This window comes from Acanthochromis polyacanthus, chromosome 8 (assembly GCF_021347895.1).
Source record: "Acanthochromis polyacanthus isolate Apoly-LR-REF ecotype Palm Island chromosome 8, KAUST_Apoly_ChrSc, whole genome shotgun sequence".
NCBI classification, from domain to species: domain Eukaryota; kingdom Metazoa; phylum Chordata; class Actinopteri; family Pomacentridae; genus Acanthochromis; species Acanthochromis polyacanthus.
In genome coordinates this window covers 14,489,880-14,561,968 of record NC_067120.1, presented here as the reverse complement: position 1 = coordinate 14,561,968, position 72,089 = coordinate 14,489,880, and the positions used below count along the sequence as shown (strand labels likewise).

The 72,089-nt window shown below is 40.4% G+C and overlaps 2 protein-coding genes across 2 annotated transcripts in view; both read left to right on the top strand.

The window, feature by feature from the left end:
• si:dkey-29p10.4 (tripartite motif-containing protein 14) overlaps positions 1-8,461 on the top strand; it is an 8,486-nt gene extending 25 nt beyond the window's left edge. The window contains exons 1-7 of the mRNA XM_022196488.2: positions 1-351; positions 1,398-2,350; positions 4,994-5,089; positions 5,650-5,898; positions 6,006-6,028; positions 6,569-6,717; positions 7,180-8,461. The exon at positions 1-351 is cut by the window's left edge and continues 25 nt beyond it. Of these exons, the coding sequence (XP_022052180.1) occupies positions 102-351; positions 1,398-2,350; positions 4,994-5,089; positions 5,650-5,898; positions 6,006-6,028; positions 6,569-6,717; positions 7,180-7,724 (2,265 nt within the window). The 5' untranslated portion in view covers positions 1-101 and the 3' untranslated portion in view covers positions 7,725-8,461. The remainder of the gene's footprint in view (positions 352-1,397; positions 2,351-4,993; positions 5,090-5,649; positions 5,899-6,005; positions 6,029-6,568; positions 6,718-7,179) is intronic.
• Positions 8,462-27,058: 18,597 nt separating this feature from the next.
• On the top strand, positions 27,059-70,839 carry LOC110952776 (tumor protein p53-inducible protein 11). Its single transcript, XM_051952236.1, has 7 exons — positions 27,059-27,202; positions 58,769-58,906; positions 64,392-64,450; positions 64,601-64,649; positions 64,985-65,081; positions 66,697-66,798; positions 68,091-70,839. The coding sequence occupies exons 2-7, from the start codon at positions 58,778-58,780 to the stop codon at positions 68,222-68,224; spliced, it is 570 nt and encodes a 189-aa protein (XP_051808196.1). The 5' UTR covers positions 27,059-27,202; positions 58,769-58,777; the 3' UTR covers positions 68,225-70,839.
• The last annotated feature ends 1,250 nt before the right edge of the window (positions 70,840-72,089 follow it).

The following is a 72,089-nucleotide window of genomic DNA, read 5'->3' as shown; positions in this document are numbered from 1 at the left end:
CTTTAAGGCCCAGTCAGTGGGAGGCGGAGCGGGATTCAAATCTGTGGCTCCTCCTCCGCTTGTCATCGCGGAAACCGAAACTTAACATCAGCCAAAACAAAATGGGAGCGTCGCTGGAGACCCCCGCGATGTGCCCCGTCTGCAACGTGCAGACCCGGGAGCCCGTCACCCTGAAGTGTAATCACCGGTTCTGCCAGCGGTGTATCGGTGACTTGTGGAGCATCACTCCGGCAGGGCCCTACCACTGTCCGCTGTCGAGGTGTAACACGGTGTACCAGAGCCTGCCGTTTGACAACAGCCTCATCCGGCTGCCTCCTACCAGCCGACGGACGCAGCCTCGCAGCTCTACAGGTACAGCTTAACCTTAGTAACTGCGGACTAGTAACCGGACAGAAAGTAGCGTTTAGTTGAAGTGTACTGAAGGTAACTGGTGCTAGCTCACTTAGCTAACTTTAGAGATGTCCTGCTACCATGCTAGTCACGAGCGGATGTGAAACGGCAACGAGTAGCGTTGTAACAAGTGTCTTCTAATGCAAGCTAACATCATTCTGTAGCCAATTAGTTATTTTAGATAATTAACTAGCTTCATTTTACTTGTGGCACCGAAAGAAATCTCGACTACACTGGACTTACTCCATAGAAAAGATGTTGCTGTCAGTTTGGAGAATTCAAAACATCATCTTTCTTCAGAAATTTTTACTATGTGGAAGTATACAAGTAAACATTTTCAGTAAAGCTTTCTCATAGTGTCTCGATATTTACAAAAATGTTCCCAGTGATTGATAAATCAGGAGTGAAGTTTCTAATAGTGACGCACACTATGTTGTAACTCAATTTAAATACTTTTCTGTGAAACAAGTCATGGACAACTATACAACGGATCTATTTCATCAATGCCCCAAGCCAAACAGCTAGTTTAATGTTTGACAATGTTTTTTTTAATTAATGTTTTTTGTTTTCTTATTTTTTGGTAATGTGAAATCTTAATCTAAAGTAACTATATTGTTAAAATAAACAAAACTGCACCTTTCAGAGTGTCCTTTTATTGTGGGCAGTCTAAGGCACACCTGTGCACTAATCATGGTGTCTAATCAGCATCTTGATATGGCACACCTGTGAGGTGGGATGGATTATCTCAGCAAAGGAGAAGTGCTCACTGTCACAGATTTAGACAGATTTGTCAACAATATTTGAGGGAAATGGTGATACTGTTTATGTGGAAAATGTTTTAGATCTTTGAGTTCATCTCATAAAAAACGGGAGCGAAAACAAAAGTGTTGCGTTTATATTTTTGAGTGTAGAAGGTAGCCTGCAGTGTTGATTTGGAGTATTGCTATAAAAGTGAATTAACCTTCTCCCTGACCAAATTTTCTAAGCTTGTATTGTCTCTTTTACAGACACATCCAGTAATGATGAACAAAGTAGATTTGACTCAACACTGAGGAGGCCATCACTGGCCAGCCGACTCCTCGGGAAGAGAAAGGCCGGCACGCCTGTTCCTGAGCAACCTGATACAAAGCGGGCAACTGTGGAATCTCCTCGTAGTCAGTCCACTGAAACAGAGAGACCCACCACTTCCCTGTTAAATAAACCTGGGCAGTCGACAGATGTGGAGACATCCAACAAAGCAGAGCCCCCAGTATCTGCACAGCATGAGCACGGTGATGGTGCATCTTCCAGCGAGAACTCTGACAGCAAGGCAGTACCTGCAAGTGATGGGCCACAAGACATCCCAGTTCAGCAGAGCAAGAGTAAACCAGAGGAAGTCGTCATGTTGGATGAATCCGACAGCTCAGATGAAGTAGATTTATGTGAATCACCTCCTCTTGCAAACAAGAAAGAAACAGAAGTGACGGGAATTCCTGCACTGGTAAAGAAACTTGCCTCATCTGTCAACTCTCCTGGGATCTCAGTTCCAGAAGCGACTGCATCTCCTGTACATCATGCCAGCAAAGCACCTTTGATATTCAATAAAAGGCCTGTGGCTGCTTCAGGATCCCCGAGTGGCGCTGGCATGTTCTCCAAGTCGGAGAACAAAACGAACAGCCCTGTGCCCTGTCATTATTGCCCTAAAACTGGGTATCAGTCTGCGGTGAAGACCTGCCTGGTGTGCGGAGCCTCCATGTGTACAGAGCACCTGCGCCCTCATTTGGACTCCCCTGTCTTCCAGAATCACACCCTGGTTGCTCCTGTGGAAGACATTACTCTGTGGAGGTGCCAGGAGCACCAGGACATGAACCGGATCTACTGCCAGCAGTGCTCAGTGTGTGTGTGCACGGTTTGTACCGTCATCGGCGCCCACCGCGGCCATGTCTGCATCAGCATCAAAGAGGCAGAGTTGGAGCTCAGGGTGAGTGTAGACTTCATGGAGTCACACAGTTTAGACCACATTTGACAGTTCAAATTTTGGCTTTTTAGGCAGTTGTGCTTGAGCACATTCAATCTGAAATAAAAGAACATAGTATTGAGTACAAAGAACTGTGTATGACTTGTAGCCTTTTCAAACATGGTGCCCAAACTTTGAGGGATCAGATGTAACTGGACAGACGGGCGTTATTTTTATTTTTAAAAATCATGCCGCATCTTCAACCGATGTCTGAAATCTTTCAACTTTGCTGTGCTAAGTTGAATGTCGATTTGTCAGAACAAAATACAAATTGACAACTAGTCAGTTAATTCTTGCAGCCTACTCAGTTTTCCAGACTCTGAATGTGGAGGGTGGAAGATTGAGGTTATTTTTGTAATCTGACAGAACTGGGTTGTCTTCTTTGTGCAAACAAGTAGCATTTTGCTTTTTTTCCTGGTGTTAACTAACTTGCAGTAATAAAGTAATTTAGTAGATGCATGAGCTTAATTATTATACTTGAATTTACACTGAAGCTTCCAGCAGATGAATAGTCTGAATTAATCTCATTCAGAATGCCCATGTTCCACTAAATTTGACAATAAGAACGTGCACTTTCAGTTGCTTTTTAAGGAGTGTATTCCTGCTTTCAAGTGCAACCACTTTATTTAAAGTAACAAAGAAAATCTGCGCCTTTGCAAAAATAAAACAAAAATAAGGCCTTTGGGGTCTAAAAGGTGGAGTGGAGCTAGGACTCTCCACAGCCACCCACTAATTTTGCTAGAAGAAAGCAAACTAAAGTAAAGAGTAGTGATGTTAGATGTGCCGAGGCTTCAAAGCATGTGTCGAGTAATAGAAGGGGTGTTTCCACGAAGCGCGTATCGTAGCCTGCTTCATTTAGGGGAGGAGTCGAAAATTATGATGTCCGAAGCCTCGTGAGCCGGTCGTACTGCGCGACTGGTTCGTGGGTTTGATGTGTGATTCAAAATATATAGAAGAAGGCCAAAAAGAAGATTCTCCCCTTTGACCTGATTTCTCCTAATAAAGGGGCACATAAGTGAAGTGTAATATGACTACCTGTGACAACGCCGCACATCGCTTGATCTAATTTCTTTTTTTTATTCTGGTGTTTTAAAAGTTTAAGTGTCTGTTTGTGTTCCAAGGAGCTGGAGAAATATTGTCCAAAAAAAAAGAAGGCACCTAAATCCCAGCACTGTCCAAAAAATTTTCATTTTTGAATAAAATGCTGTCCCTACTTTTGTTTTTCACTGGTACCACAAGCACAGTCACAAAACAAAAAGTAGCACAAGCACATTTTACTTGTATAGCCTTTAGGGCTGGACCCGAATATTCGTTAACTACGGCGGTATCCGGATATTCGGGGGGCCCCCCCCCCGGTCGGACGTTACCGGGCGGAACGAATATGCAGCGTTACCATCTTCCCTCCGCCTTCGGCCACATCGCCTCATCCCGTCGTGTGATCACATAAACATATGTCTATGATAACCCCCTCCTCCCCTCAGACAAAAATACGAATATTCGGAGCTCCTCTCTTCCCTTCGCCCCACTTCAGTTCATCCATTCGTGTTTGTTACCACCTCCTGAATGGCCAGGTGTCTGCCGACTCTGACGTTACGCTTCACTTTGTTGTATAAACACAAGACAAGATGCGGAAGACTTCCGCTGTTTGGGAATTCTTCAGTTTAACTGAAGACAAAACGAAGGCAATATGCAAAATTTGCATCCGGGAGACCAGACAAATGGATCCAAATATTCGGGCCGTCTCCGCCACATCCCCCCCGTAGGATGTTAGGGGGTGGAACGAATATTTGGAGACCAGAAACCACCATTTGGGCCAGCCCTAATAGCCTTATTACAATTAAAAGTATTGAAACACTTCACAGAAAACCAGAACCTGACCTCAATCAAGCAGTCAAACTATAAATCCCTCCCCATTTTCCCCCCACTTCCCTCTAGCTCTGCTGTCAGGAAAAACACATTATATTAAGTATATTACGTGTTTATTGGCATTCTCATTTAAACAATTCAAAGCTTCAAATGCCAAAGCCAGTCTGTCATTATAGGCACTCTGCCTTTTTTATTTGTCCACTTGATGGCGCAGTACAGCAAATGAAGCTTCAACCCATGAATGAACCAATTGGATGGAAAGCCTCAGTGCTTCATCTCGCCATCACTAGTAAAGAGGCCTCAAACAAAGGTAGAATCATTTGGTGGGGGGGAATATTAAGCACAACCATTTCCTTGGAGCTAAACCCTCACAAAACTCTAGAATTGACCCTCTCCTTCAAAACACATAACCACTCTCATTACTCAAACACTCAGCACACAAACTAAGTGAGACCAACTGAAGGTGTTGGCTCTTTGGTGTCACACACCAAACTGTGCGAGAAAACCTCCTTTTATAGACTACCCAGGCTGATGAGCACCAGCTGGGTGCAATGAGGACAGGTGAGCTGAGTGAGAGTCTCGTTAGGAGTGCTGGAGGTTACAGACTACCTCCATCTGTAACATAGGTCAAAAAAGTGTTTTAGAGATGTGCTAAATGTGTTTTTTCTGTGGCTCTAAGGTACCAGTTATTACAATGTTGTAAGAATTAACTTTTTGTCTCTGTGGATGTTTTTTCCCCAGGGGAACCTGAAAGAAGAGATCAAACAACTGCAAGAAGCTGAACAGCAAGTGAAGAACAGAGTGACTGAGCTCACACAGAAGAAAGAGATGTTCCGAGTTAGAGAATTAGCTCTTTATTTCTCACTGATTTACATGTATATTTAGGTTCATTGCTTGGATTTACAAGAGATTTTTCCCTTTCTGTGAAATGTTTTACTGATGTGCAGACAAATCAGTGTTTTTCCCCATGGGAAAAAGTCACAGTATATTGATAATATTTTGGCATTTCAGTTTTTTGGTAAACATATCAACTATAAATGGATTATGAAAGTCTACAGTCGTGTGTTTTATATTAGAGTAGGAATACTTTACTGAGTACTTGAAATGTAAGCTAAATACAAAAAAGTTCATTTATCAACCTTACAATTTGAGTTGATCTCAAGGATACGTTTTGAAAATCACATTCGTAACACCTATTAGTGCTGTAACATGTTCAGATGTTTTAGCATTTAAAGTTTGTTTGAAGTTCCTATGCCTAGAGAAAACTTAGTCTTCAATTCAAAATTTGACATCTCTTATTGGTTGCGGGGTAGACCAATAATAGGAAATAAGAGTCATGTAACTGCAATTAAAAAAAAAACAACACTTGGTAACCAAGATGTGACATGTATGTTCAGGTGGTTTTAAGTGACGCACGAAAAGGGGTGAGGCAGCAGTACGGAGCCATCAGAGAGGCCTTGGAGCAGGAGGAACAATCAGCTCTTCAGTGTGTGGCAAAGGAGGAGAGCAAAGTTCTGGGAGGACTAGAGGAGAAACTCAGCCACCTCCAGACCTCCCTGCAGTCCATCCAACAAGGCCTCCACATGCTGGAGTGTCTGGCTGACGCCAAAGGAGACACTCGCATTCAGGACCAGGCCTTCATCATGGTCGGTTGACTGTTAGAAGAACTTGTTTGTTGGTAAAACACAAGACTTACTGTTGGCTCGTATGTATTTACACAAGAAAATGTCTGCTCTTTTTTCTCACATTGCAGGAATACAGCAAGATTGGCCAACTGTAAGTGGTTTTTTTTTTTTTTTTTTCCCTCTGTGTGTGCATTGAAAGTGGTGATTTGTTGACCCAGTCTAAGAGTCTGTTCACTTTAATCAGAAAAAAACTTGTTCTGTATAATCAACACACCTTGCTGTGGACAGTTTTACCTGGACCACTTTCTGTAGAAATGGTCCCTCAGAGAATTATTGACGCTGTTCTGTGGATTATCCAGAGTTACAGGGATTGAGTTTGGAAGGAGATGTTGCATCTAATTTGTTTAAAGGGAAGTTATTACTGTGCTGTGAGTACGAATGAAATTACCTCCCCACATACTCATGAGACATCAGTCCAAGAGATGGATATTATAACACAGGTATAATAAAATAAAACTATCTACATAGCGTTATGCCACCGAAGATGAGCGAGAAAAGCTTTTTTTTTTTTTTCTTTTTTTTTTCTTTGCTGGTAATTTGGGTGAATCATCATTTTGTAACCGTTGTTGTCCACTAGTCTCACAGTCTTTACGTCCTAATGCTCTTCGCTGCTGTTCCTTATCATGATTAGTGACATGAGGAGCTGTTTGGGGCAGTTTGAGGCTCCAGAGGAAGTGGATCGGGCACGACTGCAATGCCTGCAGAGGTGGACAGAGAAGCGGCTGGACACAGTTGTTATCACCATGCCCGGCAAAGACAGAGACCTCTACCGACTGCTCTGTAAGACAAAAGTTTTTTGGCTTTTTTTTGTACATGTCTTACTGAATCTACAAAGAATGCTAGATATAGTGGGTAGAAAGAGTAACCAATTAGAAGGTGCTTACGGGAACAAAAAGAACGATGCTTGCAACCATTAAATGGAGAAAAAGTCAATTCCTAGGACATGTGATGAGAAGGAATAGCATAGAGAATCTTGCAATAACAGTCAGAGGGGGAAAAAAGCAAAAGGATGCCAGAGAGTGACGGATTCTGACATCAAAAATTGGACAAATACATCGAATGCCAGCACTGTACTACATGCAACATGTGAGAGGAGAAAAGTGGAAAGGCATGGTTGTCAATGCGATGACACAAGATGCCCAAAAAGAAGAAAACTTACTGAATCACAGCTAATTAAAATGTTTTTAATTAGCTGCATATTCTGTTAGTCATTTCAATTCTTTTTTAATTTCCTGCATACAGATGGCACCACCCCCTCCCTGGATGCAGACACAGCCCATCCGAAGCTGAAGGTGTCTGATAATAACAGGAGGGTGACCTACACCGAAGCCCAGCAGGCCTACACCGAGCACGAGGCTCGCTTCAGCTCCTTCCCTCAGGTCCTAGCCTCCGGTGCCCTGGAGGGTGGCCGCTGGTACTGGGAGGCGAATGTGTCGGTGGATGATGGCCGCTGGAAGGTGGGGCTATGTGAGGGTCAGATAGAGAGGAAAGGCCAAAAGGACAGCTCTCGTCTGGGGTTCAACAGTTACTCCTGGTGCCTGGCCTGTGACAAAAAGAAGGTGGAAGCCCTGCATAACAAGATAACGACTCCAGTGGATGCAGATGGGCTACAAAGAGTGGGAGTGTACCTTGACTTTGAAGAAGGTATTCTATCATTCTTTAATGTGACACCAGGGGGCAGTCTAGCTTTAATGCATTCTTTCAAGCACAGTTTTAGCAGCCCTCTTTACCCAGCCTTCTCTGTGTCTAAGACACAGCTGGCTATCTGTGATCTGTTCCAGTCGTGAACCAAACAATAGTGACATGGTAATTCTGATGAAAATTCGCAGAGTGCATGAAAGCACTGTGCCTTTTCACATGTCCATTAAATGTGTATATTCCTCGGTATAATAGTTCTGTCTTACACTGTACATGTTACTGAAATCTTTGTGATTTTTTTTGCATTGTTATTTGATAATACTGGAATTGCCATCATGGTAGTGCTATTCACTGTAGACTGTTACTGTGGAAAATACTTATTTTTTGCCAAAATTTTAATGTCTTATTCATTAAGGATTCTCAATTTACAAATGAGAACATTTTTAAATATGAAGCAAGTTAAAAGTGCTGATCAATACATATACTCAACAAAAATATAAACGCAACACTTTTGTTTTTGCTCCCATTTTTTTATGAGATGAACTCAAAGATCTAAAACTTTTTCCACATACACAATATCACCATTTCTCTCAAATATTGTTCACAAATCTGTGATAGTGAGCACTTCTCCTTTGCTGAGATAATCCATCCCACCTCACAGGTGTGCCATATCAAGATGCTGATTAGACACCATGATTAGTGCACAGGTGTGCCTTAGACTGCCCACAATAAAAGTGTTGTGTTTGTTTTTGTTGAGTGTAGTTAACTTGGATAGTATTAAGTATTCTTTATATCTTGCCTTACCTATATCTTATCTTTTCAGTCCTGCAGTGACCTTTTGTCTTTCTACTGAAATAAAATGTCAGTTTTAAAAGTAAAGTAAAAACCTGTGTTGCTGTGATTCTTTAACCACGCCTAACGTGTACGTCAGCGGGGTTACTGCATTCGCTTCGGTATCTGGCTGGCTGGGTATGTATGTGTGTATGTCTGTTCAGATATGTCTGCAAGTGCTGAAGTCAGGATAATCAAACTTGGCACTGAAGATCGGTCTAAGGTCCCCTGTTCAGTTGTGGAGTTAGAGGTTAACAGGTCAAGGTCACAGGGGTCACTTAGCACATTTCTTGCATATTGCATCATTTGTATAGGAAGGGATATACGTAGGATGATCAAAATTGATCCAGAGTATCATGCATGGGTGTGGCTCTGTCATCTACTGAGGGCTCGTCTAGTTCCATTTGCATTTAAATAGAAACGTGTGTGTGTGTGTGTGTGTGTGTGTGTGTGTGTCCCCTCAACAGGTGACGGTTTGTGTGTTAACTTTGAAATCTCACTGCCCCCACACCATATCTGCTTTACTGACAACAACCACTGCTTTTGGCACAAACTCCTTACAGCATCACAATTTGTTCTTTTCCTTGCAAAGTCCAAGGCTCATTTACTCTGACAGAGGGTCTGTGTGGTGGTGGATGCTGTTGGGAGGGATCAAGGAGTGTTTACATGAACCTCTTTTGGATAATTGGTGGAGCAACTGAATGCCAGTGGATCGGAAACGGCTGTCCATGGGTCACAGTGGACTAACAGTAATGAATGAACAAAAACAGAAATGGACTGAATGAGAATGAATTAAAATATGAACCGAGCTCGTACAAGAAGGCTCCAGGGGAACAGAGCTTTGTAAGTATAATCACCACCTGCCGATATTTTCTCACAGACTAATAACTCATTTCTCCAAAATGTCCGCTTCCTCTTCTGACAGGCTTTTATTTGGCGTAATTTCAAACATTTGAGAACCTTAAATCTATGCAGGTGCATCAGTCAACCATGACGACAATTTCACACTTGCAGCCACAGGTAATCAGAAACCCTCTGACTTTTTGCTTTGCTTTTCTCTCTTCCTCAGCAGGCACATGAAGCAAAGATGCATGATGTGCGAGAGCGAACATGAGGAGGAGCCTTTTACAGTGAGGGTAATTAAATTCTCTCCCCGCCTATCCAGAGGTCTCTCAAACCCCAGCCAGGCTCGTGTACATTTTTCTAGACACGTTGCCATTAATTGAGAGGAGCTGAGGGTTTATAACATGCTGGCAGAGAACAGTGTGTTAGTAATGAAGTATTGGCGACAGCTCCACCGGCAATTTCTGAGGCATCACTAAATCATGTGACAGTGTCTCCATTAGTGATTCCAAATGCTGATGCTCATATTAAGGTCTCCTAGGTCATGGTACTGTGGAGAAATGCACTCAGGTGTTCGTGTCTAGAAGGGGGTGGAATGAAATCCCGTAATCACAATGTCAGTGTCCAATAATAAATCACTCAGTGGATATGGTTTTGAATTATGGTGGCCGTCCATTCCTAGGAAAATAATTAGCCGACTTATAGTAATTTATTCTGGTGTTTCCGAAGGTAAATAAATTAATTAACTGCAGATTGGAGAAAGAAAGCCAGCCAGGCTGTTGCAATCAATGCTTAATAAAAATACATTTGCGCTCATCACAAGTATTGAGAACAGTCTCGCATTAATCTGCTTTGTCCTTGCAAGAAAATCCCTTTCTTCTGCAGTCGTTCTGATTGAAGCGCCACAGTAAGTGGGTCAGAGCTGGTCCTATTTGCAAAGCTTTCCCAGTCAGCACTCTCACTCAGATTGCATGCTTTTACCTCTCATCATTGTCAGGAAAGAAAGCAGAATGGCATGAAATTACCAAGGTCAGAGATGTAGTGAGCAGATGGTAGGCAGAAAGTCTTCCACCTTAACTGTCTGCATATTGCCACAGAATGTCACTCTTTGTCTGTCCCAGTGCTTTTCATGTGCTGATGACCTTGTGTGAGCTTGCTCAGAAGTTAAACAATTCAAAGTTTAAATTGAGAGTCTGACAATTGGTACAATTCGATGTACACTCAACAAAAATGTAAACGCAGCACTTTTGTTTTTGCTCCCATTTTTTACGAGATGAACTCAAAGATCTAAAACTTTTTCCACATACACAATATCACCATTTCTCTCAAATATTGTTTACAAATCTGTGATAGTGAGCACTTCTCCTTTGCTGAGATAATCCATCCCACCTCACAGGTGTGCCATATCAAGATGCTGATTAGACACCATGATTAGTGCAAAAGTGTGCACATCTAAGCTATTTAAAAGCAGGAAGGGATTGTTTTCACGGCAAAAACTTGAAAAGATGTAACTCCGATACACAGAGATTAGTTTTTAGGGGTTAAATCTATGACTGAGGAGGACTTTCATGGAAAAATGTTCTTAATCCTGTCTTTCTGTCTTTAGCAACTCTAACAACAAAGTTAAATGTCACATGACTTCCATCTACTTCCAGCTCTTTCAGTTGCTTCCCAACACATTCTATAAATAAGGTCTCTATCTCCTTTTAGGGAGACGGCGGTATTAAAAATACTTCATTGATACCCAAGACACAGTCTTCAAACTTTGGGATTTTCCACAAACTTTTATATTTAGAATCAGATTTGTAGGCAGCAGCAGGGTGCAGATAGCTCCTGAAGTCATGATCAAGCAATACACTGTTAAATAAGGCTTCTGTTGATATTTTATCAATGGAGAAATAAATTTGGCAGCAATTTATCCCACAGTACTATCAGTGTAGTCAAAGTTTGATGTAGCTTCTGGGCTCAAGTGAATATTTGCCCAAACAAGGTTAAAACCACAGCCATCCGAGACCTTCAATAAAATCTGCAAGTGTGGTTGAAGTAATGTTTAGAAAGGACAGTTTAATGATGAATAAAAAGACAGAACATTGGTTGAGTCACACACAGTCCTACAAAGACAAGAAATATGTTTCTGTATTGAAAGGGTAAAATGAGAAAAGATTTTCAATTTGAATGGCAACTGTTTGATTTTACTATTTCTTGAAGCTTGTGATTGTTGTTTGTTGATTCAAGGTCGTGTGGAAAAGTCTGCTATTTTAGAAATACAAAAAAATTGCCAATAGCAGGTTCTATTTGTGTCTCTCATTATATAATCCTAGAGAATAACTTAACTACAAAAGACAGTGTTCAAATAAATGCAAGGTGGAGACAGTCACAAAAGATTTTACTGTAACTATAGACATCGTGTAACATTTTACTGCATTCATTTGTATGTGGAGGTACAGTGTTCAGCTCTGGGGACCACTAGACAGATCTTGTAGCTTTCCCTATGTGCTCGTATGACAAGATGTTGGCACGGTGCCCACACACTCCCCTGTGGCTATATATTCTGTTAGCATGGCAACAGCTGGTGAGCTCAGGTGAGCGGGGAGCCTCACGTGTCTGACCCGGTCACCTGCCAGACCTGGCACAGTCCAGAGAAACCTGAGGCCGAAGAAATGATGGGCCTATTGTTGAGTGACATGCCTATTCTTTTCCTTCACCTTTCCCCAGGCAAATCAATTTACTCTCCGCAGAAAAAAAAAAGCCTTTCCCAAGCGAGTCTATCTCTGTATCTGTGCGACAGCCAGTGCCACAATGACAAAATCCAATTTGATGGAAACCAAATCTCACATCTGTCTTAGTGACTGTTCACTGTCGTTACATTTTTGTCCTGGAAATGTACAATATCCAAAAGCTCACAGTCAGTGCATCTTTTGGGGAGAATTCAGCATCATGTAGCCGAGACACTTCAATTATATCTTTTACAACTTACATCTATTTGTGTGGGCTGCACAGTGGAATAGTGGTTAGCATTTTCACCTTGCAGCAAGAAGATCCCTGGTTCAAATCCCGGCCTTGGCCTGGGATCTTTCTGCATGGAGTTTGCATGTTCTCCCTGTGCATGTGTGGGTTTTCTCCGGGCACTCCGGCTTCCTCCCACAGTCCAAAAATATGCTGAGGTTAACTGAGTACTCTAAATTGCCCGTAGGTATGAATGTGAGTGTGATTGTTTGTCTGTATATGTAGCCCTGCGACAGACTGGCGACCTGTCCAGGGTGTCCCCTGCCTTCGCCTGAGTCAGATGAGATAGACTCCAGTGCCCCCGCAACCCGAGTGAAGATAAAGCGGTGTATAGAGAATGGATGGATGGATCTATTTGTGTCTGTCTCTTCCAGGCTTTCATATACAAGAACTGCCCTTCAACCAATAACATGTCAGCACATTAGGACTACGAGGAAATAGCAGCATTTGTTTCACACTTTCTATTGTCAGCCGTGGTGCCTGTGAGTCTCCTTCATCCCACATGCTGCCCCATTCCCCCGATGTATCATCACTCAGAATATCTGAAGTATCTTTAGCACTATTTATTTATGTGTCCGTCCTGCTACTCTTTTCGCTTGGCTCCGCTGCAGGAAGGTCAGAGTGCAGGGTCAGTGGAGCACACAGCCTCAAGAGGAGACTCGGATTCAGTGTCTTGTTGAAGGGCATGTTAGTAGAAGAGCTACAAACTCTCATGAGAGGCTGAGCCTTATATTCTGTATGGCCAAGTTTTCTAAAGTTACACCCTGCTGCCTCGCATAATTTCTAACTTCAGGGAACATGTATTCTTAATTTGCATCAGTGCATGCTTGAATACAAGTCTGTCAAAATAAAAGCATGTGGCACAATTCCTCTCCTCCGCTGTGACCGTGAATGCAAAACTATGCATTATCCCATTTAAAATCTGAGTCATCTTAGCCTCATTTTTCTTACATGGCATTGTCAAATCTCTATCTTTAAATATTAATAGATAACCCTGATTTCAAAGTGAATCATCTTTTTTCCCCATTGTGCTGGGAATATTCCTCCACTTTGAGAGCATCAACCCTCTCAGGTTTAATCCTCAATATATTTAAATCCAAACTGCAAAATCTCCTTCTTTTGGACAAAGATATCACCTCATTTCCTATATATTTACTTAAGGGAAGAGAATTTCTCTGTAAGTCATGTGGTTATACGTAGGAAAACAGGAAACATCTATAAACATCATGCAGATGAAGGCCATAATGCTGAAAATGCTGGGTGAGAGTACAGCCTCTGACAGAAAGGAAGAAATACTAGCCTCTAAATCTCACGTTATTTTCTCTGAAATTGGGAAACTTTATTATATCTATCACAATCGCAAAAGTTCTAAGCCTCTATATTGTACGAATATTGCTTGGAAGTCGGTTTTCAAACTTATATTGCGCTTCTCCACTGCTGGAATCACATAGCCTAGCCGCGCTAGACAACCCACGGCAACGAATTTAATTCTCTGCCAGGGTGGGTCTAGTTACCCTCCATAAGGCTCGAGGCTGGATTCTTCTAAAACTGGCCGGACCAATCACCATGAAGTGTAGAGTCAGAAGGCGGGCGTAACGAAGTGACGACAGAGGCACGACGATTCTGACAGAAACAACCGGCGCACAATAAACAGTTATCTTTCGACTCGGCTTTGGCCACAGCCCTTAAAGATTTGAAGCTAAAATTCAACTTGAAAGATAAACAAAGGACGGCACTGAAGTGTTTCATTGAGAAGAAAGACGTATTTGGACTTATGCCGACGGGATATGGCAAATCCTTAATATACCAGTTGGCTCCACTGGTTGGGAAGCTAATGGGACTTAGCCACAATCCGCCGGCGCTCTAGGAACTACGTCAGCCTATTCGTTGCATTGATTGGTTGTATACCTACCCAATTGCTGCAGAGGGATTTGATAGACAACCTTTTAGCCCGCCTCCCTCCCTGTCGAGCTTCCCTAGACCCTTGTGCCTTCAGAACATGGGTCTAGCGCGGCTAGGCTAGGAATCACATACTGTATATTGCAAATGCTGGGACTGATTCCTGCTAATTCTTTCTTTACTGTCTCCTGTTTTTCTTAATTTTATTTCTTGCCATAGTAAAAAAAAAAAAAAATCTATGTGATGCCAAGCAGATTTGCAGTAGCTGGAATTTGCCAAAAAAAATGTCTTAGTCTTGAGTCCCAGATGTGTTGGGCTTATCCCATGAGGGTAAATACACTCACTTTGTTGAACTGTCAGCCAATAAAGCAGCACATTTTCCTTCCAAACATATTTCTTAACTTTTTGGCTCCTGTGTCCTGTCCCTTGGCATACCGTTACAACCCGAGTAAGACTTAATTAACTGGTATTTGCAGAGCTCTTCGCTCTAATCATAACGTTGCTTCATTTTTCCAGGCAGAAACAGTTCTTCTCTTTAGCTCTCTGCTTTCACCTATGAGGTCGTGTCTTTGTCTGACCAAAGCTGCAGGCTGCTCATTGCACATACGATCCCCGGAGACATGGAGCTGCCTTAAGTTTTAAATATTTTATCTTCACCGCATTGCATGGATGGTTGATTGTTTAGTGTGTTTTTATTTCTTTTTCACCACAGTGCACCCAAGATAGTGAGCAAACAAGCATGTTCCAGTCGAAAAAATATTGATAAGTCATTAACATGACAGCCAAGGACACGGTGTGCATATATCGTATCGGCTTAATCCTGTCTGTGAGGGTTAGCAGTGTCCCCTGTGCCTCATTAGCAGTCCAAAATCAGATGACTGAGTAAATGTGGTAGAGTTCATATTAAATCTATGGACTCCTTTTAGCACAAAAACTATACAAACACACATATACAGTGCTCTGATCATGGCAGGATAGTGGCTGTATTTTGAGAGAATAGTTCTATATTTGGGGAAATACAATTTTTTTGCAGAGACTTGAAAGCTCATTGGTACCACTCACGTATCTGTCGACTAGACATGAGGCGACAGCTAACAAATGAAAGAAAAGACCTTGAGCGATGACTGAACATTGACTGTGTAAACTAGGTGTGAACGCTGGATTGTTGGTTGTCAGGGCTATTTCCTGTCAAATGCTTTTTTTAAAAAATGGTTATTGTTACATATCCACTTTAAACAATTTAAAGACATTTTATAATCAGTGAGCTGGTTAGTTGGTTTTGATGCTTTCGGATATAGCCAGGATTGATCCCTATTTACAGTTTCTGTGCTTTGCTAAGCAATCTGCCTACTGGCTGTAGCTTCATGTTTAGTGAACATAAGAGATTGGTATTAATCTTTAAATGGGCTCTGGCCCTGCATGAAGAAAAATGTGCTCATTCATTGGAGTAGAGACAGTCTGATGCAGCAGGGCACTTAAGCACTGGAAAAAATCATGTAACCTCATCAGAAAAAAGTTGAACTAAGCTTAACTTTTGCTGCAACAATGCAGAAATATTCAATGTTGTCCAGTGAAGTGCTGCTTTTGCATATTTCTTACTTTGTGGACGCCATGTTTTTACTTTTTATCAAGGTCAATATCTAATTATTGGACTTTTTGTAACATAACTGACAGGTATCCGTTGACATTTTTGCTGTTTTCAGGTCTAAAATAAACATGGCCACCTATAACCAAACACCACATGGCATTTTTAGAGAAAGATTTCTTCTAAAATATTATACATACAATTGAGTAAAATTTAAAGTTATTTATAAAGATATTTTAGTAAATCTGTTGGCGCGATAAATCCAAATTTGACTCACACACTGCTTGATATTAAGCAATCAAGACAACTTGGAGTCTTGCCAGTCTATTCTTCAGGAGGAAATGACATCATGTGGAGCAGGCCATGTGATCTGGAATCAACACACTTCCTTTTTGTAATGGGTGACTTAGTTGAAAATGATTTCTTGGACACAATTTGTTACTTCCCATATAAAATTTGATATATTGCCAAAAAAGAAATATCTGTCATGATTATCTCAACTGAAAAAAAGAACACAATGAAAACAAATTTTTAATAAGCTCATTTTATTATTGTTTAGCTCATTAGAAGGTGGTTGTTATTAAATTCACATGGTTATTCAGTTGACATCTTAGTGATGTCCAGTCATTTTTTATTAATAAGTCATTGTTTCAATAATAACTAATTGTGAAATTTATAAAGACATGATCATAATGAACATAAAAAGTATTAGCTTTTTTACTTTTAATAAAAATGTATGCAAGATATATCCCGTGGTTTTCAAAAGTCCCTCAATTCTATATTGACCCACCTTATGATTGTGGTGGTGAAAATGAAATAGATGTCACTGTGATCCACAGTTGTAAAATCTGGGAGTATCACAAGCTGCACCACGGTGGCTCAGTGTTTTCTGTTTGGCTGGTATGTTACCTTCATGTTTGTGCAGCTTTCCTCTGGGAACTTCGGATTCTCCCACCATCAGAAACTATTGTTTTTCCAAAGCGTCCTTGACCACAGGGACGCACTGCTTGTAATACTGATGATGGGTTAAATGCAGGGAAGAAATGATGAATAGCTTTAATATCAGGCTATTGTGCAGGGATTTTTTTTAGTCATCTCATAAGCTCTCAAGCATATTGATGTATATTTAAGCTCATTATTCATATACTTTCCTTTCTACCATAGCCAGAACTCCCTGACCAGCATGGCCCCCTGCACTGTTTTAATAAAGGCCTGTTTCTGTCTGAATCCTCGCTAACTCTTGGCAAAAAAGATAATATGCGTATCATGCAGCTGCACAGATCGTTAAAAGACAGACATGGCCAGTCTGTCAGCAAGCATTTCAAGTGATGATACAGGACAGATTATTTTGAATTAGGTTTAATAATGTTTCACTGTGCCTCAGGGAACACCATGCAGCGTTATGAACTATGATTACTTTACTGCTGTTGACAAATGAATTAGGCTCTGGTCAATGAAACAATCAAAACGACTAACACTCATTTATTAGATGACAACACAACTCTTAATGATGAATCTGGGGGATGTGTCAACACCATCCTGCTGCATCCACACCATCAAAATGTCAGCCAGGAGAGCTCTTGACACGATGCGGATGCACAGGTGCTGGACTGCTGGAAATGAGGAAATGGTTGACATTTCCACATGAAGCAGCTTTGTGAAAAGGAGATGGAGGTACCAGACTTGCATGAAACCATGAGTTGTGCCCGGCACAATCAGGCCTTTTTTTGGTTCAAAAGAAATGCACCTTTAAAGCAATCACCTGACATCTTTACTGCCCCTCTGCCTTTCTCCGGGGCCTACTTTCAGCTTTCTGGTATGTTATTCACCGACAGAGACGAGGCTTTTGATCTTTTCTAGATAATTGGTATGTTGCTCTGTGAGTCTGTGGATGAAAATATAGGCTATGAATCATGACATTATTGCTGTTTTTATGAAAACCAATAATAGCGATGCACATATTGCAGTCAGGACATCTTCAGTTCAGGTGTCTCAAAAGTCACCATTCGTTATTGTGTGATCAAATTCTTAAAATGTGTTTTGTGCTATTCTCTGAGTTCCCAGATGAAACATGCTCATTAGGATGAAATCTGCACCACTCTCGCTATTTCTCTTTCCCTCTTTTTTTTGCTACTTTCTTTTGGCCCATTATAAATTCTCACAGTTCCCTCTCTCTATCTTCCTTTCACACTCTGTCATTTATCTCCTTTGAGCTTTTGCTGACTTGAGTGATTTATTCACATCTCGAATTTAGTCTCATGGTGAAATGTGAATAACGTCTGCGTCCCTGGGGCAGTTGTCTGGTCACAGCCGAATGCATTCTGAGCCTACGTTTCTTCATCCCTTCCTATCATTTACATCCTTATTATTCTTGACAATGAATAAAAATTACCTCCGTGGGTGCTTTACAAAGGAGGATAAGTGGGTCCTGACTAATCTAACAGCATCAAACTTTATGCCCAGATTTCACTCATATTGGGTTTATAAAATAGTTTTTCTTTCAGCTTACTTTGCTACAAGTGTGTAGGCGTTGTTTGCCACAATTTATGGCTCATTGAAGCACATTGAGTATCTTAACAATGCATTAGGTGGGATACTGTATGCAAAAATAATGCACTTCACACAGCACTCATCACACATCACTCATTTTAACAAGTAAATCACAGAGCAGGGCTGTGGTAGAGAAGAGCTGTAAATCTGCTGCATACCCAAATAAAACTCTAAAGTTAGATATGGAAAGTGCCCGAAGAGTGCCATAAAACTTGTCCTAAACTGCAACAATAAGTACTTTTGTCAGTTTGACTTTTTCTTTCCTGTGAATAGTCACATCAGCTGTTCTGTGAGGCTGTGCTAAACTAAATGCTAACACCAGCATGCTAGCATGTTAATGTTTAGCAGGTGTAGTGTTTACCATGGTCATCATCTTAGTTTAGTATGCACACATTTGAAACTAAAGCACAGAACGAATGGAAATTTTAGCCTGGTGATGGCTCTAGAGAAAAATCCTAAGAGTCAGGGTTCATCCTCTGTGGATACAGAGCAGATACTTGTTGAGATACTTCAGTCTGACTGACAAACTTAGCCTTTCCAGAGGGAGAACCGTAGTGCAAGAATACCATGTAGAGCCAAATAGCAGCAGAATACCAGTAAAATCAGTCACTGTATGTCTCATTGTCAGTTTCTTTAGCTTTAAGCTTAGACAGTCACAGACAACAGTACTTGTAAATCAATTTTACTTTTATTTTAACTGAAAAATGTAAAAGTTTCCTGTCTGTGAAGGTTTATACAGACTCAGATTTATGTTCAAATGGTTGCACACAGTGACATTGACGACAGCACTCGCCTGAAATAACTGCATGAAGGGGCTCATCACGCTGACATTGCCTTCAGTTTTTTACTGTGCTCTACAGGAGCATGTATCCTGAATCAAAGATAGAGAAGTGCAGCAAGCAGAGGGGGGCATGAGAGAAGTTGGCTGTCCCTCTCTATCCTCAGAGAGCTGTCATACTTCCATCAGGCAGCGCAGAGACCTCCAGAGCATCAGCCTGGGTCTCATTTCACCTCCTGCTGGAGAGGAAAGAAAGATACAGTACTCTCAGTCCTCATCGATACAACGACCAGTCTGTCAGCAGGATAAAGGACAAATCAATGTGTGCCTTTACATGAGAACGTCTTCACCACACTCAGTTAGATATCAAGGCACGAGGTGGATCTAACGACTCAAGTGTTCTTAAAATACCAAGACCCTGAGTTTATTGACCTCCTGAGCTGAAACAACATGGAGTTTAACTCTCATTTATTAAAGGGGAGCAGAGTGTTCATGAGCAGAGCCAGGATGCCAGTTTCTCACTGATGCAAATAAAACTGAACTGCGAACTGTGGGGTGTTTGCTGAGGTGTGAACCCTGACAAAGACAAACCTGTTCACCCACTCACAGCCTCAACTCTAAGCTCGCAGTCTGCTAGAGATTCAGTCCAAGAACTTTAAATACTCCTTCCTTTATCAGAGGCCCCAAGCTGATCTCTGTTTTTATCAGTTTTTTTACATTCTGCTGCACAATTTTCTTTTGGATGGCAGTTCACGCTGTGTCTAAATGGGTGAATGGCATTATGTAACTTTACTCAGACTCAAAGGATTTTTTTTTTTTTGAGTAATAGTAGACAAATAGTGAACATTATGACATAACAATGGTGTGATCACTTATGTTGCATCACTTAGAGAGAGAGATCCAGTGGTTCTTTCATTTCCTGCACACATTTTTTTTCTCTAGGCTGTCATGCTTGTTGATAGGTCAACCTTTTAGCAGATAATAGCTGTTTGATATTGAAATAATGCACTCTAGTGATGCATACATGTGGTTTCAGTGGTGCTTTGAACTAAATAATAGCATTAGCTAACCCACAATGATAATTTGAAATGTGAAACATGCATTGCACAGTTACAACATTAGAACCACCCGCCGAACATGGTGTAGCTCTTAACTCCCGATGCATGGACATGGAGCCTTTGGGGCTGTCTTGTGGTGTCTGGCACTAGAATGTTGACAGTGGATCCTTTAAATCTTGTGAGTTGCAGGATAGGTTGGCTTGTTGTGGTGTGTCCAGTTTGTGCTCGATCAGACTGATATCTGGAGGCTTTCAAGGCCAACTCATCAAATTGGTTACTTTGTCATATTTCTCAGGTCTTCCAGACCTCTTCCTGTCAGAGTTTCCCCAAGTTTCTGAGTGCCTTTTGATGGTGAAGCAATCTGTACTCACTGACACCTTGACTTCTTCACAATTTCTCTGTGGGAAAGACATACATTTTTAAGTATTATGATAGTCTGTCACACACACTACTTTCTGCAGTATAACACTGTCCAAATAATGCTCTGGAGGCTATGATGCCAAGGTGTGTTTCAGCGCTACCTTTATGCAGACAAAGGGGGTTGTAAGTAATCAAGAAAAGTTGGGACACCTGTAGGATTTGGTAGCATCAGCTTTCAAGCTTTCAAGACTTTCAAAACTGGAAGTTCTAAAACTATTTGCCATTTAGTATAATTTCATTAGAAGGTGTTTGAGCTCAAAAGAATTGATGTCTAAACATTGTTTTTCGACTGCTCTTTACAGACAACCTGAAAAATCCAACCGTTGATAGTCCTTAAGAAAAGTTCAGGGATTCATCCTTTGGGAAACATTATCTTTCATGACAGTCCACCTAATAGTTGTTTTCTTAAAAACAAAATTATCAGCTTTGTGTTAACTCTGAATAAAATGCAAAAACATGACCAAAATCAATACGAAGGGGTTGTTTGTTAGTAGTTTTCCAGTCAATCCATTTTAGAGATATTTTGGTATTTTCCCACTAAAGTGGTATCTCATTAAATGGTCCTTGTTGTACAAAACAAAAGTGCCCTAATGAAAAATTTAAACAGTGTTCAGTTTCTATGCAAGTTGCAGTGTGTTCATCTGTGTATCCCCAGTACTTATTGAAGGAGGGGAGAGAAACCAGAAACCAGCCCACATCAGCTATGAAATGATTCAGCTCTCGCAGTTTTCCTCCTTAATAATGAAATATTGCCTTTATAGTGTATGCGGCCATGTGCAGGAAGTTAGATATTCATTCTCGAGGATGAAGAGAGAGAAATATTGTCCTGCCCTACATTTACACTCTCTGTGGTATACAACAAACAGATGCGGGTGTTATAGGAGTCGTTTTAATCAGTTACACCAGCATTTACTGGTTTACACAGATCAAACACTATTGATTTATCCCAAGCTCACAGTGCTGTTTGTGCACCCATTCAGCTGATGGCACAGTCAACACCTCTTTTCATTTCAAACCAGAATTAATTTGAATTAATCTGTTTTTAATTAAGTTATTAGCATTTGTTATACAGCTAAGACCTCTTGGCACCTCACGCTAAAGCACTCATTTTCCTTTATGCTGTTTATTTCTTGTGTGACACCGCAGGGACATCGTTCAAGTTGTGAAACATTATGTCTCATACATCATGTAAAATCTGATTTGGCACCATTTGAGTCAATGCCCAGCCTCAGTTGTCAGAGTTCGAATATCATCAAATTTGAATTTGGCCTATGTTTGGGTTAATCATTTTCTCCTGCTTGTAGCAAATAAAAAAACCAGTTCTCAAAATAGCTCTTGGCCGGAGCAAAAAGGAAATTTAATTATGCTTGAAAGAAGGGACACTATTGTTTCCATACGAAGGGCTGCTGAGGTGCTAAATATTTGGTTGGATCCCATGGAGCAGCACAACATGCCAAAGCCTCAGAAAGCCTTTATCTATCAAAGGATTATTTCCATTTGATTTTCAGGTAAACCCAGTTATGTAATGCATTGTAATTGGATGCAGAATTCAATGCTCCTCCAACACCTCGACAAAGATAATTGCTCCGCTCCCGCTTTCTCATTACTTTTCATTTACTTTTTGTGGGGGTTATTCAGGGCAAAAGTAATTCCGTTTGTGTCCTTATTGCTATTGAATAGTGGATTCTCTCATTCTCTCCAGGATCGGACAAAGAAAATAATGATTAATCTGAAAGTAAAGGATGAGCCAAGGAAATGATTAACTGACTGTGCATTTGTCCAGTCTGGTGGTAGCCGGGCCAAAAAGCCTGCATGCAGACAGACTGAAGTGGAGCGAGACTTTGTCGCCCAAATCTGAATTTACTAATACTTGACCTTTGCCTCTTTACACTTTTCAGCAACTGCTGGCCTGGATTTGAGCCTTATGGGAGACTCTCGCTGATAAACAACCTTAGCAGAGAGACAGTGCAGAGCAGATTGCTGCTTGCCATGCACCGTCCTCCTCCCCCCTACCTCTCCTACACCCACATTTGTGTTTACATGTAACAGAGCTGAGGGCCACCAGGGCAGTTGTACTCGTGATACAGTAAGGTTTATGAATCACACACATTTTCGGTCCATTTGCTCGAAGGTTCAGAAACCGCCTCGCTTCTTCCTCTCTCAGAGCATCTGCTTCATTATATCCTGTCACCTGCGGCATTAATGGCTGGTATTGGCTGTTTTTGGGGTTTTTTTTGTTCTTTTGCTGGAAGCCGCTCTTCTCATTGATTTTCCACAGTCTTCCTGTTGCGATGACTACTTCACATAAATTGAAGCAAATAGCACAATCTTTCCCTTAAACGACGCATCCTGCTGTTTTGACGCAAGCAGAGAGTAAGGGGATAATATTTTTTTTGGCTTCCTTGATAAAACTGTTTCACATAATCGCCATATGCAAAAGATATCTCTGTGCTTTTTAAATGTGTTTTAAATCGTAGGACATGAAGCGAGATGAAGCACAGCAGGAGAATTTAGGGCTAATGCCTAGAAGGCTGTTTAACATGGTTAGCTAAGGAGGTAGGGTGTCTGGAAAGGAGCTGATAACAAGACTTTAGTGTCACCAAGTGCCATTAAGGTGCTTAGTAGCTGATGATGTGAGACTAATCTTAAAGGATTCGTTGTGTACACTGTGTTTACTCTGTTATTCCTACTGAAATGTGTTCATTTAGGTGAAAAGGCAAGTAACAGCATCAAGACAGCCATTATTTGGATCTCATATCCCTTTGCTTAGTGACAAAATTGAGTCATCTGAGAACCCTTGTTTTTCATTCAATACTCAAATAATACATAACTAATAATTACATCACTCCCTGTTGCTATTCCTGTTCCTTTGTTGACATCTTACATAACAAATTTATGATAACAAACAAGTTGTACCCCCCCCCCCCCCCCAGACAAAGAGAAGGCAAGAGGCAAGAAATTGAAGTTTCCAGATATTGGAACCCAATTTGTCGCTGCATGTTGGGGGAGGAAGACGAGTGTCGTCTGTTTGACAGGTTTGAGTGTGGGTGAAGACAAAGCATACATGCCTCCCCCATACCGGCCCCTTTTCTTAGAGCCTATATTTTCTCGTTCATTGCTCAAATTGCACGTCACACATTCCTGTGTCTGCAAGGCTAAAAATGGTATACGTACTGAAAAATGTTACAACGAGCCGAATGTAAGAGAAACATTCCTGTCTTAACCTGTCATGTCTTTCCACCAAGTCGTCCTCCTCAATGCGTGCCTGACTGTATCTCTGCTGCTCTCACACCAGTCTGCCCAGCACCACCGCAACGCCTACCATCTCCTGCCTTTTTTTATCTCTGTAATGCGGACCTGCCTTCCATTCACCTGTAACATCCACCTACTGCCTTCACTGCTCCTTCTCAAATATCACTGTTTCCCTTGAGTGGCCAATATCCTGCCAAACCACTGAAGGGTGGATGTCAGAATCTTGCAGGTGAGCAAAAATGCCACTGAAAAGTGACCACAGACCTGATTTCTAAAGTTCCCCAGCATCTTTTGATGGCTTGTTCCCACAAATTGGATGACTAATTAGGTTAACAATTAACAGAAACACCAATCTGTTGTGTAAAAGTAGATATTTAAAATAAATTTTAACCTATTTCTGGAAGACAACTTCCTTGGTAATGCTTCACTTTGGCTTTAGATGAATAATTTAGAGTTATTACTGCAGCATCTACATCACAGCTGTTCACTGGCAATTGTTCGGCGATTTTTAACTTAGAAATGCTGATTTACACCACATAGGAGTATGTTCTGATTTATTGAGATTTTCATGCTTGGACATGATTTGTTTTGCTTTGTTTTTGTGTTTTTACTGACCTGCGGGGGCAAAAGACTGGGAAAAAAAATGTAGATCATTGAATATCATGTCATCATACGACTTCACTGGCTTGTGTCTTTATTGTGTAAAATATTATCTCACTCAGTATGTAACATATCTGTATCAAACATTTGGATTGTAAGTCTTGAATATTCACAATGACTTGTAATAAATTTGCAGCTACATTCTCATCTATCTTGAGGCTTTAAACATGCACTCTCTACTTTTTCCTGCATTGTAGCAAAATCCTTGAAAATTATATAACACCTCTGCTGAACACCTTTATTACAGTGATCATACAAGTTGTTTATTTCAATAAAATTCTGATATGATCAGCCAGAAATCAGAAATATAACATGCCATTTATCTTGTGAAGACAGCCTCAATATAAGACTATAAGAGAGACATCATAACAAAGAATGACATATTCAGTCATTTTCTTCTGGTCACAGTGTCAAAATAGATTTGAACAAATACTGAAAATCGGTTTAGATCCACTCCTGTCTGCAGTTTAAATGCACAGAAACCTGTGAAATGTCTCTCAGATAAATGTGTGCATGTTGCCATAGAGCCGTCCTATTAAATGTGTGTTACTCAGTCTTGCTGCCAGCGTCCAGGAAATCCTCAGAGGTATTTCCTCTAACACTAATTCAGCACCTCTGTTCAAAGCTGAGGCGCCTGTTTTATTTGCACCTGGACAAGTGCTGCTGATGCTGTTACAAAAGCAGAAGATTAAAGACAAATACCCCTGCCTTTTCCCTCTCAAGCTGTAGCAATGTGGAAACGGAAGGCTGTTCAACCGTGACTGTTCTGCAATATTGAGAAAGAGTTGATGTTGAAATACCAGAAACATAAAAAGGAAGCAGGATATCTTTTATCCATCCATCTATCTATCCATCTATCAAAATCCTCCTCAAGTAAAAGTATAGAAACAACATCAGAAAAGTTTCTAAAATTCTGCAGAAATTTGCCTTCTCTAACTGAAATGTAATTATATATTACCATAGGTTGGTAATGCATCACTAAGGGTGCAGCATTTCTCAGTTGAAGTGACTCAGTCAGTATGTAGTTTCTTTCATTTTCCAACCGAGCTGGCAAAGCCCCTTAGAAGGGACTGCAACAAAAATCTGGGACGTTGACTTGATAATTGTATTGAGAAAGAAGAAAACAAAAACAATATTCTATCTTACTCACTAAACCTCTACAGGCCTACAATCTTTCATAAAAGACATCTGAAATGTGACAACGAAACCTAAATAGAAAAGATTTTCTTTTTAAATACTAACAATCTGTGTACGGGCCCATACCTACCTGATGTTCCTAAGGTAAGTGACTTTTCTTAGCTGTTCTAGTCAATATCTTGTTATCCCGCATTTAGGCACTTATTTATTTAGGCCTATGTTTGATACTTTGTTGCAATGGGTAGGTTATCTGCTGACGTGTCACCTGGTTTACAAACTTTCTATCCTCATCCTGTTACTACACGTTGTTTTGTTGTGCTAATATGTAGCCGTAAACTCATTTGTGTCTGTAGGAGCTGCAGCCCTGCACACATATCAGGACACTTTTCAAGAACAGCTGAGGGGTGTAGGCATACTACTAAGTGAAGTATGTTGAGCATAAAACCACAGGTTTCTATGTCACGAAGGTGTCTCTGTTTTAACTTGACTAGATCACCATGCTAACTTATGTTGCAGACCAAACCTGGTCCGGACCACATTCTGTTCAGAGCTTCAGCTTGAAATAATCTTAAAAAGGGCCTTTTCACAGATCATCTCTTTTGAAAGTAGCATCATGTGTGTCAGACTCTCAGCTGAGGGAGTAGATAGGCTATATGAACCGCAGCGTTAAATGATGCTACCGGAGGAAGCCGTGCAGTTACGGTAGCGCTCACTGGGAACCTGGAGCCTATCAGTCATGATGATGGGCAAATGACACTGAGGCTTTGGAGCTTGTCTCACTCTTCTTGAAGCTTCGGAGCGACTCACCACTGCCTATTACTGATCCGAATCTAAAACAGAGACACCTTCGTGACATAGAAACCTGTGGTTTTATGCTCAACACACCCCTCAGCTGTTCTTGAAAAGTGTCCTGATATGTGTGCAGGGCTGCAGCTCACACAAATGAGTTTACGGCTAAATATTAGCACAACAAAACAACGTGTAGTAACAGGATGAGGATAGAAAGTTTGTAAATCGAGTGACACGTCAGCAGATAGGCTACCCGTTGCAACAAAGTAGCCTAAATAAAGAAGTGCCTAAATACGGGATAACAAGACATTGACGAGAACAGCTAAGAAGAGACACTCGCCGTCGGGGTATAGGTACGGCCCGTACACAGATTATTGCAGGTTGTAGAGAGGGTGCGCTCTATTTGCTTACCCAGATGCCCATTAATAGTATTCGTTAGTATTTCGTGTGCAGGTTGTACCTAATTCGTGGCCACAAATTAGTATTTCGCGCGCACGTTATAGCTATATTGTTGCCACAATTTATTTTTTTACCATGTCGCCACAGGGGCTCCGTAGACACCCGTACTGTAGACCATTTTCATAGCATACAGTCTATGGTTTATAGTGTGGAGCTTGTCTGAGTATTACGGTAGAAACATTGCGCTGCGCGTCTTGCATTGATATCCAGGTATTACGGTGCCGCTCAGTCCCCTGGACGGTTTCGCTGCTCCGGTGTTTGTTAACGCGCAGATCCGCCGCTGAACCGCTCTGTTCCGCAACTAACCGCAGCTAAAGCTCAGCTCTGAATCCAACTCTGGACACCACTCCGCTTTCTGCTGTAAGTTACACATTTATTCTCTGTTTTCCTGTGTCTTTACAACTGTCTTCCCCATCGAACTACAGTTTTAAGAAGCTTCACGCGTTGTTTCGTGTCTGACCTGAAGAGTTCACAATCAACTGCTGCCTCAAATTGAACTCATTTCCAGCTGTGTGTTTGGAAAAGCTTTTTACTGGAGGACGCTTTTACGTGGTGGTGAAGTTGTTTGTAGTAGCTGTAGTTTATATGATTTTTTTAGTGCGTGAGCTGGAGAAGTGAAGTTGAAGAAAATACAGTAGGTTTAATTTTCCTTCGTGGCATGTAGCTGAGAAAAACGTCGTTTTTTCGTAAAAAATGAAGCCCCTCCATTTGTTCAGTATTTTCTTTTATCGTGTTGCTCCATAACCGTATTAACGGCTCAGCTGCGACACCCCACCCAGTGACTGTGAAGTTATTTAGCAGCCAAAGCTTCACATTTCCAAGTCATTTTTAGAAAACAAAACCTGTGGTCATTAGTGAAAAAGACATTTTACCTAAGTTTTTAATTCTCATGCCTCCCAAATGATTGCATTTCTTTGATAAATTATAGTTTTTACATCTCGTTTGACTCCTACAGATGGATGAGAAATTAAAGGAAACCCCTGAATAAATGAACAGAGAAACATGAAGACTGCAGATGCTTCCACACAGATAGACTGCATGGTATAGTTAACATCTAATGATGCTTTATGTCATGTGCAAGACTGTTGAGCAGACCCAGCTGATTGTGATTTATTCTCCAGAAAGCCAGAGAAGATCTAAGAGACCATGAAAGAGTGTTCATTGTTGGGCACAGATGGCAGGAGCTTCAGTTACAGAGGCTGCTCAACTGACTCGTCTGCATTTAAATCTATAGGACAGACTAAATAGGGCTGGAAAGATGAGTACAAACAAAAGAGCAACTCTTCCTCAGGTGACTGAGAAGGTCAATGCAGGAGATAATCACACCGAGTCAGTGAGAACAGTATGTAAACAAATACATAGTGAGTAATGTCATAGTAAGATTACACTGTATGAACCCCTCATTATAAAGATGAGCAACCACAGGCACTGGTCTACAGAGATGTGAGAAAGTGATATGGTCAGATGAGTCATCTGTGTGTATTCTACACAAGTGTGCGAGTGCATGTGTGGAAACCCAAGACAACAGCACAGAGCTGAACACGGGGGGGGGGGGGGATTTTGGTATTATGGTTTGGATCCAGTTCTTCCATTGGATGGAAGAGTCACTGCAAATCATACACAATTGCTCTGACTGATCACCTTCTTCCTGTGAAGAAACATTTCCACCCTGATGGGAGTGGGATATTCCAAGATGCTCTCCCATCCACAGGGCAGGAGGGGTCACTGAATGGTTTGATCAAAATGATGACAGTCATCTGCTGTGGCCTTCGCAGTCACCAGATCTCAACTGAACTGATTACATGTAGGAGATTTTGGACCGACGTGTTAGACAGTGCTCGTCACCACCTTTATCAAAAAGCCAATTGAGAGAACAGGACTAGTCATGTTGGTTTTTCCTATAAAATAGTAAAAATATGGCAGCACTGACTGATTACCAGGTGCTACTGGATTAACCTGCATGGCAGGGCGGTGGGAGCCAAGATAATCCAATATGTTCTTATCTGATTAACGGATATTGCTCAATTATAGTAGGGCGTTGGATATTAAATGAAGATAAAATGCCGCTGAACTAGCAGTGTTTTCAGTAGAAAGAGCTGAGAGGAGACTGTGCTGTCGTATTTATCTAAAAATGAAAACAGTTTCCACCAGTGTACACAGTTCAACTGTATACTTTATCATGAAATTTTAATTAGGATTAGGCGTAATAGTCAATTGAAACTGACTGCAAACTTAATGAGGTGTGTTTGAATAGCTGCCATTCCTTTTTTCTTTTTGAAAGGTAAATCCTTCAGTGTGAGAGTGTGTTAAACACCCACAGTACTTGGTGTGTCAAGACTTGCCCCAAGTGAAGTTCAGCAGTGCTACAGCACACACAGAAACAGTTGTTGTCTGTGTTTGTGGTCTGCAGACAAAGTCTCACTTCTATTTCTCACAGGCATTGCTCATCTGATGATTGAAATGTAGGCTTATTTTCCAGTCTCCAACTGCTGAATTTGTCGAGCGTTTCAGCTGGAAGAGTAGACAATGAACAGTTGTATTTTTCCCTCAGTGTGACACTAATGCTCAGTGCATGCTTGTGCATTGACATGCTCAAGTTTTCAACGCTACGATCAGGTCAACACACATTAAAACCTAACCTGAGTTGCAGGCCTCAGTCAAACACAAGCCAATAACGTGAGGGAAGCACTGTGGGGGCTTTATGAAATTCTTAACTGCTCAAAATGAGGAAAGACAAGATGAAAAATTAGGCATTTTGCCTCTCAGCATGAAGTCTTTAAAACTTGCTTACTTGGTTTCTCTTTTTCATGAATCAAGCCTTATTCCCATGGCAGCAGTCGCACTATTTTCCTCTAATCACCTCACGATCAAGAATCAGCATATCATCTCGGCTCTGTAGGCGAGCGGGGGTTTCTAATTGGCCAAGGAAATGTGAAAGATGAAACGGGGCTTCCATTACTGTTCCCAGTGCCCATAGTGGCAAAGTTTTCAGTTTGGTGAAAAATGAAAAACGCTGATGTGGAGTGGGCAGCAGTGGATGTGTAGTGAAGATGCTGATGTAGCCGTCAGACATATTATCTGGCTGAGGTGTTTGTGCCAAAGCGTCTCTGTACTTTCAGCCAAAGCAAGCATTATCAAAACACTAGGTATTTCCACTGTTAACATAGTAGCACTGTATGTTCTGAAAGCAGAAGTGTCTCTGGTAAACGGGTCACATCTGCCTCCATGATGACCTTTTTAGACTATTTTCTTTCCTTGTTTATGTTTGTGACTGCAGGATATTGTCACCTCAGCCAACCCTCACCGACTGTTTGAGCTTTTGTTGCAAGCTCTTCTCACTAATGGCTCTCAGGCAGAACATCGTGGCTAACTGTGGCACATAGAAGTAGTGCGCATCATCATGCAACCGCACTCAATATCTGTCCAACCAGTGGAACTATTACATTAGTGTGACATCCCCATCCAGTGAGGTGAGATTTACTGCACTGCAAAACTGCAAGTGTCCCCGTTCGCTCCATCATATTGGAGAGGGAATTGAGCAGGTCTCAGTGGTGCTGGGCAGCCACATGAAATGATCCCCTGGGAGTTAAGCATATGTAGATGCTTGTGTGCGAATTTTTTGTCAGGAGGCACCGAGCCAGGCAGTAGCTCGGAGCCCGAGGCAGTCCCACAGGTCCTTCACACACTCCTGGCATGCTGTATGCTGCATGATCAAAGCAGATGGTCACCCCCTTTTTATGTTTTAACCCCTCAGTGATTAATTAACTCTTCTGTTCAGTGACGGACCACCAATGACACGATGAACTGTATTTCATTTCATGCTTATTTTTAGATAAGCTCCACAAATGTACGTTTTTGAGCTGAGCATTGCTGAATGATGTGCTTGTCACTGACAGACCAGAAAAAATAGCACAAAGTGATTTTTTATTTTTTTTCTAATCAGTGGTTGGGAATGAGCTTTTCTTCAACTTCTTTTCTTTATTTTTTTCAAATCAAGACAATGTACAGATAGCATATCTTTATTTTAACAAAATCACAGCTCTGACTGGATGTTTTCTGGTTGTCCTGTTTTGGTTATCGTCTCTTTAGAGGTTTTCTTTAAATAGCAACAAATATGATTTACTTCAGTGAAACAGTGGTAAGCTAGCCTAGCCGCGCTAGACCCAGGTCTGAAGACAGAAGGGTCTTGGAACTCTCAACAGGGAGGGAGGCAGCCTAAAAGGTTGTCTTTCAAATCACTCTGCAGCAAATGGGTAGGTATCCAACCAATCAGCGCAACGAATAGACTGACGTAGTTCTTAGAGCACATGAAATCTGAGGATGCGGGAGTTCGGTGAAGCCTTATTTATACAGTCAATGGGTGAAGCTCAAGTATATTACAGACATGTTAACATAAAGATTATTCAGAGTCGGTGCTAATGGAGCTCAATGACTGTTGTCGACCCTGACAGAGAATTAAATTCGTTGCCGTGGGTTGTCTAGCGCAGCTAGGCTAGTGGTAAGCTATATTTAGTTTAATCTTTTCTGCACTGATTTCTGTTCTCTTTCTGGCGCCTCCTGTGCACCAGCTACATTGTTATACCAACGAGGATGGCTTTCTTCCTGTGGTCTTGGCTTTTAATTTCCTACTGTCTGCTGTGACACTGGTTTAGCCGTCGGCTTTGCTGATGACCCTCCAGCAGATGTGCCTCTGTTTATTTCCAGTGGACAAGATTAGAGAAGCCAAGACCATATGTTACGTTTTAGACTTTACCATTTCATGGTAGTGATGGGCTGCCTGGCTCATTGATCACATGTGGGGAAGACAGAAAGGTAATTCTATTTGGATGTTGCTAAAACGCTGTGGATAATTTCTTTGTGCATTTGACAACTAATTTCCCTCCGGCGGTTCCAGCTGTCTGCATAGAGTTGGCAAAATCTCATCCTGAGCTCATTATCTCTGATAAGCACGTTACCTCATGTGTTAGAGTAACTTTTGTTTGACTCACTCGTACCATCTTTCACTGGTCTGCAAGCTCCTAAAATCAGCACAAACCTTGATTAAATTTTAATTAATATTTAATTGAGTAGTACACTTCGGGGGACCCCACAACAGATCTGGAAGGACAGAACACTGAGTTGAGTTCAGGGGGAAGATGTGAACTCTTCATCTCATCGTATCTGTATTCAGTAATTAGATTTGTAATTGTTCGGTAAGAAGCATGTCCATGGTGAAAGGCCTGCAGTCACCTAAAATGAGGAATGCACCAGCCTGCTGCTCAGCTGTTCACAGAGCTCTGCTGTGGAGGCTGGTTCTTTAACTCTGTGTGCGCTGTGTTCACAGTGGAACATTGATTGTTTTAGACACGTGTGCCCCTGCATAGAGTTTTTTTTTCTCATCGTGGTTTCACATTTCCCCCTTGCCATTTGGGCAAAATCACCTTTCACTTCTCCTCAGCAGTGCTTATCCATCCCGTCTAACATTTTCAACACTTGCCTGGTATGTCTGCTCAGCTGACCTCTTGGCAACCTTTTACTGGAAGAACTCAAAACCTTGCAATCTAAAGAAATAAATGGAACTATCTCAGCTGCTAAATGTTAAGAATTGAGGTGGCAGCTTTATCTCCCCATAGGTTCAGTCTATTACCTCAGAGCCATCCCCGTGGAGTCTCAGTAATCCCTATCCTGCAGTTGTTCTCTTCATCTCTCTCTCTCTTTTTTTAAACTCAGTCATTTCATTTGAACGTTGGACCTCGCCAGCCGTTCATTGCTGAACATTTGGTTCCCACTGAAGTCACAGCTCTCACTGTTTTACTGCATTATGGATAATTTAACATGGCGGGTTCATCTAGAGGCTGATTCACTAAAGTGGTTTCTGTTACTGGAATACAAAACTACTAATTTGGCTCCAGAAGGAGAAAATGTACCACGCCATGAATGCAATCAATGCCTTTAGAGCCTGGCATTTTATTGAAATAGTAGTCATGATGCGACTGGGTAATTTCGTAAAAAAAAAAAAAAAAATTAATTCTTTCGGGTATTATGGAGCTGCTTCTAACAGTCATTTTTTGTCTTCTCAGTTAATGTCAGTAAGCAGTGAAAAATGTCTCTCCCCATTTTTCAAAAGCTGTATGTATATTGCTTATTTTGTCTGTTCAACAACCCAAAACCCAAATATAATCAATTTATTCTTATGGCAGATGAAGAAAACAGGCAATTACTTAAAAGCATCAAGCTGAACAGCCAACATGTTTTTTAAAAAATGCAAGTTAATCAGTTTTTTTACATTGCTGCCAAGACACTCTGCTCGTCAACTGAATAATTAACTTTATTTGATTTAAATAAATGTGTGTCGCCCAAAGATAGCTTAACATGGAAGCAGGCATAAAAAGCAAAGTTTGTGGTAAATATAATAGAGTCAAGGCAACAGCTGTGTTTGTCAGCAGAATAGATGTCCCTGTCCGACCTTTGTTCAGCAATGAGTGAGTTTTCCTGTTGAAATGGTTTAGATAAGGAAGGGAATCTCAGTCCAATGCTGCAGTTTCCAAATAATTTTCTTTGGAGTTTTAAAGGTTGGTATAATAACACGTTGAGATTCTTTTAGCTAAAAATTATTATTATTATTAATGTTATTATTATTATAGTCCAAACAGAAAGGAAGCAAAACGTGGAGAAATACAGTTAAACACAGTTAAAAAGACAGAAAATGGAAGATAAAGAATTTCATTACAGAAAAATCAATACACAGCAAACCCTGATAGATACAAATAAAGTAATTAAAGAACCAAAAATGACGTCATGTTAAAAAATAGATATGATCAAACAAAATAGAGAATAAACCCAGATAAGTAAGAGTAAAATAATAAATGAAAAAATAAACAAAAATTGTGTTGTTGCCAACTTGTTAGAGAGAACTGACCAGAATGATCACTCCATCGAACCAAGTCCTACCACTGCACCCGCTTTCTTCACGCTATTTAACTGATAATTCCTCCTTCCTCATTTTGAAGTATGCAGCGCTTGTATTTAATTATTTATTAGGCATTACATAATCGCACAACCATCAAGTATCGTCATCATCAGGCTCCGTTACAAACTGTCTTTTCCCCTCCTCATAAAAAAAACTGTTTCCCATTCATTTAAATGTTGTGTTCAATCAAAGGAGTGCAATACAGGAACAATGATATTTGAAAAAACAGCAACCTTCATCTTACTGTTAAGGTCCCACAATCAAAAATGCAGTTCCGTTTGTTCTTACTAATATCTTTTGAAAACCATCATTCCTTCATCATCTCCCAATTCCCGTAAGTACAACTACAGTCATTTGAGTTATTCATTGATTGCCTTTTTTATTTGAATCCACAGTAGCAAAAAGACAAATATTTTCTTTTTACAAGCAAAGTTACATTATTCTGGGACTTTACTAAATGCATTTATCAGTCAAAGTACATTTTTAAACTTGTTTTCTTGCAGCATATGAAAAATGTCTTAACAAGGAGACAATCAATAGAATTGACCCTTCGCTAAGCCCCGCCCCCTTGGTTACTGTTGCTACGCCTGTCAAGCTTTCCCTCCTCGCATGAAATATGGAGTTTTTAGTGGTGAGTGATATTTCTCAGGAGGTATGTGCAAATTTCTGGACATATTCTACAGCGATATCAGAGAGAAGCAGACAGAAGGGTCTCCAATATGCTTTTGAGAACAACATTCACCAAATTAAATGTTGGCGGAGTGCAAATGAAGAGGACGTTAAAATAGAGGGAAAAGTGCACAGATCTCAGTGTAAGCGCCAAACACCCCATGTATTGTCACTTCACGTCAAAAATAATCATATACAAGAACAACAATGTTCTTGTACAGCAGGGTAAGCCGATATGTATTATATACATTTAAATTAATGCTATGTCAACTGTCATTATCATGTGTCTGCCCATTTCGTGCTAAGCTAAATTTGTGTTTGTTTACAGCGCGCCAGGATATTGCTCACATATAGTGGGGCTGATCTATACACTTCATCTCATTAAGGCACAGCAAAGCCCAGCAATATCTTGCACAAGTTTGCCACAACATTGGCACAAACTAAGGGGTTACAACATAAATGCGGTCCCGATCTCATCTGTTGTCGCCAAAGCCAGACGCGAGCGCAGGCGGAGACCCGTAGATTGCTGCTACAAAGGAAGCAGGTAGGATCATATTTAGGAAGATGAGGTACTGTACAGTGAGCTCTATGTTGCATACTTTTGCCCTTCTGCTCCACGGGAGGTTTCTGTCCTTCCATTGAGACGTCTTTCTTTTGCTAATGCTATCTGACCTAACACACAGAGCTACGGTTAGCTAATGTTAGCTAGCAACTTACCTTAGAACAGACGTATGTGTTCTTATTGATTTTGGAGGGATTCAGCTGATCATGCGGTCTCCCACACTGCTTAATCCACACGCGGCACCTTTCTTCTTGTGTCTTTGGCTTGGGGAAAGCAAAAAAATCAACACCACCCTCCAAGCTTTGCGGATAACGAGTGTCGGACTTGCAGGTACCGTACGCACACCGCTTCGGCATATTGTCTTCTGCTGAAAGCTTGACAGACCTCTCGTGCCTAGTTACAGTTGCTAAGGTAGGATTGGACAGTAGCCATTTGTGGGAGGGGCTTAGCAAAGGGTCAGTTAAGCACAGATTTATCGATATATCAACACATTTGTCTGTGTTGGGTATGACTAATGCAAACTTAAAGGTGTACCTCCTTTTGTACATCGTCATTGCACCTTTTGAATCTAAATATGCATATAAACACTGTCTGCCTTTCACATGTAATCCACTCACATTCAGACTTGCTTTTTTTTTCTTTTTTTTTGGTGACTAATTGGTCCAAAAAAAGTTGATTTTTAAGCTTCTGGCTCAGACTTTTTACATCCAAAAGATCTTTTCTATAGGCTTCCAAGTACTTCCACAGTATTTTTTGTTAATTATATCCAAATAACAATTGAAAAACTGGAAGTGTGAAAAATTTTTTTCAATGAATATCACTATTTGAGTATGACCACAGTATATGTCACATGGTCGCAAAAAGACCTATTAAGCAACCATTATCTCTGAATCACAGTGGTGTTTTTAGTGCTCTGGTGGTGCTTTTAAATTATCTGGTTCACAAATGGCACAGAAAATACTTCTATCTTAGCCTCAGGTGCTTCTTTTTCAAAGCCATTGTCCTCGAAACCCTTGAAGATCAAAGAAACTGCTTCTCTAATTCTGTAACCCAGCTGCACTGCCATTATGTTACTATAACAACAGTACTTACCGCAGCAATATATAGTTTTAAGTGTTCCATAGTTTATGCAAATGAGAGGGCTTCGGCTAATTTTAGAAGAAATGATTGCAGTTGTATGAAGTACAGAACAGTAATGCTTCACATTGTGAAGGTCACTTATTTAATTAGTGCAGAGATGTTTTTCCTCTTCTAGTAACTGCAACTATAACTGATATATCAGGTACAGTATATAGATACACGTATATGAAAGTTTTCTTTGACCGAGCGTAATGCAGAAAAAGATGCTCTTGGATATTTAGAAAATGCATCATCACAGCAGAGTAGCTCTGACTGCAGCACATGCAGCAGAGCACATATCACAGCTGAGCAGAAGATGGTGCAGAGTTAAGCAGTGTCCCCACAATAAGCTGCAAACTAGTTTGTGAAATACATTTCTGGAAATTTTAAGGACAAAACCCCCATCATTTCCTATTTTGAATGTCCCATTTAGTATGTATCTGGGTTACAGTGAAAATGGACAAAGGATTGTGGGCAAAAAAAAGGACTTTTATATCTGCATTATTGTATATTGTATGCAAATGTAGTCCAATAATTTCAGCCTTGCCTTTAGAAATGTAAGGGTTTTTAATGGTCCATCACATACCACTTTTGGGTTCCTAATTACAAACCCATAGAATGTGCTTTCCTCTTTATATTCAGTAAATAATGATTCATTTATTCTGCATTTTTTTCAGCAGTTTTATAGCAATTGATGGCAAACAGTCTGTATATATTGTAGCTTTAGGCCTGGGTGACCAGTATTAGCATTTATTGAGAGAATAAGCCCATTTTTATATCGTCACATTGTGTTGTTATTTTTGCAAAATTCTTTCAAAGTACTGACTCTTAACAAACTGTGATTCAAAAACAAACTTCAGTTCTTAAAGTTTTTGTACTACATTAGTGAAAGGTTGTGTTTGCACTGCAGCAATATGATCAATGTTATTTACCTCACCTGGTTTTAATGTTGTGGTTCCTGCGTGTAGCGTCTGAGTAACATTTTTCTCAATGAATTCATTTTCGTAGTCATGACTTAATAGCGTTTATTGCCCAATAATGCTGGGCATGAAAAGATCTCTGATGTTAATAGGGCGGAAAAGCGAGCAACTTCTTGTTGTTATTGCTCCCTGTTATTGAAAAGTAAAATTTCCTTCAAGATGCATTAGAATAATGAAATCACAGACAAACTCCTGCTGAGGGAATAAGCTGAACAGGGCCAGGGGACAGCAGCAACCTTCTTGCTGATTAGATATCTACTTCATTGTGCTTGAACCTCAGCCATCCTGTGCTGACATCGATTCGCCACCGGCTAAGGTTGCTCCTCTCATTTGTTTCTGTATAAACTCAGCTGAGCCCGCATGGCATTTGTGGTGCTCGGTGAAAACCTGATTAGCAAGCTGTGTGGGTGCATTCACATTTACCAAGAGGCGGCTTTGGCATGTCTGAAGATATGATGTGTGACCAGGGGTGACAAGAGCTTTGGAAAACTGTGCTCAAGTACAAGTATTACTGGAAAGAAATTTTACTTAAGTAGATTTTACCACTACTTGTCAAGTAAGTCAGTTAAAATGTACTCTGAGTAAATGTTGCTGTGTTTTTAAGGAGATGATGGTTAGTGGGTGTTACTGCACCCACAACAACTGATTAGTAATTAAAAATGATTGATTATCAGTCAGAAATATTGTCAAACCACCACCCTCTTATAGCCTAATCAGAATTAATCAGGCAAAATCAGACAAATAGGTATTATGCAGTCATATTGAGCTGCACGAATCAATGATTTCATTTAAAATCAGCAGCAGAATAAACCATCACTGTATTCTCCACAGCAGCTGCAGCCACAAAGAGTTTTTATACACAGTTTACGGCACAGACAAGGCTACATTGCTCCACGCTGGGTGTTGATATTCCCCTCTGGACAGCGAGTCAGAGCAAGTAGTGAGTTTGCTGTTGTGCTGGCCTGCCTGAGCGTCATCCTGCAAATCTTTTGCAGCTGGAATCCTCCACAATCTGGCCGAGGTTCAACTTTTTTGCTGGTTCGTTCTCACTGTAAAATCTGACTAGTTTTAGTCTTTTGAGCTGAATAAACATTTTGCAGTCGCATCAGGGGTTTAAGCAGCAGTTTACCAAAAACACGCTTCACTGATGGTAGAAGTTAATAAGTGAACAAAGAAGTCATTATAGTCCAGCTTTCACTTGGAGGTCGTGCAACATTGTGCGTGTGCCTCATTTGGGTCACTTAGCATGATGACTAAAGCACTGCTAGTTTAAACCCGAGTGTCAAAACAATGGCCACCTTAATTTTATTGTATTATTGTACATTTTTAGACCTGATCCATGGTTCAGGTGCAAATGCCACCCCTTTTTTCCCCCCCACACCCTCTGTCTAATTTTACATTCAAATGAAATCAGTGCTCAGAAAACAACGTTGTTCCATTAACAATAGTAAATTACACTTATTTCAACCCCAGAGTGTGACAGGAATTGGCAGTAATGGTGCAGTCATCAACAGCAAAGCTTTATGAATAGAAACATAAAGAGCAAACTTTAAGTGCACGAACTCAGACACATTTTGTCAGTAACAGTTTTATTCAGTGATCGAGGCTTTACTGTGTATGCGTTTTCCTCATTGTGAAAGTGAAAAGTGGTTTAATTAGCTTCAGCTTTTCACAGACTGCTGCTGCTGTAGACCATTGAGCGAAGCGTGCCCTCAATTGAAGGAACTGGCTGTGCTTTTTCTGGCACTTTAATAAGGCTTGAATATGTCTGGGGCAAAAGGGTGATAGCCGTACTGAACATCAAAGGCCTCACTCACGTACAAATACGCCTCGACAGAATCCAAGGGTGGTCTGACGAGTTAGAGCAGTATCACTTTCAAGCTTTGGTCCACACCAAAGAAGTATTTTCAGGCAGACAAAGGATCTATTTAGGCTTGTCTGTCTGCCCATAAAGTTGGCTGTTCCTACCACTTCAGTCAAGCTGTCGGCCACTTTTCATTTCCTGTACAAAAAATAACAATTTCACGAGGACATGAAGTGACGGAAATGCTATTGTCACCTGTAGATTTTTCTCATTGTTGTCCACCCTTAAAGGAAGAGTATATAGCTGCTCTGTCACTTGTTTAATTAGGCCAGCTAATTATGAAAGGCCTCCTGTTTGGATGTACTTTACATCTGTAAAGGCTTATTTTCTGCGGACGATAAAGAGGAAGGTTGAGATTTGGAGGCAGGTTGTAAAATGCATTGTTCCACGTATTGATTTTCTGTCACTGAGACCTTTTATTATTTGCGCTCTGTCTGCAGTGTGGGAGCATGATGGACAAACCAATCACAGTCTGAATAGTAACAAGAATGGTGTGTTTGTGCTTTGTGTATGTGTGTGTCTGTGCTTTGCTTACTGATGGGGGGAACTGATTTAAAGTTATCTGTCATTGCATCAGAGCTGGGTTACACTGAAACGACAGTCTGATGAAATGTTAAAATCAGATATTTTTTAGAGTGAAAGCTAGCATTACGCTTGGAGAAGAAGGTTGAGGAGAAAAAGACTAATTTTTTCACCATATTTATTAAATCTTAAAGATACATTCAATGCATTATTTCCTACACTGAATGTAGACATAATTTCTGCATTTTAAAACAAGCATTTGGTGTCTTTTAAATAACAATAGAAAAAAAGGATTAAGCTTTAGATTTTCCCAAAAGTAAGCCGAGAAAATGTTTTACTTCAGTGTCAGCACCAAAACCCAGACGTTATACTTGGATAGGCCGTCTAAAAAAATAGCGATAGGTACCAGCGATAGACGCTTCATTAGCAGCAAGAAAAATATTTGATAGTTTTGCGAAACTACTATAAAAGCACAAAATGAGAACAGAAAGTTTGGTTGAATGTACAAACCTCAAACTTACTCCCTCCCTGGCCAGTCATACCTCCATGATCATACCCTGCTACCATCCCTGTGGACTCCATGAAAGTCTCCTGAAGCCCGTTAGTTTGCCTCTGCCTGAGCCTCTTGTCACCCTCTGAACACCTGCAGACCTCCCGACTGGAGGCTGTGATCAGCAATGTTCAGTTACTGTTCTTGCTGAATGAACTTTGTGGTTAAACATCCACAAGCTTGTGTCCCCCATCACCTCCCCCTACGCAGTGCAGTCTGTTTCGAGGGCCAACAGACTTGACATCAGAGTGCAGAATCCACTTGTGGTGACACCTGGTTCAGTCTGGTCACTCTGAACCCTTAGCCTTAGCACTGTCCAGCTCTGATCTGAGCTCTGTGTAAAAAGTCATTTTTAAGTGGCTCACATTTTGTAGCATTTTATTTACAAATTTGAAGAATTTCTTTTAAGGTTGTCCATTTATTGCATCTTACTGATTTTTGATCAGAAGCTGACTTGCTTTATTTATTTAATGTGTACCAAGGTGAAATCATATTTTCAGCATTTTCATATTTTCATCCTATTTTCATCCTTTTTTGTGATAATGTCTTCGTTTGTATCGCCAACCTCATGTAATACACTTTCCAGCCTGATCAGGATTTAGAATTGTCGGCCAATCCGTCAAACATGCTGTGAAAATGGAAGGAAGAAACGGCTATAAAGCGCTGTACTTGGAAAAACCATGTCTTCTCAGTGATATAGAAATTAGTCAGTTTTCACATTTTGTACATTTGAGGAAACCGCTATCATTCTCGGTGTAAAACAGTCACAAAACATTCCAGTCGCAACAAACAGGAGACTCATCCGAAGGTGAATACGAGTGTGATGTTGCTCTACCACCGAGGACAAACTGATGGACAGCCTTTTCATTTCAGGTTTGTTGCTCTGCAGTCTGGACCCTCGAGACTCTAAAGCCATTAAAGCTGAGACCGAACTGTGTAATATCACAGATGATTTAGTTGACCCAGGCAAAGTGTGGCTTTGCTGCACATCAGTGATAATTGCTGCTGTCCTGTTTTGCTTGATGTTTTCTTCAGTGCTCATGTAGCGTGTGCTGGGTAACATGGTGATTTGTCACGCTGGCCAGCTGGCGAAGGAAATGTCAACATCCTCAGTTCTTGTTGCTTTTGAAACACGATGTTTTTGAAAAATCGGACACAAAAAAACGATGTAAATCAGAGAAGTTGTTATCTAAGCAAGCGTTAAAAAGCAGGTGAACAGTATTTCTAACTGAAGAAAACATCTCCCTCTCTTGCTTTTTGTGTACGTGTCATTGCTGTAATGTTAGCATATGATCTATGTTATGCATATGCAGTCACATGCCATGTACCTCCATATTATTGGCCAGTGTACATCATTATCCAAGTTGTTGTGCTTGGTCTAGGGAGCCCTGTAGGTTAAAAGCTGACCTATACCTACACATGTTCTAATGTGGATGTTGTTGGCTGTTGCTGCTTTCAAACATTGCTGTTAGCCTCTTTGAGCTTTATGGGCATTAGAAGTGGGTTTATGGCTGTGCAAATGTGCAGGTGGACCCATTACTACTTCCCAGCCTCCGATGATGAGCATCGGACAAGCTGTCTTCCACATTTTTAGGAGAGGAAATGAGACAATAAAGCATATCAAGGCTGATATTGAATGAAATTGGCGACATGTTACCAAATGCCAGAATAATAACATGGTAGATATTTTAAGGATCTCTTTTTGACCTTTGCCAACCAATTACTTCCACGTGAAGAGATTTTTAGTGACGCAGGTTGAGCCCTGAAATGAGCACACTCCATCATCCAGCAGGGCTGCCTAGCAACCAGGTAGCACAAGCAAGACAAGCTGAGGAAGGAGGGATCCAGTTAAGGGGCTTGAAATAGTCATACTGTGGCAGCTCAGGGATCAATGTTCAATGCAATTACCATCATTTTATCACCTGTAAAACAGACACGTATTGATTTGTGCTAACAGCAGTGTGTCTGCAGTCAGGAAGGACTTAAGTAACGTCATGAAGCACTTTCACATGTGAGACATGAAAGAACTGACAGCAGTTTTTTCCGTTCTGATGCTGCTCACAGTCAGGGGCTCTGGGAGGTGGACAGCCAGAATGTTGATTTCTGTTTTTCCAACAGCAAGTCTTGACATTGACAGAAGGTAAACGTCCTCAACCATGTGGGTTTTCCTTGGAACACAGCAACTGCTTTACTTTTAGAAATTTCAGATGAACCCGTGCCCTTTCTTTCTCTTATCAGCAAGATCAAAGAAAGCAGAAGAACATCAACAGGAAATTTGAGAAATTGAGGTTTCTAGTCAGCCCATATGATTTCCTTAGGTTTCTTTGTGTAAAACTATGTGTAGTGCTTTGAATCGTGTATTAGTATTGAAATATTAATATACACAGTATGTTTTGCATAAAAAAAAACCCTATAGATTCTGTTTCTGGAGCCAACAGCAAACCCAAGTTATACAACAGGAAATCATTTTGTCAAACATGAAACAACTGAAAGTGGCTATTTTTTCTAATTTTCTCCTCTCTGCAAAAAACAATCCGCTTTCAGTCTACTTGATGCAGCTACACATACTTCTCACTAGGAATGGATATTGATGAGATCCAAAGTAGTTTAAATCAATCCACTGGACTTTAAGAAAGTTCCTTGAAGACGTTTCACCTCTTATCCAAGAGGCTTCTTCAGTTCTGGTGGTGGTTGGTGTTGCCTCAGCTATTAAACCTCTGTGAGGTGTGTCCAGGGCTATTATTCCAACGACCGATACCAAAACTCATCTGACTACTTAACGATGGTCGTTGTGAGTATCGGTGTGCTACTACCCCTAATGATACTGCTCATCAAATCAGTACCAGACAGTAACACTATTCCTATTGGTGCTTTTGTTATTTTCTAAGAGCAGGTAAAGCTGAAAGGATTAACATTGCTTTATTTTCTCATATATATTCTAATAAATAGCACTGTAGAGTACCAAAGTACAACAGCATTGTTTTGAATAAATTACTCTTGCTGACTGATGTTGTAGTTTGCCAGTGGTTGCTTTTAATCATTAAGCCATTTTTGTATAATTTTGTCAATTCTGTGTGGAAGCTGTTCTACATAATATACCATAGCTGTTAGCTAGTCAGTCTCAAACTGTGCATTTTTCATCTTACATACCGACACGTAATGAGCTTTCACAGAATGGTTCAACAGATTGATCATGTTTCTGCCGTTACATCCAAAAGACTTGTTGCACTTGTAGAAACTAGCATTGTCGCATCAACTCCAGTGAAGTGTAACCACACTTTGCATCGCTCTCTGCCATTGTCACTAAGACTGGGGTCTCTGTGTGTCATTGTGTTTGCTGCACAGTGCTGCAACGTGTGAGACAGAGCTGCTCCTCACACACAACTCTGAATTTGAAATGGCAGAAATGCGTCATAGACACGTCTTTATCTTTTTGCACTTTGGAAAATAAAGCACTGAGAGCAAAACCAATTAAGCCTATCGATACTAGAATCTTTTCTAATTTAGTCCCAGTGCCTATTTATAACGGGGTTTTGGTACCCACCCTGTTTCTCACAGCTGTCACCGAGGTGCAATTGTAGATTAAACACGACCACATGACAATAGTGATTCTTGTGTGATTCTCTCAATCAAATTTACTTTCCCAGTCCTCTAAAGGGCTCTGTTAGTTAGACTTGCTCTTAAATTGTGGTAGAAATAATTAGGATTATAGTATAGAATAGTGTAGAAGCCTGTGTTTTTTTTTGTTTGTTTTGTTTTTTTTTTTACAATTTGAAGGCATGTTAATAATTTTGTACATGCCATAGTTGGCAAATATCAAAAACATGCTCATATATATATATATATATATATATATATATATATATATATATTGTTAGCATCTCTAAATATCTTACTGTGTTTTGTCTCTTGTTTATATTATTTTTAGTCAGAAGAAAGCCATTGGTCAATTAAAAATTCACAGTGAAGGATTAACTGTAATTTCTCCAAAAAGTTCAGTAAGATGACCATCTGTATTGTGGTGATGTTTTGCATGGCAAAAGGTCTGCAGTTATCTTAGAAATGCATGCCAGCAGTCTGGAGGAAAAAATAATTGGGTCTGCAGAATTTTATCCACTAATAGTCATTTGTTGTGCATCATTAAAGTCTGCTTCATTAGCTCATTTAATTAGTCTTGCCTAACAGTTACCCCGGACAACAAGCATTTGACATCTGCTATTTCAAGCTACCTGTGGCTCCACGACACCATTAGGGCCAACAAGTATTCTGATTCAACTTGGCAGCAGCATCTACAAGGTCTAACTGTGTGCAAAGTTTGTTTGGTGTACCCAGCTACAAACTAATGCATTCTAGTTCAAAATCATAATGACAGTATAATAATATGCCACTGCAGAGATGAGCAAATCTCCTGGCACAAATAATAATTATACATAAGAAGTAATAATTGCTGGTTGACTGTTTCTCACAGCGGTGTCATGCGGCTCAGCAGCGACAGCTCTGAAGCTTTGTTGATGTGTACATTTGAAGGCGGGCGCTCATTCCTGTCGTCTTTTCTCTACGTGTGCACGATCCCTGCTGAGCTCTGATGGTTTTGCTCCTCCGAGGAGATCATTCACCTCCCAGCTGCGTGTGCACCGAGTGTCAGCTCTGCTTTACCTCACCACATCTTTGCTGCTTCTGCGTTGGCTTCGCAGTGAGCCTGCTGCGTCAAGATGGTCCCAGAGATAGAAACACCAAACAATGCCTGGCAGGCCTCGCCGTGACTTGATGTTGGTAGAGTCTATCCCTCTCAATCCCAGACCCCACATGGGCCCAGTGTAACAGATGGCCAAAGTAAATCGGAAATACACACCATTAGACATTGTGTCATGAATTGCAGATGAGAAATCCAAAGGGCTGTCGACGAGGCCTGCACCATATGAGGGAAATCTGCGACGTGCGATAACATTGTTAAATATTGTCATGATGATAAGATTTACAATAAATAGACATGTCTTATGTTTATGTCTTTCTGCTCTAACAGGTGCCCTGCTAAATGTAACCCTCGTGTTTTCCTGCGGGTCCAAATTTACCTGTTTTAAAGTTTGAAAATGTGGAAAAAAATATATTTTCACAGTGAAACTTCTGATGTCCACATTTTCAACATTTGTTTGGACATCTTAGAACATTTTTTGGTGGAAAAAAAAAGAAATGTTAAAAATGCTTCTTAAGAACATTCACAAAAAATCTTTTTTTGTGAATGTTCTTAAAGATAATTGAAGTTCTACTGATATACATGTAATCACTTTAGATATTTTTCGGATTTTTTTGGAAAGATTTTTGCTCATTTTTTGAAAATATTTACAAGAATTTTCTTGCCAAATTTGAGGGATTTTTTAAAAATAAAACCTTTAAGGAATTATTGGCATTTTCTTCCTGAAGATTTTGCAAATTTTCAGAAATTTGGGGAATTTTTTGCTGAATTTTTGGATTTTTTTCAGACAAGGAAACAATATTTTTTGGTGCCTGTAAATGAGGAGAACAGGAGTTAAAAACGTGTCCCATCCACAGCACTATCTGATTGGTTACATACGGCATGTATTAGCCAAAGGATGAGGTTAAATGTTTAGCTTGAAAGGTTAAAAAACATTATATAAATATAAATCGACAAAATTTTGCATCCAAGTTTGTGTTATTCTAAATTTTGGCACAAAGATTTTCATATTTACTAAAAATGTGTATCAATTGTAAGTACAAATCATAGGCCACCTTGATTCACCTTGGCGTTTCTTACCGACCATATTGGTCAACCCCTGATTTTAAATCTGCTTTTATTGCAATTGCGTATGAATGCCCAACCTGTTAATTTCACAACTCAGCCATGATACCAGCTAACCTCGCTGTCACCACCAAACTGACACTTATTCATCTGAGGGTAGCTTCCAGCTTGCAGGGGCTTCATCTGATCAGCCAAATGGTGTGAATGCATCATCCATGTATGCATGGCTCCATCTCATCAGTGAAATAAGCATAAATGCAATAATACAATGACGATGACAATATGAATTTTCAGTCAATGCAAGTGTCATACTGCAGCCTCTTGTTGAATTTTTGCGCAAAATAAATCCTACTTGAGCTACCATATTGGCTAGATTAGAAGGAAGAATTTTCTGGGAATTAATTCCGGTACCATATTCAAGGGCAGGGCATTTCGGGTTTTTAGTGGGGTTTTTTTATGTACAGTCTTGCTAAAGGTGTTTAGGAAGCCACTTTGACCATGTAGAAAAGTCTGGCTCATGTGAAGGTGTTAAAGGAATTAAGTTTTTGGTGAGCATTTTTTTTTTAAATTCTTCTTTTTAATCATTTGCTTTTCAGGCCATTACCATGTATTTACCAATCTAGTCAGATTTGCCATTTTACTTCAAGCGTCTCATATTTAGTAGAATAAACAGCTAATCAAACAGTGCTCAAACCAGCATTTTTTCTTGTATTTTAGTCTGTTAGTTGGCATGCAATTAGACCAGCAGGGAGTCAACAGAGACACAGCTGGACTACTGTACTGTGAACTTCAATGTTATCCACAAACCCAACAGTGGAAGTCACAAGACGATGCTTGAAATTGTCGTTTAGGAATGCACATTTTCAATTAATACCCCACAGCAATCAGTTGTGATGCCAGTAATTTCAAGACCATGTTTTTAAATCGAATCACACGGTTAAAAACACTTCACCCCCATGCAGCAGTTTCATTTCATTACAGTGACAATGACTACTGGAACACTCAGCTTTGCATGTAATTGTGACTCCCCAAAGGTCTTTAGTAAGTGTGCTAGGATACCCTTACATAATTGTGTTGGAGTAAGTCATCCAACAAGAGGGTAAATTCCCTTGCTACAGTCTGATGTAATAACTGAATATTAGACAGGGAAACTCCAAATCCCAGGCATCATTACGACCAGTTCATTTCATGGCGACTGTCCCCAGATGATCTAACAGTATTAATCTATTCGACTCAGCACAATAATCCATTGATAGTGACTGAAGAGCAGTTCGCTTCTCAGACCAACTGCAAGTAAAGATCCTCTCTGTGTCGTATAGAGTACAGTTTCCAGGCCATGTATTGTGCCCTGTTCTGACTCAAGACAGGAACTCACTGCTCGCTTCTCTATAGTCCTTTGTTTATCACCAGCTGTCTGAAGCACTGCTTTCGCAATTCATCCGTTTACCCTGCCCTTTTGTCGGAACTGAACCTCATTTTTAATTACCACTACATCAGAGCTGGCATTTATCAAGCAGGGAAACAATTACTCTAGGTGGTTTAAGGACATCAGAGTTTCAACACCTCTGGATGACTGGATAAATCTGCAGGATCTGTCCCCCACTTTCATGGTATAGTGTGTCTATCTCTGTTACTAATGCCTGCACTTGACTTAACTTGACTCGTATCACACTCAACTAAATGTGTATCCACAGGAAGAGAAAAGGCTCCATTTAGGATTCTTCCACATGTCTGTTTTTTAGCTGCACCTGCACCATATGAGGTGTTAGTTTTACAAAGTAATTATGATGGACTCCTTGTTTGTCGTAAGTCCATTTTCAGCACGATAGTTGCACTGAACAGGTGAAAGGGAGCTATTTAACGATGAATGACAGCGAATTGCACGCTGTGAAAGTCATGTTGCTGTTTTTTCATAAATAAATGGAAAAAGGGCACATTGAGCACCTGTGCACCTAATTATAAATTAGAATCTCATTGTAAGAAGAAAGAAGACTACAAGAAAGAATTCAGTAATAATACCAGTAAGCTGGGGGAGCGACAGTACATGATGTTCAGTTCTGTATTAAATTTCCTCGGTTCTGTACACCCTGTCAGAAATTCCTGTGAGAATTTGAAGTTTCTGCATTGTAGTGTCTTAGTTGATTACAGAGAAAATAGACAAAGAAGTGTTGGAGCAAAACTGTATAAAATGTGGGAGTGTATATGGAAGCATTCTGAAAACGCAAAGTCATTTCCGATGGCTGCAGCTGAATGTATCGGTTGGTAGAATAAGACAGAAACAGATTGGAAAGCAAATTCTTCTCCCTAGCCTTTTCAAGCAGCCTCTCCAAGTAGATTTGGACCCTGCCAAAGCAATTGCTAATGCTATAAGAAGGTTTATCACTGCAGATATGCAACCTTACTCAACTGCACAAAATATTGTATTTAAGCATTTTGTCAATTTTTGAGTCTCACTACAGTGTGCCTTCACAAATCCATCTTACTCCTGTCCAGTGCAACCAAACAAAGCAGCACTTGTTTAGCAATTATCAACTGCGTCTGCAGTTGTGCTCACCACCAGTAGATTGACTTTCAGGGCTACAGAGAGCCACTTAACAGTGGCGGCCCACAATATCACTCTCGAGTGGGAAATAAAAAGTCTGGTCGTGCAAACTCGCCCCATTATGAACAGCATACAAGCACTTACAGTATCTGGCAGAGAAGCTTAAAGAGGGCATGTCAGTGTTATGGGGGCACTGTTGCACAAAGTTCACAGTTAACTGTGGCAGGAAAAATAATAGGTACTCAGGCACTGTTTAATGTGCTTAATGTTCACATTTTTCAAAAAAAAACCCATTACCAATTATTTCTGCTACTTTCTGCTTTTATTTCTTTACTTAGTCTGTTATACAGAAAACATATCGTGAACCAAGATGCATACTGCACCGTATATTTTGTTTACATTTGCACACTTACATAAGCAGCACCATTGGATACTCACTGACAATATCTATTCCTTGTTCTGTATGCGCAATATGTACCTATTTTTTTTCTTCTGGATTGATTGAACTGCTTAAAAATATCATAAAAGAAATGTTTTGCCCTCACCGATGAAGAATTTACTGCTTCTTAAAAATTGGTGATACTTTATTGTGGATGTTCTGTAGTATTTTTTTCCTAGTAAATCATATCCTACACTGTAAAGGGAATATTCGACTTGATTGCAGCTCTGATGAGGCGCAGCTAAAAGGAGAGTGGATCAGAAAATAGTGATGCTTCTACTTCTTCAGTGAATTGTAGGAACGCACAATGCAGGGCTCTAAGAAAATTCTGGATTACTGTATTTTCAAAGCAGTTTGCAGTTCAGTTTGGGCTCATGAGCAGCAATGCTACTAAACATGTAGCTGTTAGACAAAAAAGTGTAGCTCACAGTTTGTGACCTAGGTTGCTCAACACGTTGCCAAGTTTTCCCTGGAGTTGACTCGAGGAAATCACTTTATCAATGTCAAGTAGAGATCTGAGGCTGTTTTGAAAATGTTGAACACTCACAAGCTTCAAAGTGGAGTCCCACAGTTACCCAGCTCTGCTTGCTCTGGGCCGCTAGAAGTCATGTTGGCTTGCATTAAGGAAAACTCGTGCCTCTGTCTCAGTGAGGTAACACAATTACAAATTGACGTCAGAATAATTTTCCAGCTCCTTTCTCCACCAACAAACACATGAGCATACGGCTGATGGCTTTCAGTGAATGCATCGTGATAGTACAGTGGTACTGTTAGGACATGAGAGCCCCAGACGTCATTTAAATGACATTTTAATCAAATTTTCCATAAAGAGTGGCGGCAGTGAGTGTTTCTGTATAAGGACAAGACTAAGAGTGACGCTCTGTGATCCTGTAATGCTCATTTTGAAGAAAATAAAAAAGTTAGAAGGCTAGTATACCATAGTTGCATTTATATTCAGCTGTTTTTGTTTTCAAAAACATTTTCAATTTGTGATTTAAAAACACCAGAGTGGAAATGTCAAGAATTTGAAAAACTCTCGAAAAAGTGTTCACACTTGAGACATGTGTAAAGCTCTGTCTTGATAAAAGGCAGAGTATAGTGGAAATGGATTCAGCAAACAGATGATGAGGTACAGAGATCATGTTACTTAACTGCCACTAAGCTTCTGTTGTTACCATTGTTTGAGAGAACAGAGCTGTAAAATAACCATTCAATTTTTCACTTTCCACTGTCCAGTGTGCTCTGCATCACCAAGTTTTAGACATTCACGATTTGTTTTCCTTTGAGGTTTGACTGGTGCTAATTTCATCTCATTCTTCTTCTTTTGCTGTAGTCTAATGGCACCTGACTGGATCTATCCTACTGTTTGTCACAAGAAACCAACTCTTAGTATTTGTGCAATAGTAGTGCAGAGCAATGTTAATAAATTTGCTCTTTATATTCATAATTTTTAGAAAATACTTATTGGAATTTACACAACATTTAGATGGAAACTCCGTACTCCCTGCTCTTTGACACTGCTGCATTCATGCCAACTTCACATGTGATTCTGTAGAGATCAAGGAGGAGAGAGGTCAAAGGAGTCAAACTTTTTCTTTTCTGAATAAACCAATTCTCTCTTAAAGTGGGGAGTATTAATGCCTTCCATGAGCGATTTAAAAGTATGCGCTGTTATCCCCATACTGACTGTGTGTATCTCCTCTCTGTGACGGCTGGGTTTTAAGTCTGCATTTGAGGGTAATGAACAAACTAAAACTTTGACTTCATGACTGGTGTTGAAGAGTCTCTTGATCTCCAAAGTTCACAAAGGTCTTAACTCTTGATCACAAATGTTTGTGGATGCGTAAGATTCCAGACAATTGTGAATGTCTGCACTCTTACAAGTTGGATTTTGAAAGTCAGTATGCCACTAAAGTCAGTAGGATTGAACCTTTGAGCACCATAATAGTCTAATATTTCATGGCAGCCCATCCTTTATTTTTGACATATTTTACTCTGGACCAAAGTGCTGAACCAGAAACAAAGCAACATTGTCAGTCCTGGGGAAAAACATCATTTTTAGTGTCTTCAGATGTGGAGAGAGAGGTTTAGAGCTCCACCCTCAAGACAAAAATGCAGCTCCTAACAGTGTTTATTATGAAGGACATGTGGAATGCAATAAGGGTCAGGAATGCTCCACCTAAACACGGGAGACTGGATCCTCCTGTCCTCACCTGCAGGTTATACTGCACTGAGGCTCCAGTATCACTGAAGACAATGAGAAACCCTCAGTGTTCACAGTAACCATGAGAGGCACGTTTACTCGGGTCAGTAAATCGCGGTGAGTGGGTACAAGAGAGACATTTCATTGAGGATGAACTGCTCTCACTTGTTTCTAGAGTCTGTTGAGTAGATGTGTTATCCAGTCTTGGCACTATATGTTGCTGATATCCCAAACATGGTGGTGAGGACTAGTGAGAAACTGTTTCTCCTGTTATTTATGGAAAATAGAAGGACATGAGCAGGCTGTAGGATCCGCTTTCTTATTTTGAGTAACACATTTTTTCACAGTTGCTCCTCCACACCCACATACTGCTTTGTTCCTATGATACAATTATTTTTTTACAGAACATCTTTTTAGTCACCAGCCAGAGATCTCTCGGGAGTTCGCACCTTCCCCACAATATCTTCCTCCTATGTTTAGCAGCTTTTCATTTCTGCAGCACATGTTCTGTCACAAAACCGGTAGAAGGAACACAGAACTCATTACTGCCAGTACTAAACTCTTAGTTTTGGGTTCATTCTTGCCTCCATTTAGACTAGTCTTACCTTCTCAGATATATACTGATTATATATATCTAGATGGTGTTCATATGACACTTTAAAACCATAAAAACACAATATAAGAATATTCTTCCAGAGTGTTCAGCTCCTATTCCTTTTCACACTTGTTTTCTCGGTGTGAACATCATCTGAGACATCTTCTATGAATGGTTAAATTTTAATCTTGGATACCTAAAAAAATAAACTTCTGTGTCAGTTTGTTTGCCCTCAACTTTCTCAACTTGTTCAATAATTGATGATTTTACATGACTCATGCCTTGTATTCAGCTTTGCTTTTGATGCTTCTTTTATCATCCAGGTGCAATAGAATGTAGAACTGAGGTACATGCTGCTGTGCTGAAAAACGAGAACATTGTTGTTATTTTTGTAGCAATTAAGAAGACAGATAATTTACCAAAGTCTGCATCTACTCGAGATTTAAAGACTTTCGTAAAGTCTTTGATTCCCAGATGAAGCTGCTCATTATGGGAGTATATCTGCAATCCAGTTGACTGCACACAGATCAAAGTCTCTTAATTTATCCTAAAGTGTCTCCTGTGACAGCGAGGAGAATGGCAGCAGAGTCACTAGTGGCTCTCAGCAGACGTCATCATCAAAGGTGGCTTCAATCATGAAAGGTGCTTTCAGTAATGAAGAAGCAAGTGGTCCATTGGCAGTTGCTAGGCAACTGCATCAGCATTACTCTTGCAAGTCAAGAAGCACTGGCAGGGAGATTCAAAGGGAGAGACGTGCAATGGTATTTTAGCACGCGGGAGAAATGAGGGATTTACCAGTGCATGCAATGAAGTGGACCTTATTTACAGCCCGATTACAGATACTGATGGGGTCATAATGGTGGAGCAAATCAATAATCAAGGGGCCACAATGTACCTGCTGGAGTTTGCACCATTTATAGGGGCATAATGCAACGTGTGCTTTCTGTTTGCACCGTAGAGAAGCCCAGTGGTGTGATGACAGGCAGCATTTACGCGTTTATCTTTCTGTGAATGAGAAAGTTGAAGGATTCAATCGAGTAGTTTTCCGCATTAAAAGGGAATGGTTTGAGGGTGCAGTGGATTGGACAATATATTGTTTCAACCGTCACTTATGCATGTGCAGTGATTACATTGCAGATACATTACAAATCATCCACTGTATTAAAGCTCTCTGGTTCCACGGTTATATGCTGGATTTTACTGCTTGAAAACTAGTAAAGTCTGATTTTAGTGATTAATTTAACCATCTATGTCTGATAACATAATTTAGTCAGAGGCTAATGTCTCGTTGCAATTATTCAGAGAGTGCAGTGATTCATTAGGCATAAAAAACAAATACTGTCTGATGGGTTTTTGCAAAAAAAACAACAACTTTGTAATTGGCACAAAGGCAAGAAGATGTTGATGAAGAAAAACTTTTCTGTTGTTGTGCTTTGATTTTTTATAAAATACTTCTAAGTCTTTGCACGTACAGCTACAGTACTGTGTATTATGAATCAGAAATGATGTGAATTCCTTGAAACAAAGCAGAGGGCATGAAATAAGCAAAATAATTAAATGCGTCAAATAAAAATATTTGCACATTTTCGTTCCTTTTGCCTTAAGGTCCAGCCTTTGTATACAGGACTTGTTGAAGCAGGCCATCAGACAGATTACCGGCCTTAGTTGTTAGAAACAGGTTTGCCTGCATGAGTACTACATATTCCCCTCTCCTTTCTTTTCCACTCTGTTGTGCCTCCTCCTATGGATTGCTGCAGAAAAGAGGAATTCTAATGCATCATGCACAGTGTGGCAGTCTAAGTGACAACAGAAGCCAGTCTCATGTGGACATACTAATGCAATATGCTGTCATGCCTTATATGTATATGATCCAGAAATGCACTCAGATGAAGAAATTTAGCAGTTTTTCAAGGTTTGTCCCTTCCAAACACATGAAATGGCAGAAAGTATGTGTGAGGAGATCGATAGATACTTTATTAACCTCAAAGGAAATTCAAGTGTTCAGCATTTTACATAGCTTACAGAACAATTTTTGAAGACGATGGTACAATATATTAATGTCTGTGTGGTTACAGCATTTTTTCCCTCATTATTCATTTATCGTTCCTTTATATAATTTATTAACCATTTAATAACAGGTTTACTCCATTTGTTAAAACCTTGCCTGGAAAATCCAGACTGACTTTATTTATGTATTAATATAAATACAAATAAAGGCAGTCTGGCATTGTGATGATACGAGACGATTTCAAAAAGGAGGGGCTAACGAATGCAGCTTGAACGAGAAAGAACCAGTCAGCGTAACACGGATGTGACGCACAAACAAATCGACCTTGTAGTCCATGTAGTCCAAACAACAATGGCATGCAGCCGAGAAAGCGTCGCGGTGAATGATTACTGCCGTTTTTGTCACAAAAATCTGCGAATACATGGGGTACTCTCAAGTACAACACTTATTTTTGAAAAGGCTATGCAACAAAAGACTCCTTCCGAACGATTAGCGGTGTTGGGAATAACTTTAAATCGGAGCCAAACCAAGTCGGTGCGTATGTGTAAAAGTTGCTTAAATTTACTCACACATTTGGAATGGGATTTTCCTCTGTACAAACAATGGCAAGAAGCCAAAAGTAACGAGCCATCCACTGCCTCCTCGTCGTCGGAAACGTCAAGTGAAAAGAGGCAACGACTAACGCCATCCAAAACGCCAAGAGACCACAAAAAGATTCGCTTTGGCCCCCTCCCCTCTCTCTCTCTCTCTCTCTCTCTCTCTCTCTCTCTCTCTCTCTCTCTCTCTCTCTCTCTCTCTCTCTCTCTCTCTCTCTCTCTCTCTCTCTCTCTCTCTCTCTCTCTCTCTCTCTCTCCTTCTTGTCTTACAGCGGTGGCCCCCCTCCTCCTCCTCCGGCATCATCTTTATGGTTAATCCAGGCGCTGAAGATGACGCAGCATTAACTCCCGCCTCCCGTGCTATGATTGGTCGTACCAAACTGTACCGGGAGGGAAACGCGATTCAATTCGCACAGTGCCAAACTGACTCTCCTGTATCTCCTAACATGGAGATAGGAGATTACAAGGAGATTCAGTTTGGATTTTCCAAGCTAGTTAAAACCTGTAAATCATCACATCACACATGCCAGTGTGCCAGATAATTGGTTGAACTGATTAATCTGTTGGGACAACTGTGATCAATTAAATTTCAGTTTTACTTTCATTAATTGTTTTTAGCACAAATTGCTCCATTGAACCTCAACAGCATCATAAATTAAAATGCTGTTGAATCATCTCCCAAATGACAGTCAACATAATTTATATGGGTTTTTTTTTTTGTTTGTTTGTTTTGCAAGGTTATTGTATTGGAGTGCTTTAGTAGATACAGTTGCAACCAAAATTATTCAACCCCCAGTGCCAATTTGGGTTTTAAGTACTATCTACAACTTTTAAGTTGTTTGGAATAAATTTAACACACAAGTGGATTTTAAACAGCTGAATGTAACCAATAATACAAGGGTTTTCTCTATATTCCACACAAAATGTTAATTTTAATAACTAGTGGAGTTTCAAAATCTTTGAGTGTTTGAGTACCTATAGGTGGAAAACTGAGCACTTGAAGCTGCTTCCTGCTAAGGCAGATTGTTGTTTTTTTTTCTTTTCTGGGAGCAAAGGTTTCTGTTAAGTCCCTTGAAAACATTTACTCTGTTCCATTAATCTGACAGCAACTGAACGTGTCAGTTTCATGTCTTAAAGCGCAACTTGGTCACTTTTCCATAAACCTTGGCAATCGTCCTGGGTCGGGCCGAGTAAACATTTCTTTTTCACTTTCAACACAAGTCTGAACTGTATCCATCCACATTAATGGACAGGCATGCACAAGAAATGGTTCTTCTGGTTGTGTGAAGCCATTTAGAGGAGCTTTTTCCACATTTCAGCACCGACATTGATCTAAAAACATCACAGAGAACACTTAAGACACAGTTTGTGTGCCAAAATGAAAACCTTTCTCACTCACTTTGCATAGTGGCTGTCTTCAGGTTCAGTCCTGAGCTCCATGACATTTTCATCACACATGGAGAGAATTTTTCATGAATAAGCTAGGCTGGTAGTTATTTGGACACGTTGATAGCTGCTGTTAGTTTAGTTTCCCTCTGTTATTGCATTATACATAAGCTGGTGTGTTGTTTAATCTTGCGTGAATGACAAACGTCACTTGCATGCCGCGGCTCTCTCCAACACTGTGGGGAGTATCTCTGAATGAAGCTGTGGAAAACATTAACAGAAAAGTGACGTCTGTCTGAAAGACAGAATGTTGGCTTTTGGATTGATGAAGCCTGCAAAGTTGTGGATCCTTAGTCTGAAATGGCTTTAAAGATGCTGTCCTCGTCCTTGGGAGAGTAGCTTTAGTTTTTCCTTAGCTTTAGGAAAAACTAAGCTTTAGTAGAATGTGCCAGTGTGTGCACTGCTCGTGGATGCGTTTTGCCTCCACTTTAATCTTGGTGGAGGTTACGTTATTGAGTTAATGATGATCTCTAAATTTGACTATTGCTTGTTCCTATTGAATCCATAGGTACCATTAACTATTACTGATCAGTAGTAACAGTTCAGCCTATTCTGTTATCACAATTAACAAACAATACAAGCAGAAAGCTACTACTGTGTTCTATGTGCTTGACGCTGACATTTATCTCGTCTTCAATGCAAATGAAGAAGCTGTTTATCAATGCATGAAGCACATTGTTATTTGAATGTATAGCTTGAAAACTTTAATTGTTCAGAAAAAAAGGAGCAAAGCTGAGTAGCAGAGCAGCGGTGTGACTTAGATGTCTTACATCACAGCCGTATGCTGGAAAAATATTTCATGATAGCGCAAAGCATGCAAATGTGGCAAACAAAAAAAATAAATAAAGAAAGGAGATGATGATGAGTAGTAATTTCAGATAGGACATAAACAACTTCAGGGCAGATTGCAGTGGAGATAGTACAGACTGACATCAAAACTGTCTTCCACCTACTGAGTTGCATGTTGTCAGTTGAACTTTGGATCAATATGGACAGCGAGACCCTCAGTCTTCAGAGAGTCCAGCTCCATTTACTCTCGGTGTGATCTACACACGTGGACAAAATTGTTGGTACCCCTCAGTTAAAGAAGGAAAAACCCACAATTCTCACTGAAATCACTTGAAACTCACAAAAGTAACAATAAATAAAATTTATTGAAAATTAAATAATCAAAAACAGCCATTACTTTTGAATTGTTGATTAACATAATTATTTAAAAAAACAAACTAATGAAACAGGCCTGGACAAAAATGATGGTACCTCTATAAAAGATTGAAAACTATTTGACCAGAGTGGCATGATTAACTCAGGTGTGTCATTTAATTGACATCACAGGTGTTTCCAAACTCATAATCAGTCAGTCTGCCTATTTAAAGGGAGACAAGTAGTCACCCTGCTGTTTGGTGAAAAGGTGTGTACCACACTGAACATGGACAACAGAAAGCGAAGGAGAGAATTGTCCCAGGACATCCGAAAAAAAATTATAGACAGACATCTTAAAGGTAAAGGCTATAAGACCATCTCTAAACAGCTTGAAGTTCCTGTGACAACAGTGGCTCATATTATTCAGAAGTTCAAGACCCACGGGACAGTAGCCAACCTCCCTGGACGTGGCCGCAAGAGGAAAATTGATGACGAATTGAAGAGACGGATCGTTGGAATTGTATCCAAAGAGCCCAGAGCAACCTCCAAAGAAATTAAAGGTGAACTCCAAGGCCAAGGTACATCAGTGTCAGATCGCACCATTCGTCGTTGTTTGAGCCAAAGTGGACTTCATGGGAGACGACCAAGGAGGACACCACTGCTGAAAAAACTCATAAAAAAGCCAGACTGGAATTTGCAAAAATGCATGTTGACAAGCCACAAAGCTTCTGGGAGAATGTCCTTTGGACAGATGAGACCAAACTGGAGCTTTTTGGTAAGGCACATCAACTCTATGTTCATAGACTCAAAAACCAAGCATACGAAGAAAAGAACACTGTCCCTACGGTGAAACATGGAGGAGGCTCAGTAATGTTTTGGGGCTGCTTTGCTGCATCTGGCACAGGGTGTCTTGAAAGTGTGCAAGGTACGATGAAATCTGAAGACTATCAAGGCATTCTGGAGAGAAATGTGCTGCCTAGTGTCAGAAAGCTTGGTCTCAGTCGCAGGTCATGGGTCTTCCAACAGGACAACGATCCAAAACACACAGCCAAAAACACCCAAGAATGGCTGAGAGAAAAGCGTTGGACTATTCTAAAGTGGCCTTCTATGAGCCCAGATCTGAATCCCATTGAACATATGTGGAAGGAGCTGAAACATGCCATTTGGAGAAGACACCCATCAAACCTGAGACAACTGGAGCTGTTTGCTCATGAGGAGTGGGCCAAAATACCTGTTGACAGCTGCAGAACGCTCATTGACAAATACAGAAATCGTTTAATTGCAGTGATTGCCTCAAAAGGTTGTGCAACAAAATATTAAGTTATGGGTACCATCATTTTTGTCCAGCCCTATTTCATTAGTTTGTTTTTTTAAAATAATTATGTTAATCAACAATTCAAAAGTGATGGCTGATTTTGATTATTTAATTTTCAATAAATTTTTATTTATTGTTACTTTTGTGAGTTTCAAGTGATTTCAGTGAGAATTGTGGGTTTTTCCTTCTTTAACTGAGGGGTACCAACAATTTTGTCCACGTGTGTATATAAGTTAACAGCCTCTGTCGCCATCAGATCCATTGACTCTCTGAGAAGGCGGCAGCGTCTTTTGACCTCTCCGCAGAAGACATCTGGCTCCTGTTTTTATCCTGACTTAAGAGGAAGGTTTTATGGTTTTTCTGTATTTGCTATACTCACATTATGTAATTGTGTTGCATAAGTCAAGTCCTCAAGGGAATTATTTGTAGACTGGTAGATACCTCTTTCTGCCTGTGTCACAGAGAGGTGTCTCCTTCAGAGTGACGGGGAATAACAGCCGAGAAAACTCCACTGGTGTTTTTCACATTAATGTTGTATGTAAAAACAAAACTAAATGTTATTTTTTTCAGTTTTTGCGTCTTCTTTCTTCCTCTTCGCCATACATTCATTATTATTTCTCAGCCTCTACAACACCAACCGTGTGCCTCTTTCCATTTCTGTGCCAGGTGTGCGCCATGACATCTAAACCCCATCCTCCTCTAATGAAGAAGCACAGTCAGACGGACCTGATAAGTCGTCTGAAGAGCCGGAAGATCCTCGGAGTTGGTGGCGAGGATGATGACGGTGAAGTGCATCGCTCGAAGGTCAGATTACTTCACATGAGCAGTCCCTTTATTATTCAATATGGGCCGTAATGTAGACAACAGACTCGAATTGCATTAGCACAACAGGCAACTTGGTTAGAAATTTAAGCACGTGTTAAATTATCATCAGTCAAATGGATGATGTCACAGCAGTACATAAGCAAAAATGGCACTCGACCACAGATATGCATTTATTAACTGTGAGAAGAGCTATGGATTCTTTTTAAGAGCTGCAGTAGTAGGCTGCTAATTGGTTCATCGTTCTTTTAGCATCCCATTGTGTGCATTTGCCTTCTCATGCTTCAGTGAATCTACACAACGTAATCCACCGAGCTCTCGCAGCTCCATTGAGATGTGACTGGCTCCCCTGGGACGCTGAATGCCTCTTACATTTCATGCATTATATTCCTGCCTCACATGCATTTGTATATGGACAGTACATACCCAAACACAGCAGCACACATGCAGGTTTCTGCAAGGAGATGCAAAATCTGTCGTTAAATTCATTTATCTCCAGCTCCACAGTTTGAGACTGATGATGATTTCTGGTTTCGTGTCACTGCACCGAAGTATCAAGATTTCAGTGATAATTTTTCTTCCCTTCACAATCAGATTGCATTACAATGAGCATAGGCGCAGCAAACCATTCCTCACTGAAATATTCATCAGGCAAGTGAGCGAAAGGAACAGACCAGAAGGGTGCAGGCATACGGTGGTGGCTGGTGGCTTGTGATGAGAAGTCGGCCCCCTTTTCTCTGCCCTTCTGAGTGTTTGTTTTCTCTCTCAATGTTTTAGCACGGAGCTTAACCCAGACATCTGCCACTCAGATCCTTTTCACGGAGCACGCTGATGCAGACTTAGACCGAAGAAGACACAGAAACGCATAATGCCTCGATTTTAATGCCAAGACAGCTTTATTTGATTTGAGAAAGATTCCTGTGGTTAGACACTGAATGCAATAATTGAATGGTGATCCAACAACAGTGCATTAAAATTACAGTAAACCAATATTTTGGCTGATATTGTTTCTTGTATGTGGTGTTTTTGATGAATAGCTTTCCATGTGACTGTGACATTGACCCTAATTTCGAGTTGAATTGTTGCTGTCACTCTGTAATTGGTCTATTGTTTTGTTGCTCTGGTAGTTCCGGAGAGACACATGGGGATCTAAAAGTAAGGTTAGCAGCACAAGAGCAGGTTTGGAGAGGAAACAGTTGGCTCAGTCCCAGTGGTCCATGTAAACAAAGGGGGGAAGTGCTCCTGTAGTCCACTGACTGTCTCTTCCTGTCTCCTTTACTGCTTTGAGATAAGAATACTGTCGCTATTACGAACACTAAGGTGAGAGAGAGACTTTTAAATTTGACTTGTTACCTTTGGTGAATGCTATTGTGCCAAGAGATGTTGCCTTTCTTCTTTGTTGTGTTACTGAAAGCTTTTTTAATCCGCTAATTCAATACTTAAGTGTTAAAGTCATGTAGCGACAACCAAGCTTTGGCAGCGCTTCTATGTATAAACACACGTTTTGTTTATGTGTTATGTCCAGGGGGTTACCACTGAAACATTAAATTGTCATCATTCTCTACTTAATGTAACTGCTCAAACTGACAGATCCATCGGAGTAGAAAAATAAACATTCAGATCACAAAATCCTCGGCTTGTGAGCAATGGCTTCTAATTCTCTGCTTATTTTTCATGCTCTCTGGCTGAAAAGTGGCCCATTGTTTACTGAATGCAGCTGACTGAGTGACTGATAAAAACGCCAGGCCACGGCAGCTGTGATTAAGTGCCGTTCTATCTCCAACAAACAGCATTGTATATTTGTCTCTTTTCCTGTTGCTCCCTTTCTCTCCAACTCCCTTCCGCCATATTCCCCAAGCCAGCCGGGTGCCATCAGTTGACGCTCGGTTCCCTTTTGAGTATTTCTCATGCCAGTCATGAATATTTATGTGTTCCTGTCAAAACCAGCCCCTGGAACCATGGTACAGGAAGGCTGATTCACCTGGTCATGTGATCACAGCTGGCACAGATGGATTCATGTGAAGGCAATTCGGCGGCGGCGCAAAGGAGGGTCGTAATAGCTCCAGTCTGTTGCTCTTTATCTTTGCAGTTTTAGGAGTGTCGCCTCAAGGGAGTCTTCTTCAAGCTTCTAGCCTGAGATCAAAGATAGCAACAGCCATCTGCAAATATTTAAGAATCTAAAAAAAGTTAGAAACACAGATTCCTTTTTCTCCCTTTTATTTTAGTCACATTTATTATATCTTCCCGTTCTCTATTTTTGAACCAGGAATTTTTAATCGTATGATGTGGGATGTGTGATTCTACTTAAAATGCTGCTTTAGGGCCCTCTGGCATTGCTCCTTTCTTGTGTGTGCACCGTAATCTGCTGCAGATGCACACATGAAATACATTTTTAATCTTTTTAATGTGTAAATATAGTATGTCTATGTCTTCTCTCTTCTCATCTGTGCTGTGAGAGTAGGTGTGGATGGCATGGGTGAAGTGATTATCACACCATTAATTAGGATTATATTTTCCTGTTTCACTATACTCTGCATTACAATATGACAAATCTATGCAAATCACATAAAATTGTGATGTTTGAAGCTATGAACTCTGTTCCTTTATGTATCAAATTTAAAAAAAATTCAAAAAAATTGCATGTTGCCTAAAATAAGTGCAACGGAAAACAGAAATTTACTAAACAATAACATAAGATTGTATCATGATGAGATTCCACCAAGAGCTTCAGTTCTCAGAAGACAGAAAGTCATCTTAAGTGACATGTTAGGCAAGTAAAGTGCTGCCTATTGCAGTGAAATTAGGTCTGTAAAGCTGGAATGTACAATGATACAGTATAATGTATGATATCAAATCATCTATGAGTATTTTTCTCATGACAAGTTTTGATGGTTCAACTTACTATTACAGTTGTTTGTGTAAACGATCCAATGACACGGTTAGAGCAGAAAGCCTTGAAAACCCCTGTTTTGATTGTTCTGGTGTATGACATGAATCATTTTTGTTTCATTCACTCTGACATTTCACGGGATCATCAAACGGAAAACTACTTTCCAAGTGATAGTGAGTTCCCTGTAAACAATGCTTGGCAGAAAATGATTCATCCTCTCTGCCTTAGTGGTTTTCATGCTTCACTGTAATTGTAATTTCTGCTATGTCCGATTCCAACACGAGCATATTTTGGAGGGAAAAATATATTTAATGAGGAAATTACTAATGTGATGGAAATGATTGGACCTGGAGGCTTTCGATGAAGGATATCATGTTAACGGCAAGCTGACAATTGTGATTTCTCTGAGGGTTACTGTCTGTTCAGGCAGAAAACTGAGGTTATATTATCGCTTGCCCTCTCTGTGGTTTATCTGGGATAGTTTGTTTACTTCCCTGCTCTTGTGCCCTTGTCTCAGAAAACCATCTAAATCTGAAGCAACATTTCTGGGCTGATAGTCCGTCACAACTTACATAATGAATCGGTGCTCTCTGCAGATGACAGATGGCTTCAAGGCAAAATCAATAAAATGAACATACACACCTCAGACATACGCCGATCAGGCATAACATTATGACCACCTACGTAATATTGTGTTGGTCCCCTTCATGCTGCTAAAATTCCTCTCACCCATGTGTCAGGACTCAAGGTTTCCCAGCAGAACGTTGTATTACAACACGATGATCGATGTTATTCACTTCACCTGTCAGTGGTCATAGTATTGTGGCTGATACAGAGTACATTTCTTCTTGAATGCACATTCTATAATAAATGATTCATGGTGCTTAAGCCTACTGATTTTGGTTGTGCTTGTATATTTTGCATCCAGTCTTACTCTGGGCATCAGACCGAGACACCAGCAATTAGTTTCAATATCAAATGATTGTTTTAGCCTAGCCGCGCTAGACCCCATGTTCTGAAGGCACAAGGGTCTAGGGAAGCTCGACAGGGAGGGAGGCGGGCTAAAAGGTTGTCTATCAAATCCCTCTGCAGCAATTGGGTAGGTATACAACCAATCAGCACAACGAATAGGCTGACGTAGTTCCTAGAGCACCGGCGGATTGTGGCTAAGTCCCATTAGCTTCCCAACCAGCAGAGCCGCGGAGCCAACTGGTATATTAAGGATTTGCCATATCCCGTCGGCATAAGTCCAAATACGTCTTTCTTCTCAATGAAACACTTCAGTGCCGTCCTTTGTTTATCTTTCAAGTTGAATTTTAGCTTCAAACCTTTTAAGGGCTGTGGCCAAAGCTGAGTCGAAAGATAACTGTTTATTGTGCGCCGGTTGTTTCTGTCAGAATCGTCGCGCCTCTGTCGTCACTTCGTTACTCCCGCCTTCTGACTCTACACTTCATGGTGATTCGTCGGCCACTTTTAGTAGCATCCAACCTCAAGGCTTACCGAGGGTAACTAGACCCACCCTGGCAGAGAATTAAATTCGTTGCCGTGGGTTGTCTAGCGCGGCTAGGCTATGATTGTTTAGTTTTTAAAAATATATATTTTTGTTTACATACACTTTCTACAAATGATTGAAAATGTTAAATAATATGATGCTCCCAGATATTAAACTGAGTGCTTGTTTTATAAAAATCAACAATCTTAAATGTACAAATGTTCAAGTTGTCAATGACATCAATATTAGAAAGCAGTGGATCCTCACATTTTCTGTTTTGCAACCCCCAAAGGTTGTCATTGCATTTGATGAATGATTAATCGATCATCGGATGCGTTGCTGATACCTTTTGTATTGGCTAATGATTTAATTGACTATTTATCTTACATTTTAACATCTAGTCACAGATGAATGATGACACACTGATCGAGTAGAGCTTAAAAATCAAGTTACCGGCTATTAGCAGTCCACCTTCTCTTAGTCCTGTGATTAGAGATGCGTATCCTGACAAATATTACAGGGGAAATGTTTCAGTGTATCTTTTTAATCCTGCTGTATGATAGGGGTCGTGCTCTGTGGCATTTCGTTAGATATGAACTTTTATCTTAGTATTCAACTGAATTTAATAATTGGCCATAAGAAACAGCATGCTACTCTTTCTCTCATTACCTGCTTCGTGCATTTAGGATTATAAATTGAATATTAAGTGGAACTGCTGGTGCAAGGATTAAATTCACTTGTGCAAATAAAGCTTTTCCTCTGCTATAGATGTGGTACATGTTGTTATGACATTCACTCTTAATCTTCAAGGGGTGATCAAGTAGCTGAGAACGTTGGCAGTCTCCAATTAACATATTAATTGGGTCTACTCTCACATTCAACCTGCTCGGCTTTGTTTTAATGTAGTCCTTTCTTGTAGCTCACTACACATGTGTAGTACCACATTAAATACACCTCCATGGAGCGTACTTATGCAGCGTTGCGTTGGGGGTTGTCACAATAGATATCAGCGAAGATGACGTGATTACATGTACCTTCTCACAACTCATTTCCTATTTCTTTTGTCTCCACTTGTTTGCTCACAGATCAGTCAGATGCTCGGAAATGAGCTGAAGTTCGCGGTGCGGGAGCCCATCGGGCTGAGGTGAGATTTCAACTGCTCGGTTACTCAGTGTCACAACAGCTCACAGTTAACACAACAGACTGCATAAGGTCAGCGGTGTATCACTTCCAGTAAAGTTCAATATCTTGGCAAGGAAGGATATGTTATTTCATGTCGTGTCTGTCTTATCAGGGTGTGGATATTCATTTCAGCAGTGGCTTTCACAGTTATGGCTCTGATGGTAAGTTTGCTTCAGTTATAAACTAAAGTGTCACATTCACAACAATCTCTGTTAGTCAAAAGTGCAGTTACAAGGCAGCAAAAACATTCTTTTTAGAAACTGGAAACGCATTGATTTGCAAATGCAGCAATGAGTTACTGTAGATTCCTTATCAGTAAGGAACATCTGGAGAAACAGCTCCGTCTTTGTTGGCCATTCCATCGTAACTCTCAATATCCTCAGTGTTCACGGCAAACACAGTGACACGAAGTCAAAAACAGGAAGACTTTAGTCAGAGCTGAATGCTGTTATGTTGATATGACAGAGCTGAGTTGTGCTTTTGTTTCCCTACACAGGCTCTGATGTTTCCCAACCAGCTTTATGAGGTTGTCTTTGAGGAGGAGCTCTCCACGACTAGCATCTCTGTCCGCCTCTATGGAGGAGCACTGCTCAGTAAGACGCATTCAAAAAGCTATTCATGCTCCGCTCATGCATGGCTGCAGCACAGTGAATGCACTACATGAGCGAGGGCATTCTCTGTGCTACAATGATGCTGACACACAATGTTTTAATATTTATTTATGTCCATGCTAAAAATACACCCCGGCCAACTGCACGTGGTCTGTTGTGATGACGACTTGTAACGCATTCATTCCATTTTGCACACACTCATTCAGATACTGTATGAAGAGCTCTCTTCTTGCTTTGAAATCATCCCTTCAGGCTACAAACAGAGGCTGTGTTATTTGATTGAGCTGTGTGTATCTGCAGTTCACTATGAGGGCATGTCAGAGGTACAGAAGCCAATTCTCCAGAATACAAACAGCAAAGGATCCATCCGCCCCTGTGTTCCTGTGGCCTCGTATATCATGTTTAGATCTGGTGGCGTCACGGTGGAGAATAAAGGGCAGCGTATGCAGTGTGTGAGAGGATGCATTTACATTTTACAGGTTGCTCATTCAGTAAACTTAGTGGTGTTTTATTATTATTTAGTGCTCGTTTGTGCCACAGCCAATCATAACATGATTATCACCACATGCAATTAAGGCATTTGTGCTTTTCTCACCTCTTGCAGAGAATGTATACCGGAGAAGCGAGCAAGTATTTTAAAGGCTGTAGTTTTAAACAGAGCTGTCAGTCAGGTGATTATAGTTTGTGATGGCTCTGTGAAGAGGCGCAGGCAGCATGCAGGTTGCCCCTTGATGTGAGATTAGGCTGGGAAAGCAAGGCCAAGACACACGAGTGAGAGCAAAGGCTTAGCATATACTCAGTGAACGTTGCCAAGTTGTCATTTCTAAGTCGAGCCGTAACATATGTCGGACCTTATGTAGACATAGGAGTGTGGAATATTTAATCAAACATGTTCTCCTCCTTCCACGCTTGACATTTATGAGAATACTAAAAAAAACTGCCTTTTGTGACAAATGTAAAATCTGATTGAATCAAAAATAACCCTCTGCTTTGTCTAGGGAGACACAGAACCTTAAACACAGCCCTGTGAAGGAAGATATGAGCCAGCTTTGTTTCATAAGGCCAACAAGAAGGCCAACAGAAGACTGTTTGCTTCTCGATGTATGTCAGCAGAGCTGTGGGGATTAGCAAAGAAAAAGGGTGATGCCTTACAAGACAAGGTGCAGGGAGGGAAGGGATGGGGTCTCATCTGCCACACAGATGGAACCTGGCAGGGAGACAATACAGTCAATCAGCCCTCCCACCTTTCTGCCCACCCCTTCTCGTTTCCATAGCCTTACTGGTCTGCGTGGGTGGGAGTGAAATACAGGAAAATGAACTGGAAGGGAAGAGCAGGGAGCGAAATGATAGAGCACAAGCTTTTATCAGAATCAATGAGTCAGAGCATTCGGCCGAATCAATAGGATTTTATGTCCATGTGTACACAGCTTCACAGATTACAGATTACACCTGCAAGTCAACTCATTGTGTAGTCGTTTTGTTAATGAAAATGTTCTTAGATATGGCAGAGTCTTCTTTCCTGAGCTTCCTCTTTTTTTTCTGTTTTCATTCCCATGCCCCTGAACCTAAAAATTCCCATTTATCTCATCCTTTCCAGGCCTGGCCCTCATCATGTGGAACGGTCTCTACACAGCAGAAAAGGTCATCATCCAGTGGACTCTGCTCAGTGAAGCCTGCTACTTTGCTGTCCAGTTTCTAGGTGATTAACTTTTCCAACCCACGCAGTTCTACTGCTCTCTTTGCGTCTCTATCTGTGAGAATCACAGCTTCAGAAACCCTCCTTCTCTCTCTCAATTACTCAGAGACAAACCAGTTGAGGAAATGAATGTGTTGATAGTGCCCTCTTGTGGTTAGAGTGTGCAGTCACAGCCTTGAAGTGCTTTATAAGGATATACTTGAACTTTATAGCTAAATGTACAGTTTTTTGGTTGCTCTGTAATTATTCACAACAAATCCCACAGTCCAAGTTTTGTGAGGGGGGGGAAAAAAGCCAAAATGAGGCTTTAGTGCTTTCAAATCAAGAGTGTGTCCTCCAAAGTTAATCTTACAGTTAAAAATGTTCTCTTTGTGTTACAATCTCTTCACTACAGTTCAGCAAAGAAACACTGAAAATGCTAAAATGGATGTGCTAAATGCGCTTAAAAGACTTTGAATGACACACACTTGCTCTGTCTAATGCATACTGACAAACTGCAGTGGACTAACTCATTTAATGTACACTTCCAGTCAAAAGTTTGGACACACCTCATTCAATGGTTTTATTAAAAAAATGTTGTTCATTGTAGATTGATTGTGAAGACATCAAAACTATAATAGGATACATATTGAATTATGTTGTAAACAAAAAAGGTCATAAATTTCAGTATCAACCCTCCTGTTGTCTTCATTTCCAGGCACCACAAAATATAGTTTCCTTGTCTGAAAAAAATCCAAAAATTCAGCAAAAAATTTCCCAAATTTCTGAAAATTTGCAAAACCTTCAGGAATAAAATTCCAATAATGCCTTAAAAGTTTCCCTTAAAAGTTTAATTTTAAATAATCCCCCAAATTTGACAGGAAAATTCTTGTAAATGTTTTCAAAAAATGAGTAAAAATCTTCCAAAGAAATCCTAAAAATATCAAAAGTGATTACATATATATTAGTAAAACTTCTAATATTAAGAACATTCAGGAAAAAAATCAACTGAAATCCAGCGGATTTCCAGCAAAAATTGTTCAAAAATTTCCCAAAAATGATGAAAATGTGGAAATTTTCACTATGAAAATGTTTTTTCCCCACATTTTAAACTTTAAAATGGGTCAATTTTACCTGCAGGGTAACGCAAGGATTAAACTATAGTGTAGAAAATAATACAAATAAATCAAAAGTATTGAATGAGAAGGTGTCCAAACTTTTGACTCCTCGTGCACTTATGCAAATGTAAGAATTAAGTTCAGACAGATTTGGCAAAATATGAACAAGTCTAATTCGAAGTTTCTCTGTGGTTTCAGTAACGTCCATCACCTTAATGGAGATCGGCATCCTGCCCAACGCTGCCATACTGCTGCTAATCAGTCGAGTACTCTTCCTGGTGGTCACCATGTCTTACTACTACCACTTGGGCCGTAAGCCGAAGAAGATCTGAGCCGGCTCGTGATACTTCGAGGGAGGGGGACAGCTGAGCACAAATCACAAACATGGGGTTCAGAAGGTTTGGATAACTGTTTGATTGGGGCTTAGAGCATTATTTTGCCAGTCAACGCCCCCCTGTCCCCTTCCATGGGACCTAGCTTAATGTAACCCCCAGTATTCAACAGCTGAGCACAGTCTCACATTCCAGACTCAACAACAAGAACGATGCACCTCATAGTGAAAGTGAACTACTCTTTCAGTGGGCTTTGAGGTCAAGCCCCTCTAGACACACATTCCTCCTTTGTACAGTTGTACAAAAGGAGCTAGCAGTTGTTGTGCATTGCATTTTTGTGTAACTTGGTTGTTTGGTTTATAATGTACAGGACAGTCATTTCAAATACATGACGATATAGGTCATGCACAGTCACATGATATCCAGACTCAGTGTTTGTTGTATTCGAGAAAAGCCGCATTTCGACACTGTTTCTTAATCACACAGGAGGACCAAGAGTTTGTGTTCTCATCTGTTTCCTGTGTGATGCTGTTGATGTTATCTCACACTGTATTTACACACAGGTGCAGTCTGATTATCTGATCTTGTGCATGCTTTCTGACAGCTTTCCAGTGAACACACTAAATGGAACTGAGCTTAGCGTAAGATTCAGGCGAGCTAAATGCTAAATAAGTGGCTGTAAACATTTTCGTTCACTGAGGAAACTCTTGAAGATCCTCTTTTTCTTTGTCATGACCTTCAATAATATTCAGATTTAGTCTATCCCAAAACAAATTAAACATTTTTCAGGGACAAAGCCTTTTCTGTCAGTCAAGTGGTTGTACCAAAGTGAATGGGGAATTGTTTTGTATAGAATATTTTCACTACTGAGATTATTAAATGTAATGCCGATAAATGCACATGTGAAGTGACTCGTATAAGAGAGGCAGTGTACAGTAGTGCTCTCCTTGCCATGTGTGCTCCGTTAGGCGGGACGTCAGCCTGAATAACATCCTCTACTGTAAAGCTAGTGTGACAAGCCGAGCATGTCAGTCTGCAGGGTAAGCGAACCTGAACTGGCTCCTCTTTAGTGATGTAGCACAGTTTTTTGTTTTTTTAAACTTAACACCATATCCTAGTCTTGCCTTAAAACTACCTAAAAGAACAGTCATCAACACGGCATCCTTCTTGTACATATGTAAATAAAAGTATTTACTATTATGTGGCGTTCTTGTGAACCAAACAGGGAACTTGTTCAGTATTAGCTAAATGATTTTTAAAGGTTAATCCTTCTCTGGTGTGTCTTATTTTGTACCTATTTAAGTGATATTTGTATTTTGATGTCATGCATGCAGTATAATCCACCCAACGTGTCCACCACGAGCGTAAACTTTGTAGCAAGCTGCCACCGACCAGAGAGCTAACAGTAAAAGATGGTAATGACAGTGAATGGACGCAGTAACCAAAACGAAATAAATCAAGTCTGAAAAGAAAAAGCTGATTTTACTAGACAGTTAAATTACGTCTGCTTTAAAACAGATATAACCCAGCAATTTACAGTTTCCACCCAATCAGGACATGTTTTCTCTCCCATTTCTTGGCATACCCTCAGGTACAAGACATCCTGGCTCTTTTTCAGAGCTGTGCCAGCGATGCTAATTTGTCAACTGTGATCTCTGCAGCTCATACTCAGCACCACACCCTCGACAGAAAGACACTCTAAGGATAGGGGAGACTCATTTAGTAAATTTGTCATCATTATGAGTCGAACAAGGAGCATATTGAAGCTCTCCAAAGGTGGTCTGTATTGTTACAAACGGCCACGTTGAGTCCTGCCCTAGAAGGGAGTGGTACTGAGGTCAGAGTGATTGTGGGTTTGCCGTTGCGAGTCCAGCGCTGAAGGCAGATGTGCTTGTTACTTGGGCGAGCGTTCAGTTCAGATAGGGAACGTGAAACATGGGTGAGGTCTCCCGTACCCCTCAGAGGTAGTAATTATCCTTTTTGCAGTGTTTAATTAGACGCAGCTCTCCCCGGTTGACATTGTGCGCCCCCAACTTACAGTACTACTCCGTTCTGTTTAGCACAATAATTATGAAGTTCAAGAAAAATGTCATTCCATTTCCGTCAATACTGCAGGCCTCAAATCATCAGCCTTGCGAAATGTTCAAAGATTTGTAAAGCCGGTTATTTCTATAGAGATGGGGCGACTTCGGCAGGAGGGGGAAGTAGGGGGAAGGGTGCAAAGAAGTGTTTCTTTCATCCTCATGGTTCTGTGACGTACATTAGTCCAAATATTACTTTAGTAACTTGTATCCTTGGAATTAGAAAATAAAAAGACATCGTAAGTTGAGCTTTTCCTTCCCTAATCCATCATATGGTATACTGTTGTGAATAGCATACCTTGTCAAACTGTTTCAACTTGTAGCATTGTGTTTTTTTGTATATATGCGGTATATTGTACTTCAGAAATGAATTGATATGGATTTCCATGATTTAGTTTGAAATAAAGAAAAACTTGTTTATTTTGAAGACTTGAAAATGGATGCATTCGCCTCGGTCATGTTGTCCTTTCTGATGAATACATATAGGGCTGGAACTGGCTGTTATTTTCATTAAAGCCCCCTGTGATATATTCAGATTGCTTGTTTTGTCCAATATACTATCAAATTTGATAAAAGAAGGCAGAAAATGTGACATTTGACAAGCCAGAGACTTGTTTTTGCTAGAGTGATTTTTAGAATGCTTGTTGATTTATTTTCGGTAGATCAACTGAATAAATAATTGAGTCTTTTCCTCTTCAATACTGGACTGGCGAGAGAAATATATGGTTATCTCTACAATAAATTGCTTAATTTATTATTTAACTGCACTGAAACTTCAGTATCCACTGGAATAATAATGTATTAATCTCATATTGAATGTACTGATTGAAAAAAGTTGACAAATCAGCCACTTACTCAATAGAATAAAAGACAAAGTTACTATAAAAGTTATTTAGAATTAAGATATGCATCGTAACTCCATGTTCTGTTACATAAGCCTAAGAAGGTTTCAAACTTACATCAATGATGCCCGGCAGCAAGGGAGGTAAGTAAATTTTTTTTGGCACAGGTAAACATTCCTTAATTTGTTAGCAGCAGCGCTGACAGACTACCTTCCACTCACCTGAAATAACCTTGGAAGTGGAGAGCCTTCAGCAAAGTTTCCTGTTGAATTCAACCAAAATGAAGTACTTCACACAGCGCAAACCACAGATTTGTTCCAGCGTGCCTCTGCAAAGACAGCCGTTATGTAATGCCACCCTTTGTTTAGTGTTTTCTGTTTTAGAGGAACATGTCCCAACTCGATCATCACCAGGTCTGCACAAAGAAATATCTGTGAATTTAAATGGCCTCCCACATATTCTAGTTTTCCCATCCTATCCCAGCACTCTCCTCTTACACACACACTGGGCAAAGGGTGAAAAGGAGAATTGTGTGGCCCAGTAAATGTGTGTGCACTTAGAGGTTGTTTATAGCCAAAAAAAAAGCTCCCATGTGTGTATGCATTCTCCCCATACTTTCCTCGTAACATACTAAGTCCTGTTTTTTTTTCTCGGTACGTTGGTAAACAGTAATTTAGAACAACCTACAATGGATCACTTAAAAACTTTTCAAAATATGCATCATATTCTGGTATAATCTGCATGTAATGGCTCTAACTATTTTTGTGTTGTGTGGTCTTACAATCAAAGGATTATATTGTGATCTGAAAGGCGAATGATGATCAAAATGATCAGAAAAGCACAATCCAAACTGTCTTATATGATGGTAGTAAAACCAACAGAGATAATAGGAAGCCTCTGCTTGAAGTTTGCCAGTATTTTACATCAGCTGAGAAATATTTG

Bases quoted from the DNA above. Each gene is read 5' to 3' on its own strand.
- LOC110952776 (XM_051952236.1), top strand. From the start codon at position 58,778: ATGACATCTAAACCCCATCCTCCTCTAATGAAGAAGCACAGTCAGACG. The intron at 58,907-64,391 runs GTCAGATTACTT...GTTTGCTCACAG, and splicing joins GTGAAGTGCATCGCTCGAAG to ATCAGTCAGATGCTCGGAAA. The intron at 64,451-64,600 runs GTGAGATTTCAA...CTGTCTTATCAG, and splicing joins CGGGAGCCCATCGGGCTGAG to GGTGTGGATATTCATTTCAG.